We start from the raw sequence: 71,646 nt of genomic DNA on the forward strand, positions 1-71,646 counted from the left end.
AATTATTATCTTATTTGTGGCATACACTATAAAATCTTAATATATTTTTATTTTTCTTTAAAAAAAATTAATAACAATTATCTACTCTTTTGAGAGTTTAAGTATTTCTATTATTTTATCATTTTTTTGTCAACAATGGCATGCAAAGATAACTTGGCTGATAAGAGGAAGGAAATTTCTGAAACTAAATAAAAAAATAAAGCAAGTCAAGAATGTTGTTGTTGTTATATAATATGATATTAATTTAAATTGAAATTCAAATTAAATAATATGATTTATAACTTCATAATTAGAATTTAATATATTAGTGGTTTTTTCGATCTCTAAATTAGATACGTGTTTTCGTTTTTATTTGTTAATTATGAAATTAAGATGACATGTATATATGTCATACTTTATTAATTTATAAATAATGAATAAATAAGCTATCATAATTTATTAATAATCAAAATCACCATTTTCATTGTACATCAATTGCATTCAAATGAAACATTTATTTATTTTATTTTATTTTTCTAAAAATTAACTAATGTAGTTAATGTGACAGTGGAAGAAATTGAATGACCATTAACTCACTCTCTTAATTTTGGAACAATTTTCATAAGGATTTGATAGAGATCAATCATGGTGGGGCACTATAAGAAAAAGACTTAAATGGAGTTAAGTTGGTTTGCAATATTGTACTAACTCACTAGTCATTAATACATTGCTTAAATAATCTTTGTGGTATGATGACTTGGTTTCCTCAAACCCTAAAATATCAGTAGTCCCTCATAAAGTCAATATTCATTGCTATATCACCTTTGACAAACTCTATTTTTAGTAATTATTTATTTAAATTCTTTTATATGGCAAATTAATTATTCAGTTTAGAGATTCAATATTAGTAATGTGTTTACTTATATTTGTAACACGCTAATCGTTTTTGTTTATTTATAAATAAATAACTATATTAGTCAAAGATACTTGAAGCAATTATCTAATATACTACTTTGTTGTTTTAGAAAAATATCAAAAATTGCTGAATCGGCAAATCCACTTTGACGTATTAAAGATATACATCTTTATAATGTAACATATAAAATATGTATAACATTTTTAATAGATACAAATAATCGAATCATATACGTAACTAGACAAAAATAAATAAATTTTATAGTTATTTCATTATAAGCATATGGAAAGAAAGTCCACAACATGACTTCATCTTAACAAAAATGTATGGAAAGCTCAAAAAAAAATTATACCATTTATAATCAAGCAAAGTCTAACTAAGATCTTCAAATGACAATTTAAGCAAGAAATAAAAATTATATATATATTATTTTTCAAAGTCACAATCATTATCTCTATGTTTGATTTTTCATGTTAAACTTTGATTAATTGGGATTGAAATAATTTTGTTAGCCAGTATTGAACTTATGTAAGAGTCCTAAAAACTCAATCAACTTAATAAAAAATAATTAATACATGGAATGTCAGTAGTGCGATGTGAGTTGAGTTTCAAGTTATTTTAAGATATAATTTATATTCACATGTAAATCATTTAAGGCTAAGTCCTTGTGATGGACTCATATGGAGGGTTATGGGCACAAAAGTGATTTGGTAGGTGAAAGTTTGTTGATGACTTATGAATTGTTTTTATATATATAAATAGGGCCACAACTACAAAATATTAACTAGATAATTTAATTAAAACAGTTTATTTTATCATAATATATTTTGTTTTTTTAATCCAAAATTTTCAAAACCGTGTTAAGTTCACAAACTTTGTCTGATGATGCCAATCCATAATGAGACAATACCAAAATTAATGGCTTCTAAATTAAGTAATAAAAAATTAATAAAAAGATTAAAAAAAATTATTTAATTGCATGTGAAAACAATAAACTATCACCTTCTAATTCTTTCTCCTGACTTGCATGTCTTTGTAGGTCATTATTCTTCAATGGAAAAGTTTGATAGATGCTAGAAAGACATCTTTGATGAATTGGTAGTCATGACATTGAAAGAAAAAGAGTTTTCATCCTTTCACACAACAAATAAGTCAAGCATAAAAATAATGAAAACTTATGCATATAATTTTGGTAAGCTACTTAAAACCACAACTTTTTTTGATGAGTTTGTGGACAAGGTTAGTGATAGGGTTAGGGTTTCAATTTTAGATTAGTAGGTGTCAATGTTGATGATACATTTTGTAGTTTTTATTTATTTATTTTTTAACATTAGAAAAATGCTGACTGAAACACTTCGATAGCTTTTACAGAGAAAAATTGTCTCCATTGCTACTATGTTTAATTGAAAATTTCGCCGAGCGTTTTGTTTTTTTCTATTTTTCTTTTTTTGTGATATGATGGTTGTCACTCTTTTAAAATCAGTCTTTTCTCTTTTAGTCGTTTTTTTAATTTTATGAGCTAAAAAGTCTTATAGATTGATAGACCGACATATTGAAAGTTTTGTTTTGTTACGCGTATTTATAGAATAATATTAATATTATGTGATAACAATTATTTATTAGTGTAATTTTTATCCGGTAGACTCGGTTTCGTGATAACTACCATGGAACGGTGGCTCATTCTTAGCCCTAGGTTTATAAATTTTATTGTTTTTTATTATATAATCTAAAGATATATTGATAATTATCTGAAAAGATCATGCCTTTTACTTTAAAAGTTATTAAATCGAGGCAATCTAACGGATGAAGTTGAGCCACATCTCGATTCTATAGTAACTATCACGAAACCGATTCCGTGTGATCATCTCTCTTGGTGTTTACACAAAATAAATTCAAATATTTAAAAATATGATAAATTAATTTGATAGCATTAGATTATTTACATAAATATTAATTTTTTGGGCTACACAAGTAAGTTTTTTTTTTAAATGATGGTTTGTGTATATATATATATATATATATATAAAAGTAAATTTTCTCTTATAAAAATCAATTGAAAAAAAAAAATTCTTCCTCTTGAAAACTCAAGCAACTTTCTTTCATTATTTAAATTAATTTATAACCATTTTCCATTGTTTCTCTTCAATAAAGAAAATTCTTTAAAACATGTAAAATTTAATCAAATTAGTTTATAATTAATTAATTTATTAATTTGGGTTTCCATTAAAGGCATCTCCTATGGATTAATCCTTTCACAAGAAATTCATTCAAGTTTTTTTCATTGTAAGTCTCTTAAATATTTACTCTATGCAAGGATATATGTCTCTATTTATTACGAAGGTACCATTAACAGGCTTTATTTTTAAATATTATAACTTTTGAAATTATTTATGAGAGTGCGCACGCATCATGTGCATTTTTGTCATGAAATACACACAACAATAAAAACTGCAAATAATTTATTGTTTTTAATATACAACTATAAACATGATACTCCCTTCGTTTTTTATCTATCATAAATTCATGTTTTTTATATCTATCATTTTCTAACATCAAGGATCATTTATTATTTTTTTTCCAAAGTTACCATTTAACACTTTATTCAACTTTTTTCTTGAAATTAAATATAAGAGATAAATGTGAAAATATAAATTAAGGGTAATTTTGAAAAGATAACTAATTTTTTATAAAATTTTATTAAATAACTAAATTTTTTGGTATGTGAGATTCGATTAATCAAAACAGATAAAAAACGAACGGAAGGGATAAACTATTTACTGTTTTCTATGCCATCAAATTTTTTCCTGATTTTTCAATATATTATTATGGTGTTAAGATTGTGGCCAAGTGTTGGTGCTTATTTTAAATGATGGTGATTGTTTTAAATATTTTTTATGTTACAACCTTGAAAATAAATAGGTATAGTAGGGGTTTTTGCTTAGTGTTCCTTTTTTACTTGTTTATTTTGTTACTTATTCCTTTTTAGGATTTTTTTTTATTTATCCATTTAGAAAATCTATCAAGTATTAAATATAGGTTTTTTTTAAAAAAATTATCATCTATATTTAATGTATTTTTACAACTTCTAATAGATTATATTCAAGTACATATTTTTTAAAGTGGAAATTGCCAAAAACACCCTCTAAATTTGCAATATGTACAAATTGTCCCTCTAAATTTGATTATCCATAAAAAAAAAACCCTCCTTTTGAATGCAATGAATTTGAAACCCCTCAAGCATTTAATGGAGTTAGTTTTGAATTTTTTGGACGAAATTATCCCTCGTATGGGAAGTTAGTAGAAGTGAGACATGGTTTGACCATAAAAAAACCCTTTCTTTGCATATAATTTTTTTCCTCTTCAAGAGGAAGCGCTCTTGGTTAATCCCCGAGAACACCATTATCGACACCTGGGTTTCCTTTTTCTCTTCATCTCTTCGACTTTTTCCTTTTCAAAAGTTGTCGCTGTTCCGGACATCTTCTATAGGATCGACCAATCGCCTCGAGAGAAAAACTCCCGCCAACTCTTCGACATTTCATTAGTTTGCGCTCCAAGGTATTGAGGCGAGGTGGACGCCGTTGAAGATGTTGTGTAGTTTCCTTTTGTTTTGATATTCGGTGGGTTTCTTTCTGATTTGATTTGTAAATTATTTTTTGTAAGATCTACGATTGTGTCCACACTCATTGTAGTGAAGTGAAATTTTTAAATGGTTAGCGCCTACAAAACATTGTCCGACATGCAATGACAAAACTTCAAAATGATCTAACGAGGAAGGAAGGTCTACTAAACCGTTAGGGTGGCCCTGAGGTGGAACGAATACGCTCGTAGAATCCGAATACCTACTAAAATCATTTCTGTTTAAACAGAAACTGGATAAATTTAAACAGAGACATAACATTTTAAACAGAAACTTGATAAATTTAAACGGAAACATTTCTCTTTAAACTAAAAACTGTATAATTTTGAACGGAAACAGGGATATTACAAGGATAGCTGAGAAAAAACATAAGTTTTAAGCGGAATTTGGGATAATTAATCAATAATTAACTTGTACAATTATGTTTTTATTTAAATATCATCGTTTCATTTAAATTTGCGTTTATTTATAGAAACGATTTTCATAAATAACGAGCAAAATGTACAATAATATGCGATAGTTTGTGGCAAACATATGTAACGAATATAAGTTGTCCTCTATGCTTAGTTGACGATAGTTTATTTGCAAGATCTACGATTGTATCCGCACTTGTGGTAGTGAAGTGAAATTTTTAAATGGCTAGCGCCTACAAAACGTTGTCTAACATGCAATGACAAAACTTCAAAATCATCTAACGAGGAAAGAAGGCCTACTAAACCATTAGGGTGGCCCTGAGGTGGAACGGATACGCTCGTAGAATCCGAATACCTACTAAAATCATTTCTATTTAAATAGAAACTGGATAAATTTAAACAGAGACATAATATTTTAAACAGAAACTTGATAAATTTAAACGGAAATATTTCTGTTTAAACAAAAAACTGTATAATTTTAAACGGAAACAGGGACCTGACATGGTGAAAAATCTTTCAAAGTTTGTTTCAGAAAAAAATAATGTATAAAATGTTAGACTTTATGTGATTGGGCGGTTTTTTCCCCACCATTTTTAAGGGCAATGATGGAATTTCACAACATGGACCCAGTCCAAATGACCTACAAGGGGTAAAAAGGAAGTGAAATGATAAAGGAAGGGCTGTCCGGGGTATTCAAAACTTACAGGGGTTGTTTGGGAAGTTTTAAACAGTGTAGGGGGTAAATAGTAATTTTTCTTTTTTTAAAACATATTTTAATTAAAGATAATTTTTGAAAGTTAATCCAAATTTCTATAAAATTTATATTACCAACTAACTACAATCGATTTTTTTTTAATTCATATGAATTAGGTAAAATTGACAAGTAAAGAGAACTGGAGAGAGTATAATATTATTTTAATTGTTACATGTTATAATACTCGACATATTTCCATTAGAATAGCATTGAAAAATATTAAAAATGATTACCCATATGAGGAATCATAGGTTATCCCATTGCTAATTATCCGTACTTGTAATTAAGAGATCTCGAATTCGAACCTTTCAGATTACAATTTACTTTTTGGATCCCCTCTCAATTTTATCAAAAAATACCCATATGTATTAGAAACCGTTGAAAGAAATGATAATTATATTCACCGTTGGATGTTTGTGGTGTTGAGAATGATAAACAATTTACCCTGTTATGAATCTGTAAATAATTTATAATATGATATTGAAAACGGTAAATTGTTACCATTATATATAATATTAAAAACTATGTTTTGAATGACATTGAAAATTATTGAAAAAAAATTACTCTTCGGTATTGGAACCATTGAAAAAACAGGAATATATTTATCATTGTGTATAATACTAAAAACGTTAAATTGTTTAGCGTTTTTCATTATTATGTGAGCATTTCACTGCACAATGCACATAATGCCCATTCTTGTAAATAATTTCAAAAGTTATAATTTTATTTTTAAAAAAAATCCCCCATTAATAGTTTAACACATTATTATCCTTTTTTATATAACTTTAAAAAATGTAAAAAATATTTAATAGTTAATTTTGGCTGAAGGTGCAATAAAACTAAGGGAAAATTATTAAAAATTTATTATATATTTTTATTAAGAAGATATAGTCCATTTATTTTTTTCCCATTTATTATTGATGTTCATTTTTTATTTTTTTCTTTTTAAGTCTAGTGTTGTGCTCTTAATGTTTTAATAAAATGCTAAAAATATCTTAACACTAGACTCAAAGTGACACCAGAGATTAGTTTACTATTATGATTTACAAATTGAAAAAGGGTGAGCTCGTCTTTTTACATCTTGGCGCAAGTATGAATGTAAGTTGGGCAAAAGCAAGTTTATAATTTTAATTTAATTTAAATTTAAAAATAATTTAGGGATGGGCTAGAAATTTAATAAATTTAAAGAAGTTTTTCAAGAATGGAAACCTGCCATTAGTTTCATCCAAAACTGACGGCCCAAGTATTAATTATTTTATGGCCTGAAAGAAAAACAATGAGAGCTTATATATATATATATATATATATAATATATATATATAAATATGAGGTTATGATTTTTTTATTTATTAATGTTATATTATGGATTATAAAAATGGGGTTTTTTTAATTAAAAAATAAGGATTTCTTTTGACAACATAAAGCAAATGTCACCTCATCGAAGGGCTAGTAGCTGGGGACGTACATGTGAGAGCGACGCTCACCGAATCGTGCACTTACTTTGCGCGAAGCGGGATTCGAACCGGGTATCCCTGAAACAAAAGCCCTACACAAAGAACCCGGTGCCAATTGACCTAGCGGCAGTTAGCTTATTCTCATTTTCGTACACATATTATGTAAAACAAAAAAAAATGTAAATAACAAATGGCCCTTGAAAAGGTTTCGTTTTCTAGAAGGTCCTTCAACTTCTCAAAATTCTTAAAGATTCTCTGAAGTTTTAATTAATAATTATTGAAGTTTGACATGGTTTTTTTTTTAAAAATGTCTCCTAGCATGCCAAACTACAATAATTATCATATTTATTTTATAGTCCATTAATTAAATATTCATTTGAAAAATATGACATAAAAATATGCATGTCTTTATTTTCATAAAAAAAAATTATCAAGATTACTCGTTTTTTGAAAAAGGTTATCAACTTTTTTTTTATGTTCTTGTATATACTCCCTCCGGTATTTTTTTACTTATATATTTTTTAAAATTTTATAAAAAGTTGTATTGATTTCCCAATGTTACTTTTATTTAAAATATGCTTTAAAAAATATGTAGTTGAATATAATTTATTTGAAATTGTAGATACATATTAAATATGGAAGATAAATTTGGAAAAATAATATTTAATGATTCACAAATTTTTTTAAATGGACAAGTAAAAAATTCAAAATAGACCTCTAAAACATAACAAGTAAAAAAGACTAGAGAGAGAGAATTATATTAAGAGAAAACATTATCTGTAAATGCACACAAAGGTCCATATATGATGAAAAGTAAGAGAGAGACGACGATAACAATGAGTGGGGTTAGGATCTAGAGAAAAAATAAGGGGTCAGGAGGGAGTGAACAGGGAAGAGAGACAAGAACATGCGGTTCTTAGATGATGATCCAATGAACTCCAAGGACGTTAGTAGATTGAAAATTTGCGGACAACCCCAAATGACGAACCCCTATATGTGAATATATATCCACATATGAGGCCTATTCAATGAAAATGGATTTTGTAAAGGACTAACAAGTAATTTAACACAGAGTTGTCATTGAGAAGCATGAATGTTTTTTTTTTTTTTTAGAGAAGAGCTCGGAGAGCTTATTTTATTAATAGGGGGAAAAAATTACAAAGAGTTCATTACAACCAAATCAAAATAAAACAAAACTCAAAAGATAAAACAAGCAATCAACTAAAACAACAAAAACTTAGAAAATAAAGCCTTCGCTGCAAAAAGTCTTCATAACCCAACGCGGCAACTCGCGACCCTGGAAAAATAAAGCGAGCAAATGCAAATTGGAGGCCAAGGATGCAAGCTTGTAAGCTGGTGAAGCCCAAGACTTGGGAATGAGATGTATGGAAGGACAGTTAGCCCCTTGAAGTATGGAGTTGATGCTATTAATCCAAGTCCGAAGCCTGTAGTCAGGTGTTGAGCGCTGCAAAATAATCCTGTTGGAACCTGGGCTCGTGATGAAGCAATGCGTGAGAGATAAACCAGCATCCACAGAAACCTGAAGAGCAGTGATGATCGCCTGTAGATCCGCTTCCTCAGCACTCCTTGCATGCACTGGACCAGCCCCTGCCAATACCACAGAGAGATTAGAAGAGACACAGAAAAAACCAACATTCCCTACCTCTGATGCCTCAATCCGTTGACTGACCACGAAAAGGAAGAGTCCATCCCTGAAAGAAAAATTGTTAAGAATCAACCGGGATCCAAATTTATCAGCATGAGCAAAGGAGAAGTCCCTTGCATGGGAGAAAGCCCGGGAGACAATGACCAAGCTAGATACAGAACAACTCCTGAAAATTTTGTCACATATATTCTTCCACAAAAACCAAGCTGCAGAAGCAATGACTGCCTTAGCAAATGGAGAAAGTAAATCACAGATGAGCCATTCGCCAGAACAAAAACCCCCAGAAAAGGGATTTGGAATATTAAGCTTAGAGCAAACATGACCCCAAACAGCTTGAGCCAAATTGCATGAGTATAAGAGATGCTCAATTGATTCATGCATTAAATTACACATGGCACAAAAATTCCTGGGACTCAGATTAATGGAATAAAGATAATCATAAGTACTAACCCTTCCCTTAAAATCTAGCCACAAGAAATGCTGGACCCGAGGAGCCACATGTAAATCCCAGATCATCTTCCAACCAGGCCAACCATCAATCCAACAAGAAGAGCTATTAAGAGACTGATATACAATAGCTGAGGTGCTTTGATTCACTGATTTAGAGGACCAAACCCAATGCCATTAGAATCAATGACACCCAACTTAGAAATAAAGCAGTCCAACCAACCACCAAATAACAGCCCAAGCTTGTCTAAATCCCAGGATCCATTACTACAAAAATCAGAGACTCCAAGAGAGTCCAAATTTAAATTAACATTGAAATAGGTAGGACACAGTGAGAGAGGAACCTCAGAGCACCAGGGATGATTGTAAAGAGAGGTCTGATCAGGATTAACAGAGTTAATTCTTAAGCTAGGATTAACTTTGATGGTTGTATAGCAAAGACCCCTAAAGAACCATGAGCAACCAGAAGGGATGGAGTCCCTCCATAAGTTAAGCATACCATACTTAAGGAGCAGAATATCAACCCAAAGACAATTGTCACAATTAAGATACTTAAAAACATTTTTAGCCATCAAGGAATGCTTAGCAAGAGTAAGATTTCTGATTGCAAGACCCCCCTCAATCTTAGAAATAGTAAGATCATTCCAAGCAACAACATGGATGCCCTTTCCATTGCTACTCTTACTCCAAAAGAACCTCCTAACAATCCTATGGATCTCCAATAGGATAGAGTCATATATCGGATAGACAGACAAATAGTAGATAGGAAGGGACAGAAGTGAGGTATTGATGAGCACAGTCTTGGCTGCAGGTGACAATTTAGAGTGAACCCACCGAGAGCAACGATTTTTGATGTTATCAATAAGAACAGCAAACGTGGATTTAGCCAAGCGCTTGGGGGAGATAAGAATACCAAGATATCTAAATGGAAATGTAGCAGCCGAGAAGCTAAGGATAGAACAAATACGACTAGCCACCCGCTTATTAGCCCAGGTTGGATAATAGATAGCAGATTTAGAAACATTAGGGACCTGTCCAGAAATTTTGCCATAAAAGTCCAGACAAATCTTGATAGCTCTAGCTGCCTTTCGTGACATTTGGGTAATAATGACTAAATCATCAGCAAACATAAGATGATTGAAATTACTGCGAAGCCGCATATCAAAACCTGGGACAAAGTCATTAACTAAAGCAAAATTCAGGATAGTGGTGAGATTTTGAGAAACAAGAATGAAAAGATAAGAAGAGATAGGATCATCCTGTCTGATACCCCTGGAAGATCTAATCCAAGGGGTAGGCTGCCCATTGATAAGAAAGGAAAAGGAGGTGGACGAAATACAAGCTTCTATCCAAGAGATCCAAATAGGAGGGAAATTCATTTTGGAAAGAGTAGCAAGAATTGCACTCCAATGGATTGTATCATAAGCCTTCTCGATATCTATTTTGATTAACATCCTAGGGGGGTTTCTACAATCAGTTTCAATCGTATGAGCAACTTCTTGCAACGCAATAATATTATCGAAGGGACAACGACCCGAAACAAAGCCCGCTTGTTCTCTACCAATAAGATTAGGTTGAACAAGCTTCAAACGATTGGCCAAGATTTTAGAAATAATCTTAAAACACACATTGCACAGAGAAATTGGTCTGTAATCAGTAACAAACATTGGACTGTCTTTCTTGGGAATCAGGGCTATATAGGATTTCCCCCAAGAATTAGGCATAATAGAATTAGTGAAGAAAAAATTAACAGCCTCAAACAAACTATCTTCAATATCAACCCAGAAAAAACGATAAAACTCAGCATTAAAGCCATCCGGACCAGGACATTTACCCAAAGGAAGCTCAAAAACAGACAATCTAACTTCCTCACGGGTAACCCCACGAAAGAGGAAATCACAATCCATACCCGAGAGCTGAGGGAGATCATTAGGGATAGCACTCATAATATCAGCAAAGGAATCAGTAGTTGAACCAGTCCACAATCGAGAATAAAAATTCAAAAAAGCATTCTCAATACCTGACCTCTCTGTAAATAAATTACCACTAACATCCTTTACCTGAATGATTTGGTTGATGTGCCTGCGAATACGAGTAGCATTATGGAAAAATTTAGAATTGGTGCCCCCGTCACAGACCCAGGCCAAGTGTGCACGCTGGGCCCATTTGTTGGTGTTTTGCTTTTCCAGCATTGCATATTTGGCATACATCTCCTCTAGAAGACCCTGCGTACCATCATCAAAAGCAGCAGACATTTCTAGAGAAGAAATAATGGACTCAGTATTCTTAATATCCAAATCAAGGTTAGTCAAACCCTCTTTACACCAATTAAGAACATTAGCACGCGATCTAAAAAGCAAGTGAGAAAAAGCATGCATAGGGGTACCATTAGGGGAGAAAGCCCAAGCCCTGCGAATAGCACTATGACAACCAACATAATCCAACCAATAATTATTAAAGCGAAAGGGACTACGAATATGACTATTAGAAAGATTAACAGTCACCAAAAGGGGAGCATGATCAGAAAAAACCTTCGGGAGGTGCTGAAGACTGGTTGAGCGATAACGAGAAGACCACTCTATATTGATCAACCCTCTATCCAACCGAGCCCAGCGCCGAGCAGTACCAGCTTGCTTATTACACAAAGTGAATCTAGGACCAATAAATTGTAAATCCAGGAGGTTAGTACTCTCAATAAAGTTAACGAAATAACGAGCCTTGCGAGCATAATAATAGAAAGAACCACCCCTATGCTCATCACTAGAACAAATAGTGTTAAAGTCTCCAATAACAAGCCAAGGGATGCCAATGGAAGAGAACCTAGAAAGCTCATTCCACAAAGAACATTGAGAATGAAAGTGCACTGAGTTATAAATAACCGAAATGATACAGTTACCAAATTGATTCGGAGAAATGATCAGGTGAAGAGCTCTCCGAGAAATAGCAATCGGAGAAACCCTACCAATACCTTTCCGCCAAGCAACCACAAATCCCCCTGAGAAACCATCAGCAAGAATAGCAGACCAGTCCCACGAAACAGGAAGACACCGACAAAACCGATTGACCCAATCATCATTGGCCCTAGTCTCCGTAAGGCAGATCATATCCAACTTGTGCTTACGAATAAACCTAAGAACTTGATTAGAGGTATCCCTCGCAGAGATGCCCCTGCAATTCCAACAAATGATTTTAAACAAATTCATCATAACAAACACAGTAAAGAGGACACAAACCAATAAACCCGATAACACCATAAACAGTAAGAGAAAACCCATGAAGAAGGGAAAAACCAAGGCTAACGGTCCTTTCTTGCCAGATCCACTCTACCCTTCTTGAGAGAAGGCAGAGAAACCTGTGACCCTTTCCGGATTAAAGCATCCCTTCTGGCTTCCGCTTGACACTGACCGAGAGTCATAAGATCATCCGGTTCAACCTCGTCTCCCATCTCATCATCATCGTTCTCCAATGAACCCTCTTCATCATCAATACTAGCATCAGGAGGGTCTCCCCGAAGAGCCTCCGAGACCCTATCAACCGCCATCTCATGAGAAAGATCCGAATCACATAACCCCTGAGAAGAACCAAGTGGAAAGGAAGCACGCAATAACGGGAGGCGGCGAGGGAGGACCGAATCGAATATCATTCGATGCGATGCTTCCCAAGTAAGAGATCATGTGGAGCATTGGGCAAAACAACACTCGCCCATCGCTGATAATGCTATGGGGTGGAAGCCGAGGAGGCGAGAGTGAGCGAGGTGAGTCGCTAGGGCGGGTAGCGCTCGCCCAACGCTCGCCCATCAAGTGCGTCAGGGGATGAGTGCTGAGTGGATGAGAGAGGTTCTCCCGAAAAGACAACTACAGGGTCCCGAGACAGAGAAGACGTGTTAGAATCAATTGGAACGTTCTCGTGCAGAACAGCACCAGCTAGTGGGGTCACATCGTGGTCAGAGAACGTTGCTCGAGGGGTACGCGAGACCATGAAACCGCCTCTCCCACGCGCTCTGAAGCCACCACGTATATTCCCATTGCCTCGTCCCCCGACACCCGTCCCCATCTGCAAGATGTCACGACAACTGCCTCGTCTGTGCTCACGTGACCAGCACGAGGCCTGTCACTGCGACCACATCCGCGACCTCGCCGGCGAGCAACCAGCATCCAGGGCCCAAAGCCTGATTCCATCGAAAGAGAAGGAGGCTCCACCACCTCCTCAGAAGACGGAGGATCCTGACCAATGTCGTCCAAATCCATTGTCCGAGCAGCAGTACCCGAGCTGGATCCTACCTCCGACCTTCGTTGAGAACGAAGGGGTGGCTGGACCCCGCTGAGTCCAGCCTACCGCTACTCCAGACACTGAACTCGGACCCATGGCCAATCATCCCGAAGAGTAGCGGAAGGTGGGAAGCCTTTCATACAAAAACCAACACAAAAAAACACGGTGAGCATCATCCCCAACCCGAAAACCACGACACAAAGGTTTAGAAATATCAATCTCAATACAAACACGAGCAAACTTAGACCGGGACAGAGATAAGGTAAGATCATCCACTTTCAGAAGAGGACCAAGGTGAGCGAGAAGAGATTCAAGAGAGTCTCCATCCCAAAAGTCGATGGGGAGATCGTGAAGTCGAACCCAAATTGCGTACCGTGTTGAGCTTGGCAAAAGTCGGCTCAAAAAAACGGCCTGTGGGGAGAGTCAAGTATTATACCATTGATAGACCAGGGCCCATCCTGAAGAAGCTTCTGCATGACCGAGTGAGAACCACAATGGATCAATAGGAACCCATTAGGAAGATCAGAGATACAAACCTCACCGAGATCAGCCCACTTGGCCATTAGAATCAGTTTCACCTGCTCAAACGATGGTGGCTTGCCGAAAAATTTACCATACAAGGAGTTTTGGAACTTCATACGAGCTCGGCCAAGCGCCTCATCGTCAACCCGAACAAACTGTGATGACGAGGCCTTTATCTTCCCCAAAATTTCAGAGTTGTAAAGAGGGGATCCAGCAATGGTACGAGTGGCTTGAGAGGCGATTTGAGCCCAAGACCGAGGAGGCTGCTGCGAAGAAAAACCAACCAGCGGTACCCCACTTGCCATGGCAAGCGGGGAGAAGAGAGAAACTCTCACAGGTTATTGTTTTCTAGAAGATCCCTCAACTTCTCAATATTCTGAAAGACTCTCTTAAGTGTCAATTAATAATTATTGAAGTTTGGATGGGTGTTTAGGGAATGTCTCCTAGCATGCCAAACTTCAATAATTATCATATTTATTTTACAATCTTATAATTAAATATTCATTTGAAAAATAATGACATAAAAAAATGCATGCCTTTATGTTCATAAAAAAATATATTATTGAGATTCTAAGGATTTTCTGAAAAGGTTATCAACTTTTTTATGTCTCCTTATATGATATTAAAAGAGCATATCATCTGTGAATGTCCGCAAACATCTGCAATTGAAGAAAAATGAGAGAGAGAAATGAGGACAACAATAAAAATGGGTTGGGAGAAAAACAGGGGTCGGTAGAGGGCAAACAATGGAGAGAGAGAGAGAGAGACGCCGGGTAATTAGATGATGGATGATACAATAGATCCCAGTAGGTCTCTAGATTGGAAATTTGCGTTCTAGATGACGTGGCCCTTTATATATATATATATATATATATATATATATATATAATGGGTAAATTTTTCATGTGGTCACCATGTTATGGCTGATTTTTATTTTGGTTATTGTGTTTCAATTTTGTATCTTTTTGGTCATTAGATATTGATTTGTTTTCATTGGGAGGTTACTTAGGGTTTTTTTGACCAATTTTAAATGACGTGGTAGCCGGAAATACCACGTCGTTTTATTTTAATATTTTCTCTCATCCCAACTGGAGAGAGAACATCAATCGGATCCTGACTCAACTTACTTAATTCGGAAAATAAGTAAGCGACGTAGCATTTCCGGCTGCCACGTCATTTAAAATTGACTTGGAAATCCCAAATGACCTCTAGGTGAAAACAAATCAATATTTAATGACCAAAAAAATACAAATTGAAACACAATGAACAAAATGAAAATCAGCATGACCAGTGACCACATGAAAAATTTACCTTTTATATGATAAAAAAACAAGGACTATTCAACTAAAATGAATTTTGGAAAGGACTAACAAGTAATTTAACACAAAGGTGTCATGAACGCAGCTCTAAAACCCTAATTCAACCCACACTGTTTATACCGTCAACCTCGAAATCCCCCTAAAATTTCTCAGTAATTCAATCCCAATAATCCCCCAATTCGATTCCGAAACCCTAGAAATCTCCTCCACAAACCCTAATTTCATCAACCCAACCAGTGATAGCAGCCCCAAATCGTGAAACCTCTGATTGAAAAAGCTGGAAGAAAAACCACTTTCTTGTGATTTTCATCCAAAACCCTATTTTGATCAGCTGAATCACCCCAAAATTCGATTTTGATTCCAAAAATGAGCTCCCTCAATGCGATTCTCAGCAACTCCATCACTCCGACAACCAATCTCCATTCCCCAACAAATTCCAAGATTCCAAAAGTTTCTTCAATCCATTTACAATGTGCAAGAGTTCATTCATCTCTGGTTTCAGAACCAGAGAAGAAGAGTAGTGTGGTGGACTCTAGCTCTAGTAAAGCTGGGTTCTTAGGGAGCAAAGAGGTTATTGAGACTGAAGGGAATGTGTTTGTGAGAACCTATGCAAGAGTTCCATTGGTTCTTGAGAGTGGTAAAGGTTGTAAATTGTATGATGTTGATGGGAAAGAGTATTTGGATATGACTGCAGGGATTGCTGTGAATTCACTTGGGCATTGCGATCCCGACTGGGTTAAGGCAGTCGTCGAGCAGGCCAATACTCTCACTCATGTTAGCAATGTCTATTATTCGATACCGCAGGTGATGATCCATTGTTTTCCGAATGCGTTTGTATGTTGTTGACTTGCTCTGAAGATTAAAATATTGTCATTGTTGAAGCTTGATGGGATTGCTAACTTTGCTATGATGATTTCTCATCCTCGTATGCTTGGGCATTGCACTAAACAATAAGTTTTATATGTACTTTGCTCTGAAGATTGATATGTTGTTGATGTTTAATTAGTTTGTTAATTTTGCTATGGAGATTAATTTATTGTCATTGACGGTCAATTATATCTGTTAACTTTGCTCTGAAAATTCGTCATCGATGTTCTTATTTGATTGTTATATACTTGGTCATTGCACTAAATAATAAGTTCTTGTACTTTGCTCGGGAGTTTTATATGTTGTTGATGTTCAATTAGTTTGTTAATTTTGCTATGAAGCTGTATTTATTGTCATTTATATTTGATTATATCTGTTAACTTTGTTCAGAAGCTTTGTTGTTATTATTGATGCTCAGTGAGATTGTTCAACTGTGCCATAAAAATGTTCATTGCAATGTTCTTATTTGGTCATTGCACTATAATAAGTTCTTTATGTACTTTGCTTGGAAGATTTTTATTTGTTGTTGTTGATGTTCAATTAGTTTGGTAATTTTGCTATGAAGATTTATCAGCATTGATGTTCGATTAGATTGTTAACTTTGTTCAAAAGATTTGTCACTGTTAAAGCCTTGTGTGCTTTGATGATTTCTTGCCGTCATCATATTTGGTCATTACACTAAACAATATGCTCTATCTTTACTTTCCTCAAGATACCGTTTGCATTTAATGAATTGAAGTTTTTTACTTTAATCCGCAGATTTATTGTCGTTGATGTTCAATTAGGTTATTATTCATGTACATTGAATTTCTATGAACGATAGTTATCATCCACCTGTGTGAATTTGTTGTTAATTCATGTTATCTATGTGAGGTGTTTGTGCAAATAGGCATAATACATATGATAGCCGAAATCATCAAAATGAAATAGGCAGCAATAAAGAATATTATTGCTGGCTACTTTCACTTGCTAAGCAATAAATGTGTGTCAAGAAAGTTGAGGCCATTATGTGATCTGTTGAGTGTTATTTATGATGTAAATTGATTTCATAATCTTTTATCTGCATTCTCTCAGTGAGCTAATATTTTTATTGCTCAGGTAAAACTTGCAAAACGCCTCATCGAATCCTCCTTTGCTGACCGGGTTTTCTTTTCAAACTCTGGAACAGAAGCCAATGAAGCAGCCATCAAGTTTGCCCGAAAATATCAGAGACATTTGCATCCGGATGAAAAGCAACCTCCCACTGAATTCATTTCTTTCACTCATAGCTTTCATGGAAGGACAATGGGTTCGGTTGCCCTGACAAGCAAAGAACATTACCGTCTGCCTTTTGATCCTGTCATGCCGGGAGTCACATTTATAGAATACGGGAACATTGAAGAAGCCAAGAAAAGTATAGTTGCCAGAAGAACTGCTGCGGTGTTTGTAGAACCTATTCAGGGTGAAGGCGGGATATATAGTGCGACAAAGGAATTTCTGCAGACATTACGTAATGTTTGCAATGATACTGGCGCTCTCCTTGTTTTTGATGAGGTACGCGGCTTATGTCTTCTTGCACTAATATTCTTTGCTTTGTTGTTTGCTGCAGCTCGCTTTTGAAAAAATTGGAATTGTTAAGATTATATACACTATTTACTCTTTAGTTATACTGGATTAGTCGAGACTCTGTTGAACATATGACAGAATTTTTAATGCATCAAGATTGAATAATTTAGAATATGACAACCTTTGGAAACAGACATGTTACATTTCTGTTTTAGCTTGCTCAAATTGACAGCATGTTTAGTATATCTGGTATCCCCATTTTGGTGTTCGGTCGGTGAAAACACAATGGAACGGCTCTTAATCTTGATCAACATGAATCTTTGTGCTGAATTGATCTAAAACTTGCAATGCCAATCATTCACTATTTGTAGAATTCGGTGAGGAAGATGAAATCTAACCATCGATCATTTCCATGCAACCTTACAGGTTCAGTGTGGACTTGGCCGAACAGGTTATCTCTGGGCTCATGAGGTGTACGGTGTGACCCCCGACATAATGACTCTTGCCAAACCTCTCGCCGGAGGCCTGCCCATTGGCGCCACCCTCACAACCGAAAGGGTTGCTGCAGCCATCAACTTTGGAGATCATGGAAGCACTTTCGCCGGTGGTCCTCTTGTGTGCCATGCTGCCATTGCAGTCCTGGATAAGATCCAGAAACCTGGATTCCTGGCAAGTGTAACCAAGAAAGGCCTCTACTTCAAAGAACTTCTAGCTCAAAAAACAGAAGGCAATCAACATGTCAAAGAAATCCGCGGTCTTGGGCTCATTGTAGGGATTGAGTTGGATGTGCCAGCATCGCCACTTGTCGATGCCTGTCGAGAAGCCGGGCTTCTCATTCTGACTGCTGGGAATGGTAATGTGGTGAGACTTGTGCCTCCATTAATCATTTCTGAGCAGGAATTAGAGCAAGCTGCTGAAGTTCTGGCCAAATGCTTGCCTGTGCTTGATCAAACTGCAACCTGATGATATGCATATTTTGTATGTTTCTAAACCATTGGATAATGATAAATTCTGCATTTTGGAAACACTATTTGCGCGAGTCTGTCATTCTATATTAAATCACAATGAATCTATTTACATTGGGGAAGTATAACAAATTATTCAAGTAATGGGTAATTTTATAAACAAATCACAAATAAATGCACCGAATTCAGCAGCATTGGATTGATAAGACTGGGCTTGCACTTTTGCGAGTTAAATAGTGATCACCAAGAGACATTTCATCCTTGATGTCGGATGTACTGAGGTAATTGCTCCTGTTTGGCTTTGAGATGATAAATCCTGCTTTGAAAAGACAATGTAATTCTATTAATTAAGCCAGAAACATGAATAAAATTGGTGTATCGAGTTAAAAAGGTTGGTGGAAGTACCTTTAGTTAATAACTTAAAGCATAAACCAGCTGACAAATTGATTACTGTAGCTGAAGATATGTCAATGCATGGCCTCTACTTTGATGAGAATACAGGCTTCAACTTTCGTCTGGTGCTCATTAATCCTCCTTGGTTATCATTCCATGATCCATAGTTTTGAGTTTATATTTGCCAATGAACAAGAGTGGCATGCTCATTTTGCGCTCATTTCACTGGCCGCACACCGACTGTCTTAAGACGGAATCTGTACTGAGGTTTCTGCTCTTCTTCTTCATCATCGTCTTCTTCACTTGAATCATCTTCTACCCTATCCCAACGAGAATAATCCAGACCTGAATGGCCTTTTGGTTTTGGAATCGCTTCCCATCCTTTAATTTTGGGGATTACATCCTGTGTGGCATCAACTGCCCCAATATTCTGATTCTTGGTGCTAGGTGCTTCGACTTGAACCCTAGGAGGATCTATTTTTCTATCCTCTTTTTCTGAAATGATTTCTTTTTTTTCTTCTATTTCCGGTACTTCTACTTCTTCCTCTTCTTCCTCTTCTTCATCTTCCTCAAGATGATGTTCTTCTTCCTCAGATTCAGGTATAGGTGCCAATGACTTCATCAGTGAAATAAAATCAATGTAAACATTTATGGAAAATTCCGATCAATTTGCCCACATATTCAATGCTAAAGTTGTAAAGCATAATTCACATAATATGACACTCAGTTCTATAGTCATTTTTGAATGACTTTCATTTTGCATCTCTGTGGCTATTGCCACTTTGCCACTGGATCAAACACAATTGTCACATCATCCTCACCCACATTTGTGATATAGAGATGTATCAGTAAATTTTTTTCTTAAAATAAAATAGAAGTTTGTCTGCTAGGTATTTAGCATAAAATGATCAAAGACACAGTCAACAGCTACTATTTCCAAAATAACTCCCGTTGAGATTGTGCCACATAAAATAGAAAGTAAAAATAACTGCATTGCAAGTTACCTAGTGTGAACAATGTTAAGACAAAAATATTCAGTGAGCAAATTGCTGCGTAAACATGAACTTCTGCTGTTTAAAAAAATACCTTAACTAACGAAGATAAGTCATAAGACATCTCCTTCTAGGTCGAACACACATATAAGAAGTGCTAGCATATTTTTCAACATCTCTATGAATTAAAGCAAAAAAAAATATGACAAAATTCAACAAAAATCTAATTAATTATTGTTAAGTGACATAGGTCGCCATAGCCATTGCCCAACCAATGCTAATTTTCAACAAATAAAAAATAAACATGAAATATTGGTGTAGCATGAACATCCTCAATCCAAAATAGGATGAACTCTCCACATAATTCTGTTTAGTAAAATACTATTGCAATCTTTCAGTCACTTATTTGATTGACATTTGCCACTATAGACAAATATTTTGTTACATATCTTGCGCTATTAACAGATAGGATTTAAGTTACTGTTTGATAAAGGTGGTTTAAATTTCAAAAACTGAGTCAATCTGCCCAAGTTGTAATTAAAGAGATACATGAAAGAAACCTTGATTTCAGAGCTTTGGAAAATAAATTCATAAAACCCTATGAACTACATGCACATCTGTTAAGAAAAGCAAATTTGCATAACAAAAGATTAAGCCCAAGCTAATGGAAAAGAATTTTTTTTTTTTTTGAGTAGAAAAGCGCATGTTAGAAACTGTAAACAATACTTAAATGGCCAAAAGGCTTCACATGAACTCCAACCGGAGGACCAAGCACTTCTTAGTATACCTATTACCATTATATATCATCAACACATCAGATGCAATGCCGCCTCCACATGGCAGAGTTTATAAGCTTAAATCCCACAATGTGTTATCTCAAGGAGAACAGAGATGGTTTCTACAGCCACAGCCAGGACACTGATAAATATTTAAATAATTGACCATTTTTGGGAAAATGAAAAATAAAGAAAAGCACAGCAGAAGTGGATAACATTGGTTTCTCTCATTTTTTACTTTTTGCTAATTTTGACAAATTAATGAAATGTCAATCATAGCAGAGATGGCCATAAATAATGAAGCACCAAAATCCTTCAAGAAGAAAATTTTGAGAGTGTTAACGAACAGAATTGAAGAAAGAGAATCATACCAACTGAGTTCTTAGTCTAGCCTGCAAGTTCCGGTAGACATCAGATGATGGGTTCAGCTCCATAAGTCTGTTAACATCAAACATTGCTGATTGGTACTCCTTAAGTGTAACCAAAGTTTGAGCCCGCAACATCAAAGCTCCTGTGTGCTCAACATCCAATTCCAGAACAGCCGTGCATTCTTCTGCAGCCTATTTCACGATCACAATTCCAAATTGAATGTTTAAACAGCAAAAATTTAAAAATAAAACAGATACATAATCAAATGCAGACCTTATTGAAATCCCGGTATCAAAGATAGCTTGATTACACACACTATCCTAATAAAACAACATGAAAATGAATGAATCTCTAAAACTTACACAACAAAACTGAGATGGATTATATGCATATGAGACATAAAAAAGCTCTTCATTTGCTCATCTACATGATGCCTAAAAATCAAATTCTTACAAATCTTCTTGAAAATCCACGCAATCCCTAAACCGGATAAATCCCAAGCACTCACGCAGCGAAAATAAGATGGATTACATACACACGCAATCCAAAAAAACTCATAATTCATTCTTCGCATAACGATTATATAAACCAAACAAATTTCAACCACGCAATCAAATGCTTGATCAGAGAAAACAACGGATTCAACAGCAATCCAAGAAAAAATCAAGAATAAATCAAGAGGGAGAAGAAGAAACCTTCTTGAAATCATGGAGTTTGAGATAGCAAGCGGCGCGATTGCTATGGAGAGCGATCTTCTGAGCCTTAGACTTCGCCATGGCAAGAGCCTCCGTGTAAAGCTCCAACGCTTCATCATGCTGCCCTTGTCTGTACATCTGGTGCGCCCTCTCAATCATATTCACCGCCACCACCGACGACACCGCCGCCGCCGCCATCGGTTCTCCGGCGACGAAGTCTCGATCACCGGAGATGGAACTCCTTCGAAGAAATCGATTTGAGATTTCGAAAGGGCGAGAGCTGGCAACGCGGTCTATATATATATAAACCACGAAAAAGAGACTCATTTATAGCCGTTGATTTTGTTTTGAGATTCGTTCTTGAAATCTCGAGGCAATTTCTACGGTGGATTTTGGAGCCGTATTATGCGGGGAGATGTATTATTTACATGGGATTGGTTTTTGGATTCGGACTTCGGAGAAAGGGCAAGCTCCGCGGGAGCGAAGAACATTTGGATCCGCTTCTACACCGGTATGATTACCTCCTTCCAATTTGAATTGGAATTTGGAAGGTGCTTTTTTATTATATTTATATACACCCTTGAGTAAATATAAAATTACAAAGGACTGGTTTTGCCGGGAAAAAAGAGTTTTTTTGTTTTTTTGGGGGCATTTGAAACTTTTTTCTTTATTTACTTGATTATATGGGTAATGGTTGATAGTTCAATTACAATTTTGTTTGAAAATTTAATTTTATACATATAAAATTTATTATGTTTATTAATAAAAGCGTATGCATTATCTGTAAACATCTGTAAATTTAAAATGTCCGAACATCAATAGACCCATATTATTGGATCAACATTCAAATTCTAACTTTATTTGTTGCTTAGCAATTTTTTTTTAATTTTTTTTATTATTTGTGGGTGTTTTGGGATAAATCAATACGAAAAGTTTAAATAAAAAAGAGAATTTTTAAAAGGTTTCTTTGTAAATATTACTTGTGATATAAATATAGACAGTAAGAAAAAAAAAATGGAGAAACAAAAGGGTCTAAGTGCAAGAATTCAAACAACCAAAGAAAAAAGGGCTTCATTGTAATATCCTCTGAAATTAATATAAAGATAAATTAAGGGATCTGAACGAAAAATTAAAAAAAAAACTTTTTAATTATAAATATAAAGAAATAAAGGGGGCTAAGCGTAAAAAACAGGGTTTTCCCAGCGATAGTTTCTTGTAAAAGACCCAGCATCAAAACAAAACAGAACGAAAAAGAGTACCTTTTTTTCCCCAAATCCTCTGCTTCTTCTTCTTTCTCCGGAAAGGGGGATTGGAACCCTAGAAATCGATCTCTAGGGTTTGATGGACCCGGAGCAGACGTTCCTCCGCGTCCATGCTCGGCTCTCCGGGATGCTCTCCCAGCTCCTCACGCCGAGGATCCGCGCTACGCTCGAATATCTCTACCTTGGCGTTGCCGTCGCTCTCTTCTGCGTCCTCGTCGTCATGCACACTAATTTCGTCCAGCAGGTCTGATTCTTGATCTCCATCGCTTCTTTTTTGCGTTTTTGGGTTGGATTTTGTGCGGAATTGATTTGGATTGTAGTTTTGGATTGCTGGTGTCCTTGAATCGGTAGGTATGTTTGTGGAACGTAGATGAAATTTATGTTTTGTTTGAATTTGGGCTTGAGATTTATGAGGTTTGCGTTCTTGAAGCGTGGAAATCCTTGTAAATATGGATCATTTCTCCAGATTGAAGTATCTGTTACTTCTGTATATGTGCCGGATCTCATTTTAGGTTTTGAGGTTCTGTTTCTGTGTCACGGATTTCAAGGACATGCTAACTAAATGTATGGATAGTTCAATGCATATTTATTATTTAGATAGTCCAATGTGATGAACCAAGGATTCAAGGAAATACAATCACCAATCACTGGAAAGAAACCACACACTAAGCAACTAATATGCTAGTAAAGTCAATAATCAACAAGATAAGAGATTTTTTTTTAAGTGCAAGATCCGTGCACCAAAATAAGCAACACATCCTCATGTTTAAGTTCATAATAGAAGAACAACAACTAGAAGTTAATGCTGAAAGTCCATAGATATATGGGAGGGCGAAAATAAAAGTAAAATAAGGAATACTCCCCTCATGGACAATACTCTAAGCTCTGACAAACTTCCGATCATTGACCAGACCCACAGAACCAGCTAATTTCTCCCCCTTTCCTCTGCGACCTTTCTCCCTTCTTTATATATATAAAGAAGGGGAGTATTCCTTATTTTACTTATATTTTCGTGCTACTATATAGCTTATAAGTTGCTTGGTCTGTGTTCTTTCCTGTGACTGGTGATTGTATTTCCTTGAATCCCTTGGTTCATTACAGAATGATTCTTTGTAATGCATTACGGAGTGATTATGATTAATATCTAACTCAAGCATGTAATATATGGGAAGTTTTATCTAGTGTATCTTAATGGCTATACTTTCTTGTTAATTGGCTTTGAAGAGATCATGAATTATGTTTCTTTTTATTTTCCTTTTTGCATGTGAAGCCGGGCTGTTCCAATGAGCTTTCTGTGATTGAATTTACAGAAGCACATCTTGTCCAGATTAAGGTATGCTGACACTGATATTGTCTTTTCCTTTTAGAAAATTTCTGCTTTGATGGCTCCAGAATACATAGTACTTTTAAACATTTTCTTTTAATCATGTTAATCTTCCTTTTGGTTTTGAAGGCTTTTGTTCCATTGCCACATTAAGACACGGATGCAGATTCATTGTGTGTTATTGATTTTATCTGTATCTAGTCAGTAGCTTTATATATATATATATATATATATATATATATATTTAACTCTCTTTGTTGAATATTTTTGCATCATTTCCACATTGATTAACTTCATAGTCAAAATCCAGGACAGTTTCTTGTTTCTGCCATACACTATAGAACATCTCTTCTTGATTATAACCTTGTAAATAGAACGGATTTGCTGCTATTGCAGATAACTGGTGCTGGGCTTTGGTCTCAGAGCCCAGCTCATCAGAGTATGGTGGATATTCAGAAACAAGAAAGCTCAGTTGCAACTTACAAAATGCCAGATGTGAATGGGGATGTATTCGCCATTTTTTCTGCCAAGTTCTGGTCAAGTTGGATTGGTTCAGGTGCTAGAAGCAAATTTATATATTACTGAAAGAGTGATAATGATTTCTTAATCATCAAGCATAAAAGTAACTGAAATTAGCAAGACTGTGTCTTTTTTGGTGAAGCAGATATCACTACAGAAGTAGGGGATCTGCATATAGCTCGTGCTTTATCTTCTAGGGAGTCATTCAAAGTAGCTGTTGGTCACTTATTCAACAAGGTGAACATGCAAATTTCTTCATTTTGGAAAAATGCAAGAAAGTTCTCAGCCAATGCCCGTCAGGTCTTGGTGAGAGCCTTTAATGAAACCAGTAATTCCTGATCTTGTCTTCATTGGCATCATATTTTATATATTGTAAAAATGTTTCCTTATCATTGATAAGTGTTAATCTGCAAAAGAATATGATCTGGGTTAGTTTGTTTGGCTAAGGATTCCAGTCTCTTTCTAAAGATTATGGAGTTTCACCATACTATCTTAGTTTTCTGCTATGTTTTTCAGATGTTCATCTGGTTATATTTCATGACAAGTATTTGTTGACTTGTCTTTGTCTGCATACAAACAGACCTTCGTTCCTTTCTATTAGATGTAGTGGAATGGTAATAATCATGCATGTACTAGCATGTTCTTCATCATAGATAGGGGTAACACAGCAATTTATTATGTCTATATGTAGGTGTTCTGTTTGTTTGAAATTTCAGGATGATTGATAGAAACAATGATAATGATTCACTGCCAGTTACACTAATAAAGTAAACTTTGTATGTGATATTATGATTGTTGTACACTCCAATTGTTCTGCATGTAGGACTTTTAAATGCGATGATACACATTCAAATTGAAAACTCCTATAAAATTTCAATTTGCTGATACTGAACTTTAAACTTGAGAGTACTCAAAGATGGGCATCCAAATGCCAACCAATTCATCATTTTATGAACATTATTGGCCGTATGCTTCACATTATTGGTTTCTTAGCTAGTTATCATCTTTATATGCTGGATTTTGGGATTGAATTGATTACATTTGCAAGAAGAATCACATAGCTCTCTCATATTACTACTTGAAGACAAAATCTCATTTTACATTTTTAGTGAATGGGAGTGCTAGTGGTGCCTGGTCTCATAAGTAAATAGGGCTTTTCATGCTTGTTCTGTTTTGTGACAATTGTTTTAAATAATTAGAGAAATGTATTTTGAGCAATAAATATTGGTCTGCAGAAAATCAAAGAGTGGAATATGCTTATGGATATCTCGAAGTTCTTGCAAATGTTCCAAATAGAGCATCTCAAGGCTTTCTTAGGTGAATTCATTGTTTTACGTGTGAACTCTTTTTCCTCCTTTCGATTTAGCTTTTCAATTTTTTTGTCTTATGATACTCTGAGCAAGATGTCTTACATTAAGTTAAAAATTTATTGGGCTAAGTCTATTAGTCAGAGGAGATTAAAAAGAGAAATAAGTACTGAAAAACAGCATGCTGCCTTGGGTAGAATTTTTTTAAATTACATGTGACATCAAGGGTTTTTCTCAACTCTTGCAATGCATTTATGGACTATCATCTGGTTTCTCCATGCAGCATACTCCATGCTAATGTGCGTTAGCTTGACAACCCATGTATTCCAATATTCTAATTGTGTGGATTTTTTTGACATGATTTTCAAATTCTAATCTTGTAGGGTACGTTAGCTCTCTTACCTTGTATAGGAATTCATCCATTCATTCATGTTTTACCTTCTTTATTTATTTTTTATTTTTTTATTTTTTTTTTATTTTTTTATTTTTTTGAAATTATTCATCTGTGACCTGTTGGCAAGTCATGCCCCAAACCTCTCTGGCCTCTCTTGATGTTTTTGATTATATCTGTAATTATATATTTGAAAAGGAATATTTTCATAGGTATCTTTGAGTTGGATCTAGTCAAAGGACCCTTTTAGCTACATCGGACATTAACCTGTTGGGTACTCCAAGAAACCCTTGAATTTGACTCGTATTATACATACCTATCTGTTTATATATTTATCTTATATGTATGTATATGCACGTGTGTGTATACGTGTATACTATGCATGCTCTTGTTATTTCATTTTTTTGTGATTACCGTTACTATTTTCTTGCCATTTTATCTTTAGCTTTGTCTAATTTCTGGGCTTCATTGCAGTGCAGTGGCTCGAGAAAAGAAGCAATGCGTTTGAGCCAACTTATCTGTACACTGTTGAGAAGGTGTAATGTTGTTGCAAATTTTCTGTTTGTTATTTGTAGATATCTTAAAAAACCATATTATATTAAGATTCCTCTGTCACATTTTTTAATGCATATCTCCCTTTTTCTGCCTGCACACCATGGGTATGAAGGATCTCTCAAGTTTGACAGATTTTATACAGATCTCAATATCTAATAAAAATCTAAGTTCAGTTTTTCTTTTTTTGTAACTGGACAATATTTTCCAGGGATATTTCCTACTTCCAGAAGCAGCAAAGTCTCGGCACAATTTACAAACTGTTAATATTACCTTATCAGCTCAGAACTCCTGCTTCGGAAACAGGTTCTAGTACAAATCTTTCTCTGTCAAAATTCTCTGCCTTATTTTTAAGTGTCTTTGCAACTTTCGGAATGTGTGATTTGAGTTGATGTTTTTGGTTTCTAAGCTTGTAGATCCTTGTGTAAGAATTATGTTAGGAAGCCATTATATTGTCATTGCATACATCAACATGTTTACTAATGTTCTATTAATCAAATTTTCTCCTGTACAGGTGGCAACAACTTCTGATCAATAGCTTTGTTGGTTATGATACAATACTTATGAACAGTTTATTGAACTCTCCTGGTCAAGGTATTGGCTTTATAACTATTGGTCATTGTTTTGTGGTTTTTTTTTTTAAATTATAAATGAAGAGGATATATTAAATGGCTGATATTGCTTAACTTATGACATTCTGCTGTTATTTTTTGTTGTTTTTTTATATGTGTACTAAATTTTTTACTCTAACTTGATGTTTGAAATACATGAAGTACATGAGACATTGATATCACATTTAATCAATCTGATTGCTTGATCATATTCTTCCAATGGTTTATGCACACAAACTGAATGGTGTACACACTTGAGATACAATGTTATCTCAGTTTCTGTTGCAAACAATTTCCATTGATTCAGTTTGGACTGTCTGTTATGCTTTTATACTCTTTCTGTGACATGTTCACTTGAAAGTTTACCTTCGTGTGTCCTAGAAACATGCATGATTTTTCTCGAGCCTGTCCTTACCCTTAGAAAAAATTATGTTGATTCAAGTATGATTGGGCTTGTACAAGATAGTGGGAGAAAAAGTCCAACATGCCTCAATCTAATCAAGGATATTGTCACTTGACTACAATAGTATGATGTGGCAAACTTTAACTATATAGTCAGATTATTTATCATAGAATCTAAATTCTGCATATGGGTACATTATGTTTTTACTCACTAATTAAATTGATTCATTGTATGTTTTAATCACTGGTGAAACATATGTTGTTGAAATTAAGTAACATTTTCAAACCGGTCAAAGTATTTTTGGTAAGTGTCATGCATGTAAATGTGGGAACCCAATTATCACACCACAGGCATTGTGGAAGCAAAACCCAGCTCTTATATAAAATGTATGGCTTGCACCGAGACTTGACATAATTGCTTGTGATGTGCTTTAAAATTATTCCAGAGTCACGGATGAGACTTATTTATGTCGTTGTTGTTGCTGTTTATGTGGTGTTTCCACTTCTATTCCATCAATTTGCAATTGTTGTTGTTGCTGTTTGTGTGGTGCTTCCACCTCTATTCCATCCATTTGTAATTGCTTAAAAGTAGGCTACCTTCTTTCCATTTGAGTTTCAAATATGTTTAATTTATAGCTAGATTTTTTTTTTTTGTTGATTTTATTGTTTTTCTCTGTCACACTTTTCCTAACATTTGCGTACAGGTGGGCACATAACTCAAGAAAATGATTTTTTATTTATTCATCTCATTTGTGATTTATTTATTGTTCATGTTCTTTATTTAACCCTTTTCTAAGTTTCCGTCGTTTATTGCTTATGCAACGTGTAACGGCAACCTGTTGTCATTCCTTCTAAATATGGAAGTATGTGCTGTGCAGCATTTCCAATTTTTAGTTTTCTTCAGAACTTTTATTGAATGGTGCTGAAATTATGCAGGTTACCTTTATAACTACCAAACAAAGGAGTTCTATGATCTTAGTTACGGGCATGAACCATCAGAAGGATCTGCAAGGTTTGGAGGTTTGTTGAATTGAGCTGTTCTCTCAAGAATAATTTAATCTGTTAGAGGGAATTGAGCATTTTGTTCATTATTTACATTCAACGGATGGCATATTTCTGGTATAGTCATCATTGTGTCTAAAAGAAGTCAGCAGTTACTTTTCTAATGCAAGGACGTACTGAGCTGCACATATGATTGCTAATTTGAAGTATTATGATTTGATTAGTGGAAGTGTTAGTGATGGTATATGTGTTTGTGAACAAATCAAAGAAAAAACATGTGGTAAGGGGGTGATATAATGATGTCAGAGTTATGTGTTCTTGTGATAGAATTACTAAAAGCTTTTTCTTAACTGGTTTCAAGAAAAGGTGGAACCATTGGGTTCTATGAAATTTATAAGGCGCCTATGGTCCTGTTGTGGAAAAGAAAAAAAAAGAGGAAGTTTATGATGAGCAGTAGGATTTTTAGGCATGGATTTGAACCAAGGGCTAACATGAGCATCTTTCAATCAATCTTAGATTAGTCGTTACTACCATTCAGGGTGAATTCTCTGTGTATGTTTCTTTATATACATAGTGTTGTTTGATTTGGCGAAACATAGATGTAAGATTTGGAAGGTAGATGTTTCAGATAATAATAAGATATTACCAATATATGCATTAGCGAAATTCTCCATTTCTGTTCAAGCTTGCGGAAGTTTTATAGGAACGGAATGGGGCCTGTAATGATATACTATATAAAATTTTGGATGAAAAACGTTATTCTAAAACATGAGTTTTGCGCATGAGATGAATGGCGGTGTGATGACAATAATTGTTTTAGTATACAGAAAAGCTACAAAGTAATATCAACATGATCAAAAAATATTCACTAGAGCAATTTGGGAATGGTTTTCATTGAAAAGAGAAACCGATTATATTTTAAATAGATCTGGTGGGTAAAGATCAATTGTCATCTCAAATACCAAAAGATGACTTTGTTAAAGCCCATTACTATATAGCCCATTTACTTTTGTGTCCAAGTATATACATAATGACATGAATGATTATTATCTTCTCTTCATTTTCTCTATATTCTAACATAGTATTAGAGCGGGTTGAGAAATTTTAATTCCGATCATTTTCTCCGGTCATCTTCGCTGACTTCCGTTAAGTCGTCGGCCTTTTTCCTTTCTCAAGTCGCCGGTCTCCTTCTCTTTCCTCAACTTGCCGGCCTTCCTCAAGTTGCCGGTCTTCTTCTCCCTTAAGTCGCCGCCGGTCCTTTCCTTTCTCAAGTTGCCGCCGGCCCTTTTCTCCCTTAAGTTGTCGCGCCGGCCTCCCTCAAGATGACGTGCCGGCCTACGTTGACCTTGCTCAAGTCGCCGCCGGTCTTCTCTTTCCTCGCGTCGCCGGTCTTCTTGGAATATTATTCAAGGATCAAACACAAAGAAACAAGCATAAAGAGACACCTACATGAGACACTTGCATGGAGAAAAACACAGTGACAACATACAGTGATGTGTACAGTGCCGTGCACAGTACTATGCACAGTGACATGTAACATTAACTGTGCACAGTGATATATAGCAGTATAAAAAAAAATATGTCGATCCCAATTCAGTCCTCTGACCCGGTTATTGGCAGTGGTGCTCTTCCTCACACCGATATTAGACTTAATGGTCAAAATTATCATGAGTGGGCATTTTTGGTGCGCATGTTTTTGCGATCAGTTGGTCTAGTCTCTCATCTAATTGACGATCCTCCTGATGAGGTGATGACTGCTGCGGCTGCTGTCAAGGCTATCTTGTGCATGAGCACTGATAGTGGTGTCAAACGGGCCGTGCCGTCCCGGGCCCGGCAGAAGTTGGGCCTTGCTTGGCCCAAGTACGATGCTACAGTACCATGCTCGGGCTAGGCACGACCCAAACCCCGGGCCGTGCTGGGCTAGGGGTTTACAGCCCCCGGGTCGGCACGGCCTGCGGCCTGCTTCGGGCCAACATGGCCCGACACGCTAAATGCAAGTTTTTTCTTTTTCTTTTTAATTTTTTTGGTATATTTTTGTTTTTTTTAGTCAAGAAGGCTTTTAGTTCTATGTTTTTGAATTTTAAGATATTTTTTATATTCTTTTAGCAATTTTAGGGGTTTTTTTTATATTTTTGGGGTTTAAATTAAAAATAAAAATATAATATAACCGGGCCGGGCACCGTACTGAGCCGACCTTGGTGGTTGGCGGGCCGTGCCAACCCGGCACAATTTCTAGACCGGCCGTGCCAGCCCGAGCACGCATAGTGCGTGGGCCGTTGTGGGCCTGGGTCGTGCCGGCCTGTTTTACACCACTAAGTATTGATGTTTCCATAAGGATGAGCTTTGTCGATCATTTATCAGCAAAAGAAATTTGGACTATCTTCAACAGCGCTATTTACACACCAGTGAAGCACTCTAGTTCTCCCTACTATAAAACCTTCATAGTCTTCATCAACAGGATCTATCAGTGGAGGAATTCTGCACGGTATTTACTCGTGTATCTGGTCAATTGGATGCTATGGTGCCGAAGGATGCTCCGGTTGTAAGAATTGTGTCGCAAAAGAAAAACATGAGCAACAGAACCTCATGTTTCAGTTTGTGATGTGCCTCCGCTCTGAGTTTGAGCTGATATGCGTTCAACTTCTGGGACGTACTCCTCTTCCTACCTTTGCTGAAGCACTTCCCGCCTTGATTGTTGAGGATACACATCTTCGTGCTCTTGCTACTACTTCAGTGATCTCACACACTGTTTTGGCGGCTTCTCATCGACATGCAGTGATTAAGGGTTCTTCTTCTTCTTTTGTAGACGCTTTCATCTGCACCCATTGCAAGAAGACGGGTCATCGTCCTCAGAACTGCTTTAAATTACATCCTGAGCAGCTTGCTGAGTTTTTGGTCAGGCGCTCCTCTGGATCTCGTCGCGGAGTTGCTCTTGGCTCTTTTTCTTGTTCTGATCCTTCCGTTCGAACATCTGGATCTGTTGCCTCAATGTCAGCATCAAGTACTAATTCCTCTTGGGTAGGGGCTTCTTTTCACATAACCTCTTATGGTTTTTAGCTTTCATCCTACAGACCTGCTTTTGATAGCACGAATATTCAGACCGCTAATGAAAGTTCTTGTTCTGTCTCACATCAAGGGATTCTTTCTACCTCTCGATTTACTGTTCCTGATGTGTTCCTCGTTCCTTAGTTGTCTATGAATTTTACGTCTGTTGGTCAACTCAACGACCTTAACTGTTTTGTTGATTTTTCTTTCTATGTGCAGGACTGTCGGACCAAAGCTGTGATTGGTACTGGCCATCGCCGTAGTGGTTCTCGCCTACTCTACGTTCTAGGTCGTCTTTCTCTTCCTCTTCCTTCCACTATGACTACGCTCTCCACTGATCCTGCTTTTGCTGCTTTTCCACAATGGCATCATCACTTGGGTCATCTATGTGGCTCACGTTTGTCTTCTTTAGTTCATCAAGGTGTCATGGGTAGTGTGTCTATTGGCGTTGGTTTTCATTGTTCGGGTTGTAAGCTTGGCAAGTAAGTACAACTCCCATATTCTATAAGCATCTCTGAGTCTAGTCGTCTCTTTAATTAAGTTCATTGTGATGTTTGGGTTTTGGGTTCCTATGCCTTTTACTTCCAAAGGTGGTCACAAGTATTGTCATTTTCATTGATGATTACTCTAGATATACCTAGGTCTACTTCATAAACATCGATCTCAGTTGTTATCTATCTATCAGTCGTTTGCTAGCATGGTTCACACTTAGTTTTCTACTGCAATTGGTGTTTTTCGTTCTAATTCTGGGGGAGTGTTTGTCTACTATTTTTCGTCAATTTCTCTCATCTGAGGGTACTTTTCCTCAACTTTCTTGTCCAGTTGCTCATCAGCAGAATGGGATCGCTGAACGTAAGCATTGTCACATGATTGAGACTGCTCGGACTCTCTTGATTCCGTCTTTTGTTCCTGCCCATTTCTGGGTTGAGGCTGTTTCCACAACAGTTTATCTCATTAACATGCAGCCATCCTTTTCTCTTCAGGGTAAATGTCATGGAGAAATCTTGTTTGGCTCTCCTCATTATAATCATCTCCGGGTCTTCGGTTGTGTCTGTTATGTCTTACTTGTACCTCGTGAATGTACCAAGTTAACAGCTTAATCGATTTAGTGTCTTTCTTGTGTATGGTCTTGAACATAAGGGTTATCGTTAGTGGTGTCAAACGGGCCGGCCCTGCCCGGCACGGCCAGGGCCCACACGGCCCATGCACTATGCGTGCTCGGGCCGGCACGACCCGTCTAGAAATCGTGCCGGGCCGGCACGGCCCGCCAACCACCAAGGTTGGCCCAGCACGTGGCCCGACCCAGTTATATTATATTTATATTTTTTATTTTAAACCCCAAAAATATAAAAAAATACCCTAAAATTGCTAAAAAATATAAAAATATATACTAAAATTCAAAAACATAGAACTAAAAGCCTTATTGACTAAAAAAACAAAAAATATACCCAAAAAAAAAAATTTAAAAAAGAAAAAACTTACATTTGGCGTGCCGAGCCATGTTGGCCGGCCCGCGGGCCGCAAACTCCTAGCCCAGCACGGCCCAACTCGTGCCGGGCCCGGGCCGACACGGCCCATTTGACACCACTAGTTATCGTTGCTATGACCCTTCTGCTCGTCGCATTCGCATATCTCGTTATGTCACTTTTGACGAGAGTTGTCCTTATTTCTACTCTTCAGCTACTCAATCTCCCTCTTCCCCTCTGTCCACAGAGTCTAATTTGTTTCTTTGACTTTCTCCTATGGAATTGGTTCCTACTATAGTCTCCTGTTGTTTCTTCATCTCTTACTCCACCTTCAGCTCCATTTTCCACTATACCTTCACCCTCAGTTACTGACACCTTTCCTTTTCATTATCGTCGTCGGCCTAAAGTTCCTCAAGATTTGCAGCTCCCCATTCTTGTTCCTTTTGATGCTCCGGCCAGTACCACTGATGCAATGTCTGGCGGTCTATTACCTGTCTCAACGTCTCAGTATGATTTTCATGATCGTAGTACTATTTCTGCACCTGACAAATATGGTTTTCCTACTACTGGTGTTGTATATGAGCCAACACTAATCAAGAGGTAGCACTTGGGATCTTGTTCATTGATCTGCTCATGCCATTCCAATTACATGCAAGTGGTTGTACAGGTTAAGACAAAGTCTGATGGTTCAGTGGAACGCTATAAGGCTCGCTTCGTGGCTCGTGGTTTTTAGCAGGCACATGGCCGTGAGTATGATGAGACTTTTGCTCTTGTGGCTCATCTGACTACTGTTCGCACCCTAATTGTTGTGGCTGCTATTCACTCTTGGACTATCTCTTGGATATGAAGAATGCTTTTCTTCACAGTGATTTACATGAGGAGGTATATATGCATCCATCCCCTGGCATTGAGACATCTGAAGGTTATGTTTGTCGCCTTCGTCGTGCTCTCTGTGGTCTTAAATAAGCTCTATGTGCTTGGTTTGAGCGATTTAGTTCTGTGGTGCATGCAGTTGGTTTCTTGTCCAGCGATCATGTTCCTGCATTATTCATTCATACCTCTCAGCGTGGTCGCACCTTGCTTCTGCTTTATGATATGTAGATTATAGGTGATGATTTGGAGTATATTGCTTTTGTGAAGCAACGTCTCAGCTGGCAGTTTATAATGTCTGATTTAGGACCTCTCGGCTATTTTTTTTGGGGATTGAGGTGACTTCTACAGATGATGGTTACTATTTTTCTCTGCATTGATATATTCATGACCTCATTATACGCTCTGGCCTTATTGATTCACGGACTGCTGCCACACCTATGGAGCTTCATGTTTAGCTTAGACCTACGGATGGCACACCACTAGATCCCTCTCGTTATTGTCAAATTGTGGGTAGTCTTGTTTATCTTACCGTTACCTGGCCGAATATTGCTCATGCTATTCATGTGTTGAGCCATCGTTAGAACTCCTACTTCAGTTCACTATAGCCATTTACTTCGTGTGTTGCGTTATCTGAGTGGGACAACATCACGAAGTCTGTTTTATGCCTATTCCAGTCCGTTTCAGCTTCGCGCTTACTCGGATTCCACCTGGGTGAGTGACCCTGTTGACCGCCGGTCCATCACTGGTTATTGCATATTTTTTGGCGCTTTTCTTTTTGCATGGAGGTCCAAGAAACAGACTGCAGTGTCACGTTCTAGCACTGAGGCCGAACTTCATTGGTTGTTGGCTGAATTTGGTGTCTCATGTGATATTCGTACTCCTCTTCTTTGTGACAAAACTGGTGCTATACAGATTGCCAATGACCCCGTGAAGCATGAATTGACCAAGCATATTGGTGTTTATGCATTTTTCACACGTTGACATTGTCAGCAGTCTACCATTGCTCTTCAGTATGTGCCATCTGAGTCTCAAGTTGCCGATTTCTTCACAAGGCCCAAGCTCGAGAATAACATTGATTACATCTTCTCAAACTCTGTGTCTTAGATCATCCTGATCCATCTTGTGTTTGAACGGGGTGTTAAAACCCATTACTATATAGCCCATTTACTTTTGTGCCTATTTATACTTGTATACATTATGACATGAATGATTATCTTCCTCTGTTCATTCTCTCCATATTTTAACAGACTCGAGTGGAATTATCTGGAAAATCTGCAGTAGCTTGCACGAATAAATAGATAAATTCTGCCAGCATTTATAGTAATGACTCATTAAAGGGTTTCACAGAGCAAGATCCAGCAATTAGATAAACTTGTAAAAATTTCTCAAATATACATATTATTCAATTAATTGTTAACTTGAAGGATACCATGCAAATATCACTAACAAATCCAATGCTTGAGGTTACTTTTTGCCAGCATAGCTCTTGCTGAAACAAAAGCACTGTCCAGTCTGAGGATACCTGCTCTATGGTGTATGCATTATAAGTTTACAGAGCCATGCAACAGTCTTAAATTCCTTGAACTTTTCTAGAAGGTGAAAAATGAACAGGTTTGACTCAGGAATTAATTCTCTCTAATGCAGAGATTATTGCCAAACACATATGGACATTCCTTCTGTTACTATTAGACCATTAAACTTGTCAGAATAGTGAGAGGACACCGTGTCGCGTGGCGGGTTCTGTTTTGCTTGATTGTCTATCTTCTTGTTTAAATGTGGAGTTTATATTAAAAATTGCCTTTGTTTTGTTCTTGAGATTTTATCAATTAGAAGTAGGTAATATATGTGTAGTTTTTAGCTTCAAAAGTTCATGCAGCTTTTTTAGTAGAAGCATCTTTAATGTTCTTATTCTAATGAGTCTTTTCCTTTGTTATGCAGACTACTTTGTGACCAAATGTGGTGTTCTTATTATGTCCTTGTTTGTTTTCTTCACTACGACCATGTCAGTGTCATTCACTCTTAGAGAAACCCAGTCTCGTATGCTCAGGTTCACAGGTTTGTGCCTATTATTATGTTTCATGTCATATATTATTGGACTTTTTTTTTTTTTGACGCATTTGCATTTCCTGAGCTACTGCAGTGCAGCTACAGCACCATGCTCGCCACCGGCTACCCACATTTCAGTTGATCTTTGTGCATGTTATTGAATCTCTGGTCTTTGTGCCTGTTAAGTATTGTTGAAGTTTATGGATGCTTTAAGTGAAACTCCTCATCTTTTGTTTGCAAACAATGTTCTGATTTTGATTTATTCATGCTAACTGCAGATAATGATTGGAATCCTTTTTTTCCTATTTGAGTTCTATGATGACCAGCTACTAGCATTTTTGGTCTTAACCCTTGTGTGGCTGTGTGAGCTGTTTACATTGATCAGGTAATCCTCTAGTCCTTGTATTCTTTGGTAATAAGCATTTATGTAATTTGTGAAAAGATTGACTATTCCTTTCATCAAACTATGCGAAGTGGTCTTTACCCCTGGATAACAAATGTTACATTTAAAAGTGGTCGATCGAGGCTTGAGCACCCAATGCTTCTGTATGAGGCCATATTGCAGTGTTTGCCTTAAAAGAAAATTAGTTAGTGTCTGAAATTTTTTTTTTTATCTGATTATTACTTAAAAACACAGAGGATATGCTGTGAAGATATTAATCATTGTAATTTTTCTTTCTTTGCAGTGTTCGGACTCCAATATCAATGCAATTTTTCCCTCGCTTCTTCTTGCTCTACTTTCTGGTGTTCCACATTTACTTCTTTTCCTATTCATATGGTATGTCACTTTTATGGAACTCTCATAATAGTCAATGTTGTGTTGTGGCGTGTTGATGGTTTATAATCACTTGCAATTTCTCTTTTTTGTTGAGTTTTCGAAATATCTTGTTAGGGTAAGCTGAGTTTTGCAAACCTAGTTATTACTCTCATTTGGTATCAACTAATGTTCTTTGTCTACTTACTAGGCTTTTCATATTTGGCCTTCTCAACCACTGCAGCTTTCATGCAGCACTTGATTCTTTACTTCTGGAATCGCTTTGAGGTAATTTTGTGTTATCTTAAGGTTCATTCTTTTAGTAGTTTTTTTTATATAACTAATAAACTAAAATCCATATTGAAATCCGTTCACGAAGTATCGGGGTTTTCACATTAAGATAACGGCTCCAACTCTTACAATGCAGAGTCGAATTACCATATAAAACTACTCATTTGTTTCTTTTTATCTGTCACAGACTCACAAATCCATGTTTCTTTTTATCCGTCATTTTCTAACATCAAGAAGCATTTAATATTTTTTTTCTAAAATTACTATTAACACTCTATTCAACTCTCTTATTGGAATTAAATATGTGAGCGAAATGCGAAGATATAAATTAAGGATAATTTTAAAAATATAACTATTTTTTTTTAAAATTTTGTGAAATAACTAAACTTTTTGGTACGTGAAATTCGGTTAACAACTACATATAAAAAAGAATGGAGGTACTATATTTTCCTTGCTTTACTCAGCCCTTAGACATTCTTTTGTATGTTTCAACATTATACTAAAGGTATTATTACCTCATTTATGGTGAAAACTAAGAGTCTCCACAACCATTCATGTCTATCAAGCATATGCAATTCATCGCCCCTGTCCCTAACAATCATAAGTTTATCAGACCCAACTAATCCTGTCATGTTTCTTCAGGTCCCGGCACTTCAGCGATACACAAGGACAAGGGCACAGCTGCACCAACAACCCGGGGTTTCCATCTACACTTCTACACTCATTGCCAGAGTAAATGTGAGAAATGCAAACACAACAAATACCGAACCAGAAACTGGAACAGAACCCGTCTCAGGGCCTGATCAGGTTCCACCCAATCCTAACCCGAATACTAATAGGATTCAAGAACAAACTGCAAGAAATACCTCAAGCAACTCCAATTCAAATAGTGAAATTCTCCAGTTTCCAGATTTAAATCCTCCCCGAGAAGCTGGCGCTGCGGGCTTTAACTTACCCAACCCATTGAGTTCCATCCTGCTCTGGATTTTAGGTGGTGCTTCATCTGAAGGCATCATATCCTTCTTTTCAATGTTTAGGGATCCACGAGATCAACCGCCGGGTTACACTGAACCACCGCCAACACCACCACAGCCACCGGCACAGCAAGAAGAAAATACAGTAACTTAGAACTGGTCTCTTTTTTTTTGTTTATGGAAATTTGCTTGCCTGATCCCTTTTCCATTTAAAATTTATTTTTGTCCATCATATTTTTGCTAACTATTTTGAGAGAGATGGAAGAGGGGTGCTCCTGATGCAACACATGATGAGGATGTGTATATGAATGTACCGTTTTACAGGAACAATTGGTTGTATTTCATGTAAAGTGACAATAATCTGTCCATTATGTTTTGTCTACATACTATTCTACTGGCTGGTTAAATATGGACAATTAATTTGATAAGCCTAGTTGTATTTAACATTTAGGCTCTGGTCCTCCTGTCAGTTTATATTAACTGTCACATTTAGGAAAAAAGAAACGAGTTATTTATCATTTATAGAGTTTTATATAACATTTTTGCTCTAAGTGATTCTAACATAAGTAAAACTGTTTTATCATAAATTTGTTTTTTAGATTTTAAATTTTAATGATAATTTTAATATTTATGTACAGTTTTAATTGTTTTTGCCATGATTAGGCCACCCACTAAGAAAGATAAAGATGTGCGCATACTTCAGCAAAGCAGTAGAGATTCAGTTATGGTTTAAATGCACACCCCAAAAACTACACTTTCGTGAAATCATTGTGAATGGTTCTAATAGATACTCAGCTATCAATAGATCACTTAATCGAAACAGTTGTGCAAAGTTTAAATGTGACATTTAATACAAAACAGAAAGATCATCACTCAGCATTAGAGCATAACTATTGTATGGATGAATTTCTATCAACCCTGGTTCCCAATTGATAAAGGATAAACACAGTAATTTGAACCCATTGGTTAAACACCAAGTTACAACTTACAAGTGTCATTCAAATCTCAGGCATAACGAACAGAAGGCCATTACATTACATGCTATGAAAGATACAAGCTTGATGCTCGCAAATTGTTCATTTTCTTTTATCATCCCTGTGTTGTCTTTCTCTGTGAAACTCATCACCTCTGCTTTGCAAATTGCTATCCGTGTTCCTTCTCCCTTGATCACCCTCGTACTTCCTGTGCTTGTCGCTATCCGATCCCTCCTTAGCATGTCTACTGCTGCTTGAACTTCTGTGATCTACATTGCCCTTGTGTCTGTTGCTTTCATGCCGCTTATGTTGCTCTCTAACTTCATACCTTTCTCTAGCTCCCTTATCCCTGTTATGAGCATCAGCCCTTTCAGTTCCTCGATTCCTCTCATAGTCTCTTTCAGTTCTTCTTCTTGGATGATCATCATCACGCCTCGGTCTGTCCACCCGCTCTCTGCCAGTTTGTTTTGGATCATCATCACGTCCGTGTCTATCCGAGCGATCTCTGCCACCTCTTCTTTCGTCATCATCATCAGGTCCGCGTGTTGATATACGCTCATTGTCTCTCTGTTTTGACCGCTCAGCATCCCGGTGATCCACCTTCCGTTTCTTTGATTTTTCTTGGCCTTGCAGATCATCTTCATCAAACAGCATCTCGTATCTGCGACAGATAGCTAAGCTAATGAGTACATGAATCCTTCTTTTTGTTAAGTGCGAGTTAGAAAGCAACAAACCTCTTATTATCACCACCACCACCACCACGCTGTGTGTCATCTTTAAGAACATATTTTGGACCTTGTTGCTTGTTATTAGAGCTATTGCCACACTCCCTGGCAATGTGATCAGTAGCACCACACTTGAAACAGCCACCTGCAGGGACATCAGGGAGAAAAAAAAAATTATGGACCTGTTGGTATTATGGGGGATAAGACTGCACAAAAAAGAGTAAAAGAGTGGTAGGGTTTGTAGCCACAACCAAAATAAAAAATTTCTGAAAGTCAGTTGTCTTATAAAATTTAAAGGTAGAGATTCACCTTTATTGGTATTATTCCTTGTGCCATGTCTAAATTGTCCCCATAGTTTAGCAACACTTTGGCTGAAGTCCACATGTATCCTTCTGTCATCAATTAATGTATTGTCCATCTGTTGTGATCATTAAGTTACAGAAAGAAACACAAACTACATGAGAAAACTATTTCATTAACATTTACATGAAAACTCAACTCAATTTGTTTCTGTCCAGTAGGAGTGGTTATAAACTGGTTGTCATCAAGGAGAAAGTAGAATCTATTAAATAATTCAAACTGTTAAACAAATTCAGTAAATTCCTTTTGAGATTTCTATGTTGTATGGACTAAATAGGTTAATTTCTAAAAGGTCTTACCATCACTAAATTAAGATGCTATTAGAACCAAGTTTAAATATTTTTATCTTACTTTTCTTCAGAAACATTTCAAAGAATGCTTGTTTGCAATGTTTTTCTTTAGGCGCCCTTACTGTTGTTACCTTATTCAAGCCCAAGGGCAAAAAAATTGCATCCTTACCATCAGGCTGTATTTGGTCATCACCGAAATCTCAGGACATTGAGGCTAAAAGATAAAAGGTAAAGTTGAGATACATTTAGGTCAATGCACAATAATATGCATGACAATTAAGTTGTTTGGGAATCAATATGATCATTTTGAAATAAAGAGATAAGTAAACAATGGAAAAACCATGGATTCATTTAAACTAAATTCTGAGTAGATTGACCAAGACATGTAATTCTGTGTATTGGGCATGATATTGTGAAAACCTAGACAAATTAATTTTGATTTTCTGAACACAGACTCTGTAGAAGAAAAACAAAATACCAAGACAATAGCATCACAGATAAAAGCATCAGAATGAAAATGTGGAATCATGAATTAAGCTCACAGTCATGCAGAGAGCAAAACCAATTACCTTAAAATACGCTCGTTCGCATGCCTCTTTAGTTTCAAATTCTAGCAATATAATGTGAATGATAATCAGCACACAAAAACAGTGAAAAGATTAAAAATTGCATAGTGAAAATTAATGACTAATTACTATTGGCAATAATATATATAAGCTTACACTCATTGTTTTAAGAAAACAATCTTTCCCTAAGAATCACCTGTTTGTCATTTCATAAAAGCATGTTCCATATGCAAAAAGGTTCCAATAGAGTACTGACTCATTTCAAAAATGAAAAAAATGCTGAAACTAAGGTGGCATCTGTGCATTGACCCAATTTAAAATCTACAGTGTTGCAGCAGGATAGCAATTGGCTTTTTTCATGGTCTGAGTATAGGGTTCTAATCCATGTGTCATCTCTACACTTCTTTTTGGGTTGTCTTGCACTCATTTTCATAGTAGTTAGATGAGTTGTAATAACCTTATGAGCATCCAGTTGAGACAAGTAAAAATCTAGTATTAGGGAGGAACTAAAGATGATCAACTTATTCATTTCAGGTGTCAGGTTGCTCAAATTAGGTCTGAGCACAAAAAGCCTATTGTAATCATTGCTGCGAAAGCCAAAATCATTCTCTGTTACTTAATCCACAGAAATAACTTCTATAGAACCCCAACTCAATAACCTACCAAGCCTTGGTAGGTTATTGAGTTGGGGTTCAAGGCTTGGTAGGTGCAACTTGATGCAATCTTTCTGCTTTAGTACTTCACATTAACATTCTTGTAAACAAATAAATCGTATTATTTAAAAATTAGCAATAGACTTAGCAGATATACAATAAACAAAGCAAACAACTCACCAATGAAAGCATAGCATAAGCTGTCTCCAGTCTTAAAATCACGAATTATATCAGCCCTGCGACCAAACAAGAAAAAAAAAAGCAATTTATTCATGATAGAGAAAACATGGAGCAGCTTCTCAGATGAACATCAAATAGGATAACTCACGATGTTACCGTCCCAAAACGAGAAAAGATTGTATGCAGATCTTCATCCTGTATTTACCGGTATATTATATAAAAGAGAGACATCACTTACAAAATTTAGGATTGAGATATGGAAGACCTCAATGAGCATATTTAAAAATTTCAACCAAGAATGTAGCCAATTCTTTAAAGAAGATGATCTTGAGCAAAACCAATATAGAATATTTTTTTGTCTTCCAAGTTGCTATAAAACTAAGGCATGCAAATTAAAAGCATAACATGACCATATTAGAAGACACCAAAGCAGTAAACAATGATCACTAACTTGTGTAACAGGGTTAAGTTTACAAACAAATAAGACATTCTCTGGTGGTTTTATCTCGGCATCTGGAATGTCTCCAATCTGTCCACACAAAAGGATAAATTAGAAAATAGACAAAAGTCACTTCTTCATATGGCAAGATGCAAAAATTCTATGTGGTAGGTCTTACACTTTCAAGAAGAGCTGCATTAGTAAATGCTTCTTTCTTGCGGATAACCTCCTCAAGCTCTCCTGGCCCCACTGTCTCATCGAAGGGAACCCAATCATCCTCTAAACGCTCTTCTGCTATCTGCATTGTGGCAATGCCAAGCAACATAAGTTTAGCAGAAGAAGAACTAAAAATTAAGACATATCATGAGCTCAATTATCCAATAGCGATGCTTGAAGAAGTCTGTGTTTCATGGTTAACATTTAGCACTTATCATCTTACTCAAATACCACACTCCATTATGGCCCTCAGTCATGAACAGAATCAAAATCCAAATGATTGATGGACTATGAGATTATTAAAAACTGTAGCAGAAGCACATTGGAAGTGGCTCTCCTATATAATGTACAGACATAACATACTTCAAATGTATGAGAAGCTTTGAGTTAATATTAACTTTTCAAGTGCCATGTTATTGACAAGTTGATCATACTAATTGATTACCTCCTCTGGTGGCTTGCCCTCTGGAGACTTCTCTGGAATAAATTCAGGAAGTTGGGGTGGATCATCAAAAGGATCATCCAGGACATATGTATGTTTGATCCTATTACATCACGAAGGAGGGTTATCACAGATCATGAGAAATATATATATATATATATATATATTTCATAAAACACAAGGGTAAGAAAACAGCTAACAAAAAGCAGCTTTTGTAAAATATTGCTGAAAAAGAAAACAATTTATTATTGTAATAGTCTGCTGACAGAAGTCAAGATGAAATAATGGCAATCATAGACAACACAAGGAATCAAGTAAAACTTATTGAGTCTTTTGGATTTCTTAGTCAAACATAGCAGTTTAAAACAATAGTGAAGAAGTTTTTGAATTATAAATCTTTAGCTTAAGTTTCTAATACCAATGGAGTAGAGAGTTCTCACTCATGAACCACTGGGAAAAAAACAATCAATGAATAATAAACCAATTATCACTGCATGATGACATCAATAATCAGTCGTAGAATAATGAAAATAAATGCCATTGATTTTAAAAAAATATATCTAATTTTATAATACAGAATTTAATGACAAAATTTATGATAAAACAAACCTAAAACAAACCTGATATCTTTGAAAGGCCGGCCTTTATCATCAGCATATGCTTCATTTATTTTGGCCAAGGTGTCCAAGCCTTCTTTTTCTTCAACCACCCCAAATACCTGCACATGTTGTGGATTTATCTCATCTATTTGGTTGGCAATTTATTGCAATAAGAATACAAAAATAAAACAAACACTTACAGTGTGTTTTCCATCAAGATAATCAAGATCATCCCGTAGTGTGAAATAGAACTTTAAAAAACAACAAACAAAACATAATGAGAGAAGAGCTAGATCAACCGCATAATGATTAAATATCAAAGAGAAGTATCAGAAGAATCAATAAGAGCTAAGAATTAGAGTTTTGCTTGGTAGGACAAGAATTAGAGCTTGCAACTCTTGTGAAAATGTAAATAAAGAAGTGTCTTCTCTGTGAAAAATATGTTTCGTACAACAGACAAGTCATCACACTATATGCATTAAACCTATACTCACTCAAAATGAGGGGCATTGCCAAAGAAGACTGATTCCATAGAACTACAAAAGAAAAGGTAAAGTTTCTATCATTCACTCATACTTCCCACAGATGCATGTCCTAAACAATTGTCAAAAGCAAATTCACTAGTCCCTATCCTGTATAAAAAAGAAAATTAAAAAAGCTATATTAGAGTGTTGCCTATTTGATGTTACTGAACTTTGAAAAGAGCGAAGGTTCCAATTATCCAAGATGTTTTGGCACTAAGTCCCTTAAAGATTCAACAGCTATTGATAGTGATCATGTTTTTAAGTTTTAATGTCATCCACACAGATTTTCAAAGGAGTAACATTCACCATGATCATCTTATAGGTAGTTATGTACATTGTAAATTATCTATACTTTTCTCATACCAAGTGCAGAGATAAAATTTGTTATAAATAATATAAGAGGAATGGCTAAGATTTAGAATGTGAATAGTTAATAGCCAACAAAATCATTCATTAACATTTGAAATATAAACAAACTAATTCACATATTAAATTTGTTTGATGCCAATCTAGTATGGTGCAGTCTGCTTCATCATAAGGTAGCCTTCAGCATCTTACTTGTCCCTCACTGAAGCTCCAATCTAAATTACTAAAACTAGTTGTTAACAAAACTAACTTCAAACATGGAACAATATTCACACTTCTCATATCAAAACAGTTGCAGGGGAACAAAACTGTAGATTATCAAACGTCCCTGACAAGAAACTTGCTTGTTTATATTTTTACCACATAGGTATCTCATATTTGAAAACATGAACAAACAAATCATCATCAAGTTCAGGAAATATATATATATATATATATAATAAAGGATCATAACATAACAGAGCAAAAGTTCTACCTGAGAAGCATTGTAGTTCTCCCCAGCACTGGCCATTGCCACAGTACCAGTTTTAGGAATGTTTTAAATCAGGGTGGATTTCATCATCAAAGAAGCGAGCCTGATCACCATACAAAAATCTGAAATGAAAATGTGAGGCATTGTCCAGTGACTGAAAATGTTGATGAGTCATATGATACATGCAACTATGTATAATGCACTTATGGCAACTAGTACAACAAACACATCAGACAAGCCTTGAACAGCAAATAGCACAAGAAATTTCAATAGCACTTCTATTGCAAATAGCACATACAATCTAAAAGCTTAATCTAAGTCCCACTCAACATTATGCTCTCATTGAAAAATGTAAATATGACATATAGCCCACTATAAAATTTAAAAGTGTATACACAGTTTCTCCTGTCACAGTTTCACTCCCATCAATTAATGTGCCCTTACCAAAAATATGAATCCTATTGCCCTGGCATTTGCCCTAAGATAGTGAATTAGTTACAGAACCATTAAACTAAGCCAACTGATTCACCGAAAAACACATCAGCATTCACTCCTATAGCTCACAATAACCAACATAGCACCAAGATGCCACATTCTGCACTTAATTCAGTACATTAATTCCAAAACAAAAGAAACAATGCAGGTTAACATTTCAATTTCTATATAAACCGCAGTAGTATTAACAAATAAAGGATCACATGCACATCAAGTAAACAATCATCCAACTAAAACATCAGTCCCATGAACAAGTTTGCAGCAATAAAAACACTAACTTGTAAACAGATTCACCACCGGTGCCAGTCCCCGTCCGATCACCAGTCTGCGCCAAAAAATCCTTCTCAACTTTGTGAAACAAACATCCATTATAGTACTTCATCCTGCAAACAAACACATAATCACTCAAATCCACAACAAGAATCCAACAAATTACACCAAAAATTACAAAAATTCAAAAATAAGAGCATCAAAACACAACTCAATAACAAATCAATCATAGAGATCCATACTTGCAGAGCTTGAGGAAGTTCTTGGACGTGAGAGGGCATCGATCGGCGTGGAGATCCACGACGATGTCTCCCAAGCTCGTCACGATCAGCACCGACATCGCTGCTCCGTTTCACTGCGAGCTTCTCGCGAGGGTTCCAAAGACGAGGTTTTTGAGAGGGATTTCTATGGAATGAATATCGGATCTGGGTTTGTTATCGGGTCGTATAGGATCCGAATCCGATAGTTTCGTAATCGGGTCGGATTTGTTGGGATTTTTTTACTATACACCCTGAAAAACTCATATTTGCACAAATTCTTCTACAGTCCTTTCATTTTTTTCATTTCATGATGTTCTTTTATCTCAATATTAAAAAAACATTGAAATTTTATAGTGAAATAATGGTATGGTAATTTTTCCCTAAAAAACTGTTTTAATTAATTAAATTGATAGAACCCATGCAACAAAATCTATGATCTCATCGGATTCTTTTGATACTAGAAAATTTGAAGTACAACAAAACATAATTTTTTATATATCATCGGTTTATTTTGCAAATAAAACAGTAATTTAGTGTAAAAGATAATTAAATAGAGCATAATTTCATAGATTTTAAAAAAAATCATAAGCACAACCAAAAGATAAAATTACTCTCAGTTAAAATAAAAATTGATAATATTTCTTTTAATATTTTTTATCACAACAAAATATAAGAAAAATTATATGTTGAGCATTAAAACATTAAACATATAAGCACTTATGTTGGAATTTAACCATTTATATTGTGTTGTATAGCTTATACTGGTTGTTCTTACTTGCAAATCAAAACGGACCCATAAAATTTTGAGTGAAATTAATTACATTCAAATATCAAATCTCATTGATATATATAAACTTTATTTTCGTGATTGAATATGTAATTAACAACTAATCATACATTATGCTTCTCAATTACATAGCTCCAAATTTACACCACCTCAAAGTTCATATAATTCATTAATTGATAATCAAGAACAATAATTTGGTGATGAAATTGTGAGCTCTAAATTTATATGACTATTGTTTATACATTTAGTACTATCGGTATATTTTCTTTTCGACATCAGTTTTCGATTATTTGTTCTCTCATTGTCTTCATATTTTTCATAAGAGGATGATAGAGTTAACTCGCATTGTTTATCGACTTGAGAATTTTCGTCTCGCAAGTAAACTACTTCCTCAACTGATGATCTGCATAGCATGATAAAAAAATATATTTTAAATTTTAGATAAAATATAAATAAAATAAAATTATATATATATAATATGTTGAGTTAAAGAGTTATTACACTTCAGACAAAGAGTTGTTGAGGACTTCATGATCTGAAACTAAAATTGTGAGACTTGAGCTTTGGTTGCTTATGCTTCTGTACATCTGAAACATTATAACAATTAAATTTAGTTGTTAGTAAGTTTATTTATGAAGTATTTTAAAAAAATGAAATTATTATTATTATTACTATTATTATTATTATTATTTTGATGACGGTAGAAAAAGTCATGTCATGGGTGTGCAGAGCTCATATTGCCTAGTTCCAGAATCAGAGTATTCTCTAGTTCTGACTTATCACAGTCTGACGTGCGTCCTCAGAAAAAAGTTAATGACACATGTCAGGCTGTGATAGATCAGAACTAGGGTATACCCCAGTTCTGGAATCAGGCAATATGACCTCGGACGTGCACCGGTGTAGAGCTAATTATATTCCACACATCTGTGGCTCACCTTGGGTGAGCTGCAATTTAAACCCGCTTCTTTAATATAACATGAGCATTCTATAGTCTATACAAAAAACCTTATGTCAATAGACCAAAAGGTCATTGACCAATTAACTATTAATGATTGGTTTATATATATAAAGAAAATATTCATATGAGTTTCACTTTGATTTGATTTTAGTTTAGAGGAATTAAAGAGTGTCGAACTTGCACCTTAATATTTTTTATTAGAAAAAAATTGTGAGTAATTACTAATATACTATTATAAAAATTAAATTTGTTTTTGTTTTTAATGCAAAGTTATGGATGAAAAATAACTTACAAATTTTATAAAAGCTTAAATTGATCTTTATTTGTTTAAAATAAAAGAAGAGGAAGATGTAATTGTTAGCTTTAATTAATATTTTACAGAAATTTTGTAGTAATTTTTTTATTAAAAAAATTGGTATATAAATAAATAAGAATGATTTGCAGAAATATATAAAAAGCAATAAAATTTTTGCAAATATGCACTCTTAATTAATAACTAAGGGTTTTAAATCAAAATTAATAAATAAATATATAATATAAACATTAAGAAGAGCAAAATCTAATGAGGAATATAATTACAGTAACATCAAAATTAATAATTTTGAAAAAAAAAAATAGAATAAACTAATGTTTCTTTTAAAAAAAAAAAATCTAACCTTAGAATGTTATTTTCCATCACATGTTTTCATGATTTGGTACCAAAAGTAATATATATAAATATATATTTTTATATATATTACTTGGTTCATACTCTTCAACATCTAATTTAGTGACATAAATTAGAGATTAACAAGCATATAATGTAATCCAGTCATTTATAATAGAACTGAAATTTTATGCTTATATATCCTTAAATCATATTAACCATTAACAATTAAGAAAATGTAATATTTTGCTGAGTATTAAAATATAAAACTAAGAAATTCTTGACATAGTTATAGATTTATAGGAACTAATTAAGAATAATCTTATTCAGATATTTTTAAAAAACAGAACTCTAGCTATAAACAGTTCTTAATTAATAATTTATCATATGAAATATATCATTGCTATAGTTTGCAGAATTAATTAGTTCAGAAATCTGTTTTAATGTATAGTGTCAGTACTACTATACGTATCTTAATTTGTCCTGCAAGAATTACACTTGATAAACAATAAAATAATTATTAATCATATGAAATAATAACTAAAAACAAATAATAATTAATTTCAAGTTTTGGGATGGAATTAAAAGAATGAAGTACCTGAAGATGGCTTTTGACATGAGAAATACTGAGTCCTTTTACACCCATTAATTGAAGTATATGCTTTGGAGTTGCTTCTGCATATTAAGTATAAAACATTAATTACTTAATCAATGATAATAATCATAATATATTCTTCAAAAAAAAAAGCAAAAAAAATGAAAATAAATAAATAAACAATTAAGAAAGATTATATTAAACTGATCATGAGTGCATGTCTAGATGGTCCAATGAGAGTTGAAGTACAATAATAAGAAATCAAAATTAAGTAGATGCAAACACTTGTTTGTTTCTCTCTTTAATTATGTGTTCATTAAATCTTCTATCAAATCCATACAACTAATATATATATATATAAAGCTTATCATCTTTTTTTTTCCAAGGTTCATGCATCTCTCTCTCTCTCTCTCTCTCTCTCTCTCTATCATGCAGACAAAATTATTATTCTTTTATTAAGATATACATGACCAAACCTACAAAAGTTTACAGCTCTCTATATATATGTTTATAGAAAGATCTCTAGTTTTAATTGCTTCCAAAAAATAGAGAATTGAGAAGAACAACAAAATTAACTAATGAGAAATCAATCAAGTTAATTAAATAGATCACCATGCATATATAAAATATATATATATATATATATTTGCATGCATGCATGGTGCAAGAAAAGGCAAAGTAGGGGTAAACATGCAAGATCTTGAAAGAAACTTACTATGATGGCCTCCGAGGCAATTGACGGCCTCGACGAAAAGACGGTGGAGATCTTCGGTCCATCGAATGCGCGGTGTATCCGATCTATTGTATTGCCTCACTGCTCTCCTTACAGAGTCCTTCATGAGATGATGAAGATGATGATGATGAAGATGAAGAAGGTGATGAAAATGAAGATGAAGGGGTTTGTAAAGGTGAGGAGGAGAAGTTAGGCTGCCTTCCCTCAATCAAGCAAAGGATTTACCAACTTGTTCTAACACTATTTATGAAATGTTAGACATTTTTGCCACTTCTCTGACCAAGTCCAGTCAAACATTCTCACTTATTAAAGTTGAATAAAACCCTAGTTTGATATCTGTGTGTGTGTGTGTGTGTGTGTGTGTGCATGTACATCTACTTTTTGGCAAATTAGGGTTTTCTATATTTATTTACTTACAATATTGTATTGGTAAAGAGTTAATTACTTAGTTTAATTTATTATAAAAAGTGGATTAATTTAAGAAGAAGTCGGGTTTTTAATTTCTCAAAGAGGTTTTTGTTAGAAAAATAAATTTATACTTGTAAATGGTGATATGTTAATAATGAATTGATTATACTGTATTGTATAGTATAATAGTGTCTTAATTTCAAAATGAGATTAAAACATATAGTTTAATTTGTAATGGTAGATTGATTAAGGTAAGAGGAAGTCTGTTTTTGGCTTTTTTTTTTCCCAAAAAAAGTTTTTGTTGTAAGAATAAACTAAATATTTGTGAAAGAATAAGTTTTTATAATTTATTAGTATAAGATATCTATTATGTTTATGTATTAATTTTTTGCGAAAATGTTGGAAAAATAATCTAATATGAATCACATTTTTCATGATTAAAAGGGTTTGATTTTTTTTTTTTATAAATGATAAAGAAAGGTAAACTTAAAAAAAAAGTAAATTAGGGTTTTAGTTAGTGAAGCAATATATATATATAATGTCATGACGCACTAGATGAATAGATTATATAAAACAGAAACAAGACTTGAGATTAGAGTCCAAAGAAAGAGATAATTAACTTTGATTTATTTAAAAGTCATGACATTAGCATCCATTACTTAACTAAACATAATTAATTTATAAATAAGTAACTTTTAATTATTCTATTTCAACATCATCTTTTGTGGATAATGTTCAATATATACATGATGAAAATCTTTTACCATTGTTCTTATGTATTACTTAATAAACTCTTCATCTTTTATTTTTTTATTTTTTATATATTCTACATATAATTCTTAAGTATATCTTTCAAATTTTCTACATTTATTATTATCATTTAATAATTAAACACGTGCTTAATTTAGCCATATATATATATATATATATAACCGATATGGAATTAGTACAAATAATAATAATAATTATTATAAAATATAAAACGTGAGGAACTCAACCTACTGGGATTGACATATATGTGGTTCATATGAATTACTTTTAGTACTGAAATGTTGAATTCAAGGTTGCAAACTTTTATTTATTTATTTATTTTTAATTACTTATCTTGAAGAACAATGAGAAAATGTACATCAAGATAATTACATCAACAAAGAGAAGAATTATAAGGTTTTTTATTGACATTCTCTCTCTTTTTCTTGGACTAGATCAAATTGACATCACATTTATTGCATATTTTGTTTTTGTTTTCAACCATGTATATAGTGCTTGTATATGATTTTTTTTTTTTAACTTTAATATTAACAACACCACAAATATAATATTCTTCACATGATTGATAATGAAATTATTTTATGTATTCAAGTATGTCTTTCTGATAGGGAAAAGGAATATATATATATATATATATGGTGAAATTTTATAAAATAAAATTACTAAAAATATCTAGTCTTGATGATTAATTATTCTCTATATTTTATCATGTGATATAATTGAAGAATTTTTCCTATAATGAAAATGTTAGAAATATCTAATCGATTATTATTATTATTTTTGTATTATCGATTTTAGCTTTTTTATATAAGCTTCATATACATCATAAGTATGAGCCTCACTAATATTATAAAAAAAGTTTAATTTCATATTGCATAACATTTAAGTTGATATTTTAAAAAAATAAAGTCATATATTTAATGGATTAAAACAAAATTATAATAAATAAATTAGACCGTCTTTTGTTAATGCAAATACACACATGAAAATTGTAGGCGAATGTATTCAAATTTTTGAAGAATGTAGAACAAACAAGAAGTCAAAAACTGTGACTTAGCAAAAACCTGAAAAGAAAAGTCATTGGACCATTTCTATCATCTTCATGTCAATAAAAGACGGTACCAACTCTTGAAGTTTTAATCTCTTATATTGCCATTGTAAACAACTAAACTTGATATCAAACTTCTTCCAAATAAAAGAAAAACATGTTTTTGTTTTTCCAAATAAACTATTTATATTATGTGTAAATCTTGAAAAACATTAATTGCATTATATTCTCTTGTATTAATATCGACATTGATTAGGTAGAGATGGACTAGGTATTTACAAAATTAAGCTCAAAAGATCCATTTTGGAGACATAAAATACACTTGTTTGAATTTTCGTATTCAAGAGGTCGATGATTGAGTTATGTTCAAATAAAAATAAACTCTATAAAAAAAAAAATCAATCATACAATTAATACACCATGTTATTTTTTTTCATATTGTAATTCTAACCATGCTCATACGCAATTATTAAAAAACATACTATCATTATTATTATCAAGAATTTTTCACTATACTTTGTTTTTTTTATCTAATTGAATTTCAAAAGAAGAGTAGAATTGAAAGATTACCTAAATTATATAATATATATTTAATTTTACGGTAAAAAATATAGAATGAGTCAACAATTGATGAGATAAGAGAATCGAATTGTATCATTGAATTTTCCATATATTAATTACAAAACTTACAATTACATCTATGTAGATGTAATCAAAATTTTTTGCTCGGAATGTATGAAATTAAGAGTTTTCAAAAAGGGTATAAGTGGAACAAAAAGGCTGATAAAAGTAATTAGATAAAACAAGACAATAAATAAGATAAGGTTTTACTAAAGTCATTGTCATTAAGAGTTAGGTTTGTTCACTTTTTTCTCTTATATTAATTTGTCTTGATATTGATATATGTAGCTTTGGTGGCTGAAAGCAACAACTAAAACGTGATCAATTATCCAATCAATTAATTAATTAATATCTTAACCATTATGATTAGTTTAAGGTTTCTATAATTTCTTTTCAATATCATCTCTAAGACCTTGATTTTGAGAAACTTATTAATGTAAAAAATAATAACAAAATTTTAATGCTTAATATTTATATAAAGCTCCATAGTTTGAGGAGTTATTAATTATATTAAACAAACATTAATTAATCAAGCAATTACTATCTTAACCATTATGATTAGTCAATTTACAGCTTTCTCATTTGCTTTTGTAATTAAGGTTTCTTTTTTTTTTACTTTCAATATCATCTCTAATTAAAACCTTGATGTTGAGAAACTTATGAAACATCTACATGAAAATAATGCACAAATTAATAAATAAAAGGTGAGTACTTTTAAAGAGTTTTTTTTTTCCTTTCAATTTTAATATTTACTATATATGTGTGTGTAGCACCATAATTTAAGGAGTTTTTTAATTAGATTAAACAAGCATTAATGTGAGTACTTTTATTTTAATTTAATTAGGTGTGATTTGATAAAAGAATGTGAGAAATAGAAAGAAGTCTTCTTTTCTTTCTATTTTTTTTTCTAAAGTTTAAAATTAGTGTGAGTACTTTTATTTTTATTTAATTAGGTGTGATTTGATAAAAAGAATCTGAGAAATACAAAGAAATTTAGTTTTCTTTCTTTTTGTTCTTCTAAAGTTTAGGATTAGTGTTAATTCAGTTTTAATGAAAAGATAATTACAGTATTAATTAACAAATCAAAGATTCTCTAAAATAGAAGATGAGGAAATTATTGAAATCTTTGACTTTGTTTAGGTTTGGTAGCTCACCTTCCATTTTGGACAATGGAGTAGACATTCTTTGCATTATTAAAATTATAAGTCAATATCAAACCTAAAATGGTGACTCTTTAATCATTTAACCTAAAACCTAAAATTTAAAATCTATACTCCAAGTCATTTGTCGACAACATTTATATCAATTTAATTTTAAGAATGGTGGCTTTTTAATAATTTAACCTAAAATCTAAAATTTAAAACCTACACTCTAAATCATTAGTCGACAACATTTCGCACCAATTCAATTTTTCATCTCAAGTTATCGTCTTAAACATGTTTCTTATTTATCATGTTTAACTTTTTGCTATTTTTTATTTTGTTTTATTTGAAGAGTACATCTAGCTAGCTTTTGGATTATCTATTGTTTTTTTATTGAAAAAATAAATAAATAATTGTTTTAGTATTTGATCAAAAGAATATCAATTAGGTTTAATTTTATTCATTAAAAAAAATTTCTCCAATTAAGTTTCATCAATATTCTCTAAAAATGTAGAATCTCAGTGACAATATCATGATTGATGCTATATTATTATTATTACATTCCATATAAAATTACAATATTAGAGTCATGAGAGAAAAATTATTTATTAACTTCTCAGACATTTTTTTTTTTTTACTTTCCAATGAAAATAAGAGAATTATTTGTCACACATAATAACTTTTCAAATATTATATAAACATTTGTTTTTATATAAAGTCTCTTTAATGATGCATATAATTACCAAATATCAGAAATATATATTAATACATTTGTTTCTAATAATAATAAAACTATATATATATATATTAGTTTTAATAAAAAAATCTTGGCATTTTTCTATTAATAATTTAAAGATGTCTACTATTTTTATATCTAATATATAATGATATTTATTAAAAATTGAGATTTTATATAAATAAAGAGAAAAAAAATCATCTTAACCCAAGTGGAAACAGGAAAAAAAATTATTACGAGTGGTAGGTAAATTTTAAAATTTCACTAGATGCTAAGTAATATATATATATATATATATATATGGAAATGATAATAAGGTCGTCCCTAGATTACTATATGATAATGCAGAACATATTTTGCATTATTTATAATAATAATAACTGTCAAATTAACATCTGATGACTATTGTAGACATTCATAAATTATCTATCCTCATATATATATATATATAGTTGATGTGGTCTGATAGTTTGTTATCACTCTCTTTTCAGCAGATCTATCTGTTCAATTATTTTGACTAGTCAAACTATAGACTATGTATATTAAATATATAAACAATATATGATGGTGTGTGTCTCATTGAGAAATTAATTAAGTTTATTATGATAAAGTTGACAAGTTACTCTACCAAAATGTGACAAATAAATGCACAAGTACTACCTGATGTGATGGAGATGCTGGACAAATTAATCAGGGCATACCACTTGTTAAATTAATCTGTGCTCATTATCAAATATTACCTGATTAACACGGTGCTCAAAATACGGTAACAATTATTAAATCATAATTTAATAGTTATCATTAAATATTTTAAAATTTTAAAAAACTAATGACATCTAAAAAAAACCGTGTAATAATAGAGTATGTATTTTTTGGGTCATTTCCAGATAACGTATCTTTGGAGCACACTGAACCCTCTCGTTCTCTATCTCTCTCTTGTGTCTATACTCTAATGATAGATCTATATTGGAAGGTGGGTTTATGTAAATGGCATGTGAGTTATATATAACTCCTTTAAATCTCCTAATCATGCATGACTTTTTATATAACAACTTTAAAACTCATGGCTAAACATAATGATTACTTTTGAGATTTATTATTATTATTATTATATATATATAGGAGTATTTAGGAAGAGTATTGATTTGGTGGCATTAATAAAATGAATGGGTGTGAGAGGTATAGAAATTCCACACTAATGAGAAAGAAATGAAGGAGAGTAAAGTCAAAAGGAAGCATGTTGTTATTAATGTTGATGGCTACGTACAAGTTAATTTGCATGCATGCATGTGCTAGTAACGTGGAAAAATAGACCTCTTTCTTTTGTCATGAATTCATACATCAAACAAATGGGACACTTGAAAGTGAGAGAATGAGAGAGGATTAATTATCAGTAATAAATAAATAAATAAATAAATAGATAAATAAAAAGAAGTGAATGTCATTATTCTTGTTATTCATTTGTAGAATTCCTTTTATGAAGATATATATATATATATATATGTATATATAATTGATTATAGGAATAGATTGATACCTAACATAACTACTACTAAATAGAGTTGACAAAGAAAATCAAAATAAGACGGTGGAAATTCAGCAATTTCTCATTGAAACTATACTCTAATTTTTATGAAACTCAAGAAAAGTTTAATTTGAAACGGAACACATAAAAAATACTGATTTTATTATACAAAAGACTATTTTAGTTTTTAAATTTAATTAAAGTGTTAATGAAATGCCAAGGACAATTTCTTAATATAATTTAAATATTTATATTGTGTCAGAACAAATGTGAACATATATAGTTATATAATTCAAAAACCAATACGCCATATTTTAAAATGTTATTTTAATTTATGAATGTTCGTTCACTCAGGAACCTTCAATAAAGAATCTGATTTTTATAAATAATAATAATAATAAATAATTAAAAAATAATCTGATACATATAGTATACAAAAACTATTTAATACACATCAATAATGACCATGAATCAATTATATAACCTGATAATTAATCAGAAAAAAGGAAATATTATACTCAAATCAATATATATATATATATATATATAAAAGACATGCAAACAAACTCCACACATTGAATCAGAAATATCCATAACACTCATTTTGTTTAAGTTTTAATCTGAACTCTCTACAAAGAATAGTAGTACAAGAGCAAAAAGAAGACGACACTGGCACATACAGATGAGAAGCGAATGCAATCGATCGTATTCAAGTATGATCGGTGTGTCAATCATAAGCCCTTCTTCATCGGGGGCGGCCAGGATAGCCTTCGATGGTTGATATTATCACCTGCATCACTGTCTTCTGTGTCATGATTATCGGCCTCGAGCTTCCTCCAACTGCCAACCATTGAGTCGTCGGAGGTTGTCTCATCTTTCCATTGAGGCGGGGTTGCGAATTTAGAATCGCCGGTGGAGTCACTCGGAGTCATGGGCAAAGAGTGGCCTACGCGCAGTTGCTGGAGGGTGGCAAATGAGTCCCTCATCGCAGACATGGCTTCGAAGAAACGTGTACATGATGCTAGAGCAGAAGGGATTGGCCGCAACATTTCCTGAATAGAATACCATTAGATGATGCTAAGTTTCGGTGTTTCTCAAATTCATTTGTAATACAAGTACTCATGGAGCATTTGACAAAAAGCAGACTAGGATCAATTGCATAGAACATCTCATTTCCTTTCAGAATTACTTATGTGTTCAAACGAAACGAAATTATAACCAGAGATTTGAGGTGAGGTTTGGCAAAGTTGTAGATTATTTGACAGAGACTATTGTATTGATGAAGAAAATGGAAAACCAACTGCATGATGCATGACCATATATTTACCCATAAAAGCTAAGAAGTTTATGGTAAGGCTCTAAGTATGTTAAAGTTAAAGCCCATTTGGGTGTGTGTGATAATTGCATGTCTTAGTTCTGTGCTCTATTTAGAAAATGTATTAAAGACAAAATGTCCAGATTTTAATGAACAGCCATGAACATATATGGAGAACATAAATAAATATTCTACATATTACAAAACATTCTCAACAGCAAGTGGGAAGATAATGTTAGATATGCTGGACATATTATTCCAATTATGCAAATAGAGATGTTTATGAAAACAAGCTCATAAACTTACCCCCCACACTGAGGGTGGTTCCCTGAAATTCTGGCTCCATTGAAAATCGGCTACCGAAGCTGTCAAGGCCCCGTAATCACTGGCAGCTTTTAGCAATAACTCTGAAAACTGCTTCTGCATGACCCAAAGAATAAAATGTAAACAAATTTCCCCCGCACGAAGATGAATGACAATAGTGCCTCAAAAAAAACATCCACTACAGATCAAAAATACAAACTGAATGTTAAAAGACTATTAAACTACTGTATATTGAACTACAATATGTTGATTTCCACATCAGCAATCCACACTAAACATTCCAGAAATTTTAGCTGAACTGATGGCTTCACATGCAAATCTGGTATCAATTGCAGTTATTTAGAGAAAAAAATCACAAAAATTAATAAGGCAAAATATGTTTGTTCTGAATGATAGGAAATCTGGTAACCATGGATGAGAAGCACGATAGTTACAGTAAAACAAATGAAAAATTAAATATCCATGTGAACAGTAAACAAAGAGTCAATCAAATAGTGTTTTATGGCCAGTTGTATCATCTGTCGCTGAAAATCTGTGTTTCTCAAAATAAAAAATTCTATAAGAAAGATCTACAAGAATAGATATTATTGAGACAGAATATACCATTTGAACAAACTAGCACATGGAAGTCTGGATAAATGGATTTACTTATAAAAGATTGATATTGAGCCAAACATCAGTTTATGGTCTTTAATCACAAATACAAAAAAAGGGAATAGAACACAACAAAATATTGAAACCATATAGTACAACATTTGGCACAAAAGCCAACTAAGGTATAACAATAGTATGATTTAAGAATCAAATTTATTAAAATAGATGAGCAGAACCACGCCATCTTTGAATGCTCGTGTATAACCTATGATGGTACTTGCTCATCCAAGAATTGCTCAAAATCATGCCAGTGACTTTCAAAAATCTAATAATTACTAAGACCACAGTGTTCTAGTGACAAACATCCATGTGGTGTTTGGTTGTGGTTGGACTAAGGGGTTTGGAATTTGAATTGCGATCAATAATAGGACTTTAGTCCCACGTTACTCTAAGTCAGAGTGAGTTTTAAAAGTAGTTTTCAATTGAAATTAAATTAGTCCAATTAATAATTAATACCTGTTGACCAAATTGACTGCATTGACCAAGCTGTTGCAACCATCCACGCAGTACACACATCGCCAACATTACCAATAAGCATCCATGCAATACCTATGTCGCCAGCATTGCCAACCACGTCCCTATCAAATCTCTCTTAACTAATTAGTGATGTTATAGTTAGTTAAGATCTTGGTTAGATTAGATTATGCTTTATCTCTATGACTTGTGCCTGTAAATGAATTACAGGAAAATAAAAAGCCTTTTGTCTACCTCTCTCTTACCCTATGTTAAACTACTTTTACAGTATCAGAGGCCCTAGCAGGTGCCTAATGCCACCAACTTCATCTTTCTCTTCAAAATCCACCAAATGAAACCCAAAAATATCATACAACTTTCTCAAATAAATAAATAATAATAATAATAATAATCAACCATGGCCAATCCCCTACACAAATCACCCAAATTTCTTCATCTGAACCACTTATCCAAATCAACATCCCAATTACAACAAAACTTGATAGATCCAACTTCCTTACCTGGAAATCCCAGATTACACCTCTTGCTACAGGCTATGGCTTAATGAAACACGTTGATCCCCCACCAACATAACCACTAGATATCAGTCAAAGACTAACCCATCTTCTCAGCTTTCCTACTCTTACACTCTGCTCTATCATGATTTACTACGTTTTACTCGCATGGACCATAACCTACACCTCAACCCAACTCCCACTTCAATTCTTCTTGGCTCAACACACCTCAATCCAACACTTATCCAAGACCCCATGGCCCATCTCCAAACTCAGGCTTATTATCCCTCATTTTCCGGGAAATCCATGAGCGAATTTCCATTTCCGGAAACCCAAATCCCAAATTTTCTTTTTTCAGAAACTGTTTTCCATGCACTTTAAACTTCCTTGTTCTGTCTATAGCCTTAATATTCGCTGCATCTCCAACTGACCAACTTCCCATATGTTAGACCTGCACACACCGAAGTCACTTTGCCCGCTAATGTTGGTACGGTTCGATTACTCCTACACTAACCCCCTTTTCCCTCTTCCTTCTCCTCATTTTCAAACCCCACTAACCCTATTCCAAGTGACATTCAAATACTTGCAACCAAGTGGTTTCTTGATTTGGGGGCAACCCACCATGTGACCGGTAACCGCAACAACCTTTTCAATCTGCACCTTATCATGGAGATAACACACTTCAAATTGGCAATGGCATGTGTGAGTATTCACTACATTGGCTCTATAGATTGCTTCTTGACAATGATTTAGTTATTGAGTTTTCTTCATCTTCTTGGTTTGTCAAGGATAGTCACACCAAGACCTTTATTTTTCAAGCAATATCTCATAATGGTCTCTACTCTTTCAAGCTTCCTACATCTACCACTACCTTTTCTCATCAGACATACCTTTGGTGAACATGTCTACCAACACTTGGCATACTAGCTTTGGTCATGCTTCTTCCTCCACCACTTTACATCTTTTACATATTCATGGCCTTCCTTTTTCTTCCAATAAATTATCTTTTTGTAATGATTGTGGTATGGCAAAGGCTCGTCAACAACCATTTAGTTCTTCAACATTTATTTCTCATGCACAGCTTGATCTTACTCATTAGAACTTGTGTGGCACCATGCAGTGGTGGAGCCACGTTTGAGATAAGGGAGGCAATTGCCGAATTTTTTTGTTTTAAAATATTTTATTTAGTTAATATATGCTAATTGCCCTTCTATCAATTTAATAATTGACCCCTTTATTCATTACTCTTTAGTTTTTATTCTATTATAGATTTACAACTTCAAGAGCTCAATAACCGTTTTAATGAAGTATTCACCAAGCTACGTATTTGCGTCACATGCTTGACTCCAATAGGCTCATTTTCAGTTGATAAAGAAAAGTTAGCTCAACTTGCTCGGCTATATCCAAATGATTTTTCAGAGGTGGAAGTCATTGTTTTTGAGAATCAATTAGAGATTTATATTATTGATGTGAGGTCCAAAACAGAGTTCATTGATCTCCAAGAAATTAATGATCTTGCTATGAGATTGGTGAGAACAAGAAGAAATATTTTGTATCCTTTGTTTTACAGGCTCATAACTCTAGCTTTGATTTTACCTATTTCAACTACAACTATGGAGAGGGTTTTCTCTGCAATGAAAATTGTGAAGACTCAACTACACAATAGAATTAGTGATCAATTCTTAGCCGATTGCCTCATGGCATACATTGAGAAAGATATCTTTGATTGTATAGATAATGAAATAATTATTCATTGTTTTCACAATATGAAAACTCGTAGAGGTCAATTATGAATTTATTTTCATTTATGTTTATTGTACTTGCTTATGTAAAAGACTTCTTTTAAAAGCAACTATATGATTTTGATTATATTTGAATTTTAATTTATTAAAAATTTTTGCCCCCCATAATCTATAAAATTCCTGGCTCTGTCACTGGCACCATGCCTATTTTATCTTCTAATGGTTTTTGCTATTATGTTGTTTTTGTGGATGATTATCCTTGCTTTTTCTTGAATTTATTTTCTCTACTCAAAAGAAGAATTACCAAAGGCTTTTGCTCTTTTTAAATCATAAGTCAAAAACTTGCTTCAAACCACTATTAAACATTACATATTAACAATGGCACTGAATACAAACCTTTCACCTTTTTCCCCACATTACCCACCAAATCTTTTTCCCATACACACCATAACAAAATGGTATGGCTAAATGAAAACATCACCACATTGTAGACTTTTAACCAACCATCATGTATCATGCTTTCCTTTCCTTAAAATTTTGGGACTTCGTCTTTCAAAGTGTGGCCTTCATTGTTAATTGCCTACCTCCCTCCACTCCTCCTCTTCTCGCCTCCTACACCAAACTTTTCAACCATACCCCAGACTATTATTTTCTTGGTGTTATATATGGCCTTTGTTTCCACTACTTTAACCCTGCAATGACCATAAAATTAAATTTCACTCCTTCCCATGTGATTTTCTTGGCTACTCCCCTAACCATAAAGGCTATAAATGTCTCCATATATGCTCTAAACATGTCTACATTTCTCACCAGATATACTTTGAAAAAACTACCTTTCCATTTCACCTTACCTCTTTACCTTTCACATCACACCCTTTTGCCTTCTCTCCTTTCATCGTTTATTCTCCTTAAGCCGCAATCTGCTAACCCACCACATCCTGCAACCTGATAACTTCATCTCCTAACCCGAACTCGAACCCACATCTCCCTCAATCTCTAACTTCAACCTAATCCCCTCTCATATCCTTCTAACTTCCTTTCTCATTCGAACCACCCAATTTACCTTCCACTACTTTCCTCCCTCCTATGGTTACACCCACCCATGACAACACATGTAAGTCTCACCAATTCCCCAATCATGTTGCCTATCTAGCCGAACACACCTTGCCTTTTGCATGTTGAACCCACTTTTTTTTGTCACGGCCAACAAATGCTCTTAGGCCCCGTTTGGATTGTGAAATAAGAATGGGAAGGGGATGAATGAAAAGAAAGGAAAAAGTACGAATGAGAATAGAGGAAATGGGAGGATAATGATGAAGGTGTTTAGTTGGAGGGAATGAGAGTTAGGAATAAAAAAAAGTAAGAGAGAGAAATATAGTATAATTACACTTATGATTTTTATATAGATAAGATAATATTTTACAAAACAATTTATATTTAATTAGAAAATAATTAACATGATTATCATTAAATATTTCTAATATATTTAACTATTTTAATTTATTGTTATTAAATATTTCATCTAATTAATATAACTTAAAATAAATTTGTTATTTTAAATAATCAATAATTAGCATGATTTATTATTATCAAGTATTTACAATATATTTACTTATTTATTTTAATTAATTAAAATGAAATATTACAACTAATTAATATAACGTAACATGTTTGTTATGTTAAATTATTAATTAATAAATAAATAGCATGTTTTATTGTTATTTAATATTTTTAATATGTTATTTACTTCTTCTAATTGTAATTAACTATTTCAACCAATTAATATAATTTAACAATTGTTTATTTATTAAATAAATAAATAAATAACAATTTATTATTATAAAGGGAATAATAGTCATTTCACTACTAAGGAGTCCAAATCCCCCTAATTTTGGGAGGATTGGAAATGCCCCACATGCATGCATCCCATTCCATAACAACCTGTTATTCACTCCTTTCCTAGTTGCCAAACATGGGTTTAAGCATCATAGGTGCATGACATTCCCACTCCCAAGGCATGAATCCATGAGCCAAACACCCCCTTATTGACACAAGGCTATGGCCCAAGAACTTAATGCGCTTTGTCAAAATAAAACCTTGATCCTAGTTCCTTCTCCAAAGAATTAACAGGGGCATTGCTTGCAAGTGGGTCCACCACATTAAAAGAAAGGCTAATGGTTCTCTTAAAAGATACAAAGCTCACTTGGTTCCTAAATGTTTTGATCAAGAGGAAAGCGTCAACTACCATGATACGTTTAGCCCCGATGATCAAGCTTATGATCGTCAGAGTTGTGCTCTCTCTCGCTATCTCTCAAAGTTTGTCTATTCATCAACTTGACGTACACAATACCTTCTCCATGGTGACCACAAGAAGAGTGTTTACATGGTCCAATGTCCCGGTTTTGTTGATCCCTTACCCCAACAATGTGTTTATTAACCAAGGCATTATACAGGCTCAAGCAAGCATATCGGGCTCGGTTGCAGCGCCTAAGTTTTGCCTTAAGCGAATTTGGATTTTGCGCTTAGACTTTGGACCCATATTTTTCCGTGTGCTGCTCTAATAAAGATAACACTATTGTTTTGGTCTATGTTAACGATAGTGTTAACAAGTAGCAATCCTATTCACATTCAGGATTTAGTGAGTTCAACTCTTATTTTGCTCTCAACGATCTTGGTCCTCTTCATTAGTTTTTGGGAATTCTAGTTTCTTCTACTCCTCATGGTTTACATCCATCTCAAAACCAATATATCAAGGACATTTCATCTCCAGCTCAAATGCTTGACACCAAGTCTTGCTCTTCTCCAATTGTAGCCAATTGTCCCTTGTCTCGTTATGATGGAGATCCTATAGATAACCCGCCTTATGGCCTTAACTTGACCGCTTGATCTTCATACTCATTGTGATGTGGATTGGGCCAATTGTCATCTCGGTCCTAACCTTATTTTATGGGGAGCCAAAAGGTGATCTCCTTGTCTCACAATCCTCTACGAAGGCCGAATATTAACGTATTATCGTTTCATGTGTAGAACTCATTTAGCTTCAATATCTTTCTTTCAGAGCCTTTTGTTCATCTTACTTGCCCGCCTATGTTATGGTGCAATAATATTGAAGCTACCTTCTTAGCCACTAACCTGGTCTTTCATGCCCGCACCAAACACGTTGAAATTCATTACCATTTTGTTCGTGAATGGATCATCTGCAAGCAACTCGTTGTGCGCTTCATTTATTTCAAGGACCAACTTGCTAATATCATGACAAAAGGCCTCTATACACCTTGTTTTCTTCATCTTTGGTCCACGCTAACTATCTTCCCAGCCTAGTCAGCTTGCCATGTGGTTGTTGACCAAATTGACCGCATTGACCAAGCCCTTGCAATTGCCCATGTAGTGCCCACACCACAAAGATTGCCAATAACTGTCCATGCAGTTACCACATCACCACCAACATTGCCAATAACCGTCTATGCAAGACCCACATCACCGGCATTGCTAACCACATCCCCATCAAATCTCTCCTCTTTAACTAATCGGTGATGTTATAGTTAGTTAAAATCTTGTTTAAATTAGATTATATTTTATCTCTATTACTTGTACCTGTAAATGAATTAAAGGAAAATAAAAAGGCCTTGCGCCTATCTCTCTGTCTCTTATCCTCTGTTAAACTGCATTTAATACCATTTAATAGTTGATGTTAAAATGATTATATAAATTTAATTAATTGTATTTTGTAAAAAAGAGTTATTATTCTCCCAAGTTGTTCCGATAAACTAAGTTGTTGCAGACCATCCTCCAACCAAATATGACCCCAATTTCTACGTCTGAAGTAATAGAAAATTCACAATGCCCATTCAATTGCGCCTCTTTCCAGGTATAACATAAGGGAATAAAATTTACACCTTCCGCATGAAATTTTCAAACATCATCCAGCTTAAGCAGGATCAGTGTACCTTCAAATGTTAAACTAACCACTTCGAGAATGGAATAATCAAGAATAAGATACCCTATAGTCACTGGATATTGTAACAAGAAAAATATCCCAGAACTAGCAATATATGATTGGAAACCTTATGTTCACTTAAAGAAAAAGAGTATCAGTCAAACAATATTAGATAATTGCATACGTGATTCCAACCTGATATTCAGCTTCCACTGGAATGCAATCTAGAGAATATGGTTGCTGCAGACGGGCAATGATGCGATCCTGAAATGATTTGGAATGCCATTTATCAATAAGAGAATTGCACATTTATTTAAATGAACATCATGCTATTTCTAAAAAATTAAGAAATTTTCAAACTGATTCAAGATGAATTAGATTCTGTAACAAGCCCAATGTAGTCTTAACACTGTACTCTAAATGAATGATAAAATCAAGATAATCATCATGTAGCATTTTATAATGGAAATTGAGGGGGAAAAAAGCTTCCAAATTTATTACCTTATTCTGAATGACATCCTTCAGTATAGCAGTCATTCTTGCCAAGGACTCACATTTCTTCTCCATCTCACTGACATGAGTCAGATGTGCGACATTCTTGTCATCCTGACAATTCCAACATCAATTTTAAACAATGCTGAAAAGGGTCAGCACATATTCTTTGCCAAAACACTAGCTCCAATAATTATCATGGTGATAAAATATGTGAATAGCAAAAAGAGAATTTTCATGAGCTTAAAATATCTTGACCTAGATAATTTTCTAGGCAGAGATCAACAAATGGACAACATGTCAACAACACATACGAGTTAATTTACATGCTTAGGTCCCTCCTGATAACGCCCAAAAACATGCTTACATAAACATTTATGCATATATTATCAAATAAGCCACAAGACTAGACAACAGCATTCCTCAACCAAGTGAAGCATTGTTGTCACATAAGCAAAGGAGAACTACTGGAATGCAACCAGCAGAATATATTAATCTGGACTTAGCGTATTATAATACAAAACCAGCAAAGCTATCAAAAGTACTAGAAGAATCAGAAATTAGTATTTAGAAAAGCAAAAGAGCCACAGAACATGTCAATCATGACAGAAAGGACATAAAGGAAGAAATCTAATAAACCCAACAGGGATTTATAACAAAGCAAAGAAATTACTATAAAATCTCTGAATAATGTAGCAAAACTGCATGCACAACTAATAATAGTACTACTACTTCTCATGATGCATGTGAGAAAGATGCACATAATGGCATAACTTGGAAAACAATTACCGTAGGAAAAAACCACAGAATAACTAAGTTTCACCTTGCGCCCTTGAAGCTCCACTTGTAAATTGGCAATGTTCCGCTGCACAGAAGTAAGCTCTCTCAAAACTCTGATTAAATCATCACTCTTGTCCCCAGTTGATGAGTTGGATATGCCTTGGCTGTCTTCCTAAAACTATAGTAGGATAGCAAGCACACTTCAGAATGACTTCATGCAGTAGTATGCAATCCCAGGGGAAAAAAAGGGCAATGTAAACAACAAGGCAGATGAAAGCGTCAGATTGATATACAAAAACACTAAATGAAAATCAGATATCCACGTCAAAATTGGGACAAATTTCAAGCGCAAGGTCGATACAAATGTCAGGAATGGGTAATATAATTGCAACCCTAACATTTTCTGAAATGGAAATCATGCTCAATACTTGGATTGGATTTGTAATCAGAAAAACCAATCGTAGTAGCTCATACTAAAGCGTCAATTCGTTAGAATTTACATCTCTAAGAACACAAGAATCAAAACAATGATTTTTTTTCTCACATTATGGGAAAGCAAATCCAATCCATTTAGCCAACCAAAGATAAGAATGCACCCAAAAAAACTTAAATTGGAGATAAATTTGGATTTAAAAAGAAGGGAAATCGCCGATAGAGCGAGAAAGGACAAGATCTAGAGATTGATTAACCTGGATGGGAGGGATGGAGAAGCCGAGATCGGAGGCAATGGAGAGGGCCTCAGCCATACCTCCGAGGCGCTTCGGCGGCTTCCTCCCCGCCCAGGCACCATCAGCCGGCACCGACATTGCTAGGGTTCCGACAAGCTCGCGACGACGAGGAGCTCAAACGAGGCCGGCGCTTTGGCTGCAGTGATGCTTCTAAACTTAGCTTCTTTTTTGCATTTATAACCCTGTAAGTTTTGATATTTTATATATACCCTCTAAATTGTCATATTTCATATATAACCTTATAAATTTTTGAAAAATTCTTATAAATAACCAAAGTAAAAAGGACTTTGAAATATTTTACAATTTACAGGATTGTATTTAAAATAAAAAGTTAATAAATTAAAAAAATCACAAGAAGAGAATGATGAATGACATTCACACAATGCTTTCATGAGAAAACATTTATTAAATGTAAACTATTTATTAAATAGAAGATGGAATATTAGCTTAGTATTTGTTTGTTATTCATGCAAGAATGAAGAAGTAGAAGAAGATGGTGGAGGAGGGATGTTGGGGAAACCATTATTAGAAGCAAATCTAATGCATAATTAATCCAATATTATAAATCAATGTCAATCAAAAAAACCTAAAATAGAGTTTTAAATTAAACATTTCATATTATAATTGAAATTAACACTTACCTCATATTCCTGAAAACTATCCTAAAAAATTAATAGTAGATTTTCAAAAAATCATATTAATGAGGCTATATCTTAAATAAAAAGCTACTCCAAATCCAGCGGACAATTTTTTTAAGATGAGGAGACTTTTAGAATATGGTTTTTGTTACTACATGGTAGACATTTGTGTTTTTCTTTGTTTCTTTTTAGTTGCTTAAGTATTTATACCACTTTGTGTGCATATGATTTTTTTCATCAATAAAATCAGTTAATCCATTTTATTAAATAAACCATACCATAAAATACTAGTTCATAATTCAAACCCAAATCAATTATTTTAATTTTCTTAATGTGGTTGGATGGATGTCCTCTACTGATGTCTTTATAATGTTGTTTGGATAATGTTGATGTGGATAAAGCAAATCCAATTAACGGAAAAAAAAAGTTAATAAGATCATATTATAAAGTTTGACAAGTACCATCATATTTAAGCAAAGTCATACAATCACACAAGCATTAACAAAGCAGGTTAAAGAATGAGTTTTAATTATTCTCATGTCAACTCATAAAATAGTAAATGAGTTAGCATTTTAGAATTAAAACTACAACCTTAGCTCTGGTAGTGAGGTACATCATTTAGTAGTATTTTAAAAAATATAGTTAAAAAATAATGGACAATTTGTAAAATACATATGTACCACCCTTGCTAAACTAGATGCATCCTTAAATGAAAATTTTATTAGTTTTCCATTATACACAAAAATGACTAAATGTGCTTCTTGAATGCTAATACACATCAATGACCTAAAATTTAACACCTACAATTGATATATGATCATATTGATAGACTTAGTACAATATTGGATAAACAATCTCTCCAAGGCAGTACACAGAAGAGAAAATATCTTCATCAGTGATAAACACACGTGATAAGCTGAAATTTTTGGAGTGGCATTGTAAATCCACTTCCACACCGAAGACCTTATGGCATCCTATGCACAAAGAAAATTTTACCACCATACAAAGTGAATTCTTATGCACCATGCGTTAGATGGGATTTAAACACCCGACCTCTTGTATGAAAGAGAAATACCTTATCTATTGGACTAGCCCAATATTTATCTAATTTTGTGTCAAAGATATATAAATGCAGAGGAAACCATAAATATCTCGGAAAACTCTATTTTGTTGAAATAGCATGTCTTGTTTATTAGTTTATTTAATATTATACATCATTTTAAATTTGAAAAATTTAAATTTAAATATGTATATATATATATGAATTTCACTTCCTATCAACTTAAGTTGTTGGATTGAATCAAACTAAGACAATATGTTTAGTTCGCATAGTAATCCACTGATGAAAAGAATTATCATACTCTTTATAAATTCCTAAGTCAACCATAAATATTTCTACACCGGAATCATAGTGTTAGTTCAACACTAAATTAATGGTTCAAATAGCCTCATTTAGCTCCGTCTTAGATAAAAGCATTTGTTTCCTTGGCTTTTCCAAATCTATGAAATGTAGATATGTAAATCACGAAAAGAACTAATGAAATGAAGGTTGGATAGATAAATCCATAAGTTTCTCTATCTTTGGGGGAAAAAACATTGTTTCTTACGGCATTTTTGGTTAACAACTTAGAGGATATCAAACATAGCACTTCATCCAATACCTCAACATACATACGCCCTTATGCTTCATGAAATTTAAGTTCAAGTTTATATATGAAGTTTAAGTTTATAAATGCTCAAACCACACCACATTAACTAACTTTCCCGTCAATTTTTTTTTTCTAACAAAAGGGTTCATGAGCTGATGTTCAAACCCACGTTGTCATCTGAGCGTGAATATCTGACATAGGTGTTTGGTGCCAGTAGACCAAGGGATTGTTTGTCGATCAATGACATTACTAACATCTTTTCAAAAACTCAAGAATTTTCCTCAACCATCCCATATAGATTTTTCCCCATGTATGCTTTTGAAAATTACTTAGGCACCTCTACCAAAATGATATTGGCTTATATACTCTGATAAATTATTTTGTTTGTTTATGTACCATTTAGACAAAATAAATAAATAAATAAATAAATAAAAAAATTTGTATTTTAAAAAATTACTTTTACTTTTTTTTCTCCATTTATTTTGCAAAATAAAAAAAAGGTGATATTTTCATAAGCTTTGTAAGTTAATTTTCAATCATAAATATATATATAAATAAAACATTTTGAATACTAATTTCAATCCTTCAAAACCAAACTATGAGCAAACAGGTTCAAATACTAATTTTCCTTTTTTTTCCCTTTTTGTTACTTAAAAAAAAAAAATTAAAAAATCAATCTCGACGCACATCACGAGAAAATATTAACGGTCATGATCTCATCCCATTCTGGTCTCTCATCTTCTCCTGCCGACGCTTCTCTTCTCAGCAGAGAGAGAGAGAGAGAGAGAGAGAGAGAAGCAACAATGGCGGGGGGTTCGGCATCGCCCGGAACCCTAAACCCTAGCCTCGTGAAGGTCCTTCTCGCGGTGATGGCGCTCAGTATCGCAACCTACATACTCGGCCCTCCACTTTACTGGCACCTCGCTGAAGCCCTCGGATCATCGTCCTCCTCTTGTCCCACTTGCTCTTGCGACTGCTCCTCCCAACCCCTTCTCTCCCTGCCTGAAGGTTCCCGTCTAATTGATCTCTTCTCGTTGTTCTTGTTCTTCACTTTCTGGATCTGGTGATCGGAGTGATCTTCAGATCCATTGAATGGTTTATCTATGTGAGTTTGTTTGTGCTGATCCTGTATTTTTTTTCTTTTCTTGTTTACAGAATTGGGCAATGTCTCCTTCACAGGTTCGTTCTTTTTGGATCTCAAAGTTTGATTTTTGTTAGATTTTGTTTGATGTGTTTGAAGCATCGGTTGAAGTTTGTGCATTTTAGTCAATAGATTGCTGAAAGATCAGGCCTTTGATTACTCCTGTGAAGTACTTGTATGTGTTTGAATTGAAGTTGAACGTATGAAATTGTTTGGGGTGCTTTTTGTTATAATATGTCTTGATTTCAGTAATCAGAAAGGAAGTTCTGAATCTGAGAGTCGGTTTGCAAACTAGAATTTTAAGTGCCATTTCTCTGTTTAGGTGTTTTAAGGAAGATAGATTTATGAATTATGATGAATCATGCTGAGTATGCTTCATTTTTCAAAGTAGTGGAAGTAGGCTGCTTCGTTGATAACAGGTTACTTGCTGGAATTCAGGTTTGAAGTGTTAGTGTTTTAGAATGTGACTTGTAAGTTCAAATTTGAAGTAGCTAGGACTTATGCAGGGTTTCTACTGGATATTCTTTAGGTATTGGTAGAACTCATTTAATTAATCCAGAGGCATGCAAAGAAGAAACTCAGAAATTTTGTATGTGCTTGGCGAACCCTTGGCAACAGGAATCTTGAGTGGAATGTTGTATTTTTATTGATCATAATAGGCCATTTACATTTTAGTATTT

General features: G+C 34.1%; 7 protein-coding genes across 10 annotated transcripts in view; 3 read left to right on the plus strand and 4 right to left on the minus strand.

The window, feature by feature from the left end:
• The first annotated feature begins 15,486 nt into the window (after positions 1–15,486).
• LOC120263386 (acetylornithine aminotransferase, mitochondrial) lies at positions 15,487–18,813 on the plus strand. Its single transcript, XM_039271262.1, has 3 exons — positions 15,487–16,180; positions 17,342–17,776; positions 18,215–18,813. Exons 1-3 carry the CDS (start codon positions 15,743–15,745, stop codon positions 18,749–18,751), a joined length of 1,410 nt encoding a protein of 469 aa, XP_039127196.1. The 5' UTR covers positions 15,487–15,742; the 3' UTR covers positions 18,752–18,813.
• Positions 18,788–22,232, minus strand: LOC120263387 (sperm-associated antigen 1). Of its 2 annotated transcripts, none has more exons than XM_039271263.1 (4): positions 21,979–22,232; positions 21,286–21,474; positions 19,159–19,762; positions 18,788–19,069 (listed from the first exon to the last, which is right to left on the minus strand). In XM_039271263.1, the coding sequence occupies exons 1-3, from the start codon at positions 22,174–22,176 to the stop codon at positions 19,364–19,366; spliced, it is 786 nt and encodes a 261-aa protein (XP_039127197.1). In that variant the 5' UTR covers positions 22,177–22,232; the 3' UTR covers positions 18,788–19,069; positions 19,159–19,363. The 2 variants fall into 2 exon arrangements, with proteins under 2 accessions (XP_039127197.1, XP_039127199.1); XM_039271265.1 differs by having other exon boundaries at positions 18,788–19,072.
• Positions 22,233–23,208: 976 nt separating this feature from the next.
• On the plus strand, positions 23,209–39,179 carry LOC120263409 (membralin-like protein At1g60995). Of its 3 annotated transcripts, XM_039271298.1 has the most exons (16): positions 23,209–23,484; positions 24,511–24,573; positions 24,961–25,120; positions 25,229–25,389; positions 26,319–26,400; positions 27,256–27,317; positions 27,545–27,639; positions 27,848–27,927; positions 29,283–29,366; positions 36,671–36,787; positions 36,873–36,958; positions 37,057–37,163; positions 37,465–37,556; positions 37,744–37,820; positions 38,466–38,630; positions 38,727–39,179. In XM_039271298.1, the coding sequence occupies exons 1-16, from the start codon at positions 23,320–23,322 to the stop codon at positions 38,949–38,951; spliced, it is 1,821 nt and encodes a 606-aa protein (XP_039127232.1). In that variant the 5' UTR covers positions 23,209–23,319; the 3' UTR covers positions 38,952–39,179. The 3 variants fall into 3 exon arrangements, with proteins under 3 accessions (XP_039127232.1, XP_039127230.1, XP_039127231.1); XM_039271296.1 differs by having other exon boundaries at positions 23,210–23,484; positions 38,466–39,179; XM_039271297.1 differs by having other exon boundaries at positions 23,210–23,484; positions 25,229–25,320; positions 38,466–39,179.
• A 457-nt stretch (positions 39,180–39,636) lies between these two features.
• Positions 39,637–46,757, minus strand: LOC120263809 (peptidyl-prolyl cis-trans isomerase CYP59-like). Its single transcript, XM_039271790.1, is given in 15 exon segments — positions 39,637–40,432; positions 40,506–40,641; positions 40,806–40,914; positions 41,716–41,756; positions 42,546–42,601; positions 42,694–42,740; positions 42,997–43,074; positions 43,163–43,282; positions 43,646–43,745; positions 44,263–44,360; positions 44,442–44,492; positions 45,607–45,660; positions 45,662–45,725; positions 46,377–46,481; positions 46,611–46,757. Coding segments are annotated over 15 exon segments (1,716 nt in total). The 5' UTR covers positions 46,709–46,757; the 3' UTR covers positions 39,637–39,873.
• An 838-nt stretch (positions 46,758–47,595) lies between these two features.
• Positions 47,596–50,467, minus strand: LOC120263221 (myb family transcription factor MPH1-like). The gene is made up of 4 exons (XM_039271093.1): positions 50,330–50,467; positions 49,618–49,694; positions 47,917–48,002; positions 47,596–47,818 (listed from the first exon to the last, which is right to left on the minus strand). The coding sequence occupies exons 1-4, from the start codon at positions 50,451–50,453 to the stop codon at positions 47,596–47,598; spliced, it is 510 nt and encodes a 169-aa protein (XP_039127027.1). The 5' UTR covers positions 50,454–50,467.
• A 6,687-nt stretch (positions 50,468–57,154) lies between these two features.
• Positions 57,155–67,681, minus strand: LOC120262931 (AUGMIN subunit 2). Its single transcript, XM_039270844.1, has 6 exons — positions 67,500–67,681; positions 66,854–66,982; positions 66,040–66,144; positions 65,734–65,802; positions 58,220–58,333; positions 57,155–57,650 (listed from the first exon to the last, which is right to left on the minus strand). The coding sequence occupies exons 1-6, from the start codon at positions 67,614–67,616 to the stop codon at positions 57,330–57,332; spliced, it is 855 nt and encodes a 284-aa protein (XP_039126778.1). The 5' UTR covers positions 67,617–67,681; the 3' UTR covers positions 57,155–57,329.
• A 2,893-nt stretch (positions 67,682–70,574) lies between these two features.
• LOC120263969 overlaps positions 70,575–71,646 on the plus strand; it is a 3,125-nt gene continuing 2,053 nt past the window's right edge. The window contains exons 1-2 of the mRNA XM_039271950.1: positions 70,575–70,833; positions 70,981–71,004. Of these exons, the coding sequence (XP_039127884.1) occupies positions 70,629–70,833; positions 70,981–71,004 (229 nt within the window). The 5' untranslated portion in view covers positions 70,575–70,628. The remainder of the gene's footprint in view (positions 70,834–70,980; positions 71,005–71,646) is intronic.

Source organism: Dioscorea cayenensis, chromosome 6 (genome assembly GCF_009730915.1).
Source record: "Dioscorea cayenensis subsp. rotundata cultivar TDr96_F1 chromosome 6, TDr96_F1_v2_PseudoChromosome.rev07_lg8_w22 25.fasta, whole genome shotgun sequence".
Classification (NCBI taxonomy): domain Eukaryota; kingdom Viridiplantae; phylum Streptophyta; class Magnoliopsida; order Dioscoreales; family Dioscoreaceae; genus Dioscorea; species Dioscorea cayenensis.

What these genes read in the sequence shown, in the direction of transcription:
- LOC120263221 (XM_039271093.1), bottom strand. Translation starts at nt 50,453, where the DNA reads ATGAAGGACTCTGTAAGGAGAGCAGTGAGGCAATACAATAGATCGGAT. An exon ending in TTGCCTCGGAGGCCATCATA is followed by an intron (nt 49,695 to 50,329) that starts GTAAGTTTCTTT and finishes CTTAATATGCAG; the next exon opens with AAGCAACTCCAAAGCATATA. An exon ending in ATGTCAAAAGCCATCTTCAG is followed by an intron (nt 48,003 to 49,617) that starts GTACTTCATTCT and finishes ATAATGTTTCAG; the next exon opens with ATGTACAGAAGCATAAGCAA.
- LOC120263387 (XM_039271263.1), bottom strand. Translation starts at nt 22,176, where the DNA reads ATGGCGGCGGCGGCGGTGTCGTCGGTGGTGGCGGTGAATATGATTGAG. An exon ending in AACTCCATGATTTCAAGAAG is followed by an intron (nt 21,475 to 21,978) that starts GTTTCTTCTTCT and finishes ATCGTGAAATAG; the next exon opens with GCTGCAGAAGAATGCACGGC. An exon ending in CTAGACTAAGAACTCAGTTG is followed by an intron (nt 19,763 to 21,285) that starts GTATGATTCTCT and finishes TCACTGATGAAG; the next exon opens with TCATTGGCACCTATACCTGA.
- LOC120263386 (XM_039271262.1), top strand. Translation starts at nt 15,743, where the DNA reads ATGAGCTCCCTCAATGCGATTCTCAGCAACTCCATCACTCCGACAACC. An exon ending in TCTATTATTCGATACCGCAG is followed by an intron (nt 16,181 to 17,341) that starts GTGATGATCCAT and finishes TTTATTGCTCAG; the next exon opens with GTAAAACTTGCAAAACGCCT. An exon ending in CTCTCCTTGTTTTTGATGAG is followed by an intron (nt 17,777 to 18,214) that starts GTACGCGGCTTA and finishes GCAACCTTACAG; the next exon opens with GTTCAGTGTGGACTTGGCCG.
- LOC120262931 (XM_039270844.1), bottom strand. Translation starts at nt 67,616, where the DNA reads ATGTCGGTGCCGGCTGATGGTGCCTGGGCGGGGAGGAAGCCGCCGAAG. An exon ending in TCTCCATCCCTCCCATCCAG is followed by an intron (nt 66,983 to 67,499) that starts GTTAATCAATCT and finishes CTATAGTTTTAG; the next exon opens with GAAGACAGCCAAGGCATATC. An exon ending in TGGAGCTTCAAGGGCGCAAG is followed by an intron (nt 66,145 to 66,853) that starts GTGAAACTTAGT and finishes TGGAATTGTCAG; the next exon opens with GATGACAAGAATGTCGCACA.
- LOC120263409 (XM_039271296.1), top strand. Translation starts at nt 23,320, where the DNA reads ATGGACCCGGAGCAGACGTTCCTCCGCGTCCATGCTCGGCTCTCCGGG. An exon ending in ATTGAACTCTCCTGGTCAAG is followed by an intron (nt 27,928 to 29,282) that starts GTATTGGCTTTA and finishes GAAATTATGCAG; the next exon opens with GTTACCTTTATAACTACCAA. An exon ending in TCGTATGCTCAGGTTCACAG is followed by an intron (nt 36,788 to 36,872) that starts GTTTGTGCCTAT and finishes GAGCTACTGCAG; the next exon opens with TGCAGCTACAGCACCATGCT.